General features: G+C 31.0%; 4 protein-coding genes and 3 pseudogenes across 6 annotated transcripts; 5 read left to right on the forward strand and 2 right to left on the reverse strand.

Annotated features, from left to right (window-relative positions):
• Positions 1 to 21,017: 21,017 nt before the first annotated feature.
• LOC110636488 (uncharacterized) lies at positions 21,018 to 23,581 on the forward strand. 3 transcript variants are annotated; one of them, XR_009149472.1, is made up of 2 exons: positions 21,018 to 21,216; positions 23,418 to 23,581. XR_009149472.1 is itself a non-coding variant. In XM_058148481.1 (2 exons), exons 1-2 carry the CDS (start codon positions 21,231 to 21,233, stop codon positions 23,486 to 23,488), a joined length of 1,236 nt encoding a protein of 411 aa, XP_058004464.1. In that variant the 5' UTR covers positions 21,037 to 21,230; the 3' UTR covers positions 23,489 to 23,558. The 3 variants fall into 3 exon arrangements, 2 of the variants coding, with proteins under 2 accessions (XP_058004464.1, XP_058004463.1); XM_058148481.1 differs by having other exon boundaries at positions 21,037 to 22,428; positions 23,451 to 23,558; XM_058148480.1 differs by having other exon boundaries at positions 21,037 to 22,428; positions 23,418 to 23,550.
• An 8,665-nt stretch (positions 23,582 to 32,246) lies between these two features.
• LOC110636486 (uncharacterized) lies at positions 32,247 to 33,764 on the forward strand. The gene has a single exon (XM_021786214.2). It carries the CDS (start codon positions 32,487 to 32,489, stop codon positions 33,696 to 33,698), a length of 1,212 nt encoding a protein of 403 aa, XP_021641906.2. The 5' UTR covers positions 32,247 to 32,486; the 3' UTR covers positions 33,699 to 33,764.
• Positions 33,765 to 38,212: 4,448 nt separating this feature from the next.
• LOC110636490 (short-chain dehydrogenase TIC 32, chloroplastic-like) lies at positions 38,213 to 39,532 on the reverse strand (annotated as a pseudogene).
• Positions 39,533 to 39,826: 294 nt separating this feature from the next.
• Positions 39,827 to 47,480, forward strand: LOC110636493 (uncharacterized). The gene is made up of 5 exons (XM_058147958.1): positions 39,827 to 41,109; positions 41,205 to 41,277; positions 41,544 to 41,666; positions 41,769 to 41,816; positions 46,392 to 47,480. Exons 1-5 carry the CDS (start codon positions 39,848 to 39,850, stop codon positions 46,941 to 46,943), a joined length of 2,058 nt encoding a protein of 685 aa, XP_058003941.1. The 5' UTR covers positions 39,827 to 39,847; the 3' UTR covers positions 46,944 to 47,480.
• A 1,667-nt stretch (positions 47,481 to 49,147) lies between these two features.
• On the forward strand, positions 49,148 to 50,529 carry LOC131180795 (uncharacterized). Its single transcript, XM_058148483.1, has one exon. It carries the CDS (start codon positions 49,169 to 49,171, stop codon positions 50,354 to 50,356), a length of 1,188 nt encoding a protein of 395 aa, XP_058004466.1. The 5' UTR covers positions 49,148 to 49,168; the 3' UTR covers positions 50,357 to 50,529.
• A 977-nt stretch (positions 50,530 to 51,506) lies between these two features.
• LOC131180796 (uncharacterized) lies at positions 51,507 to 54,116 on the forward strand (annotated as a pseudogene).
• A 3,326-nt stretch (positions 54,117 to 57,442) lies between these two features.
• LOC110668489 (uncharacterized) lies at positions 57,443 to 58,404 on the reverse strand (annotated as a pseudogene).
• Between the last annotated feature and the right edge of the window lie 13,685 nt (positions 58,405 to 72,089).

Consider the following 72,089-nt stretch of genomic DNA (forward strand, 5'->3'; position numbering starts at 1 on the left):
CAGACAACACTGGTCACCGGAACAGTAGAACGCACTACCGAATATAGGGGTATTACAGATAAGCTTTGGGTAAGATTATTTTCATTATTTCTCAGTCTATGGTGCTTAAATGCAGTGTTTCTTAAATAGAAAAAATTGGAGAAAAATTCTAAGAAAAATATATGATGAAAGTAAAATTATTTGGAGATATTCTATGGTGTTTGTTGAATTTTTAAGTGATTGTAGAATACTTTTGAAAAATATAGATAGATTTTAGTTAGATTTTTAGCATATGGACATATAAGATTATCTGAATTTAGGGTATTTAAATTTCATATAATTAGTTAAAACTTGAGAATAGAGAGTTAAATATGTGAATGTTGATTTAGGTTGAATTAGGAACATATTAGCTGTCGGAAACTTATGGAATTGAGTAATAGTCTTGAATAAAAATTCATAAAATATTTGGGGGTTATTAGAAAATTGAAATTCCTTTTGCAATAGCCTTGTAGTATTGCTAAGGACCGTTGGACAAAAATTTAGAATTTTTAGAGCTCATTTGGGTAATTTTCGCAAAAAGGGTTAGTTGTAGGGACTAAATAATAATTTTCTAAATTATGATTATTGACTGTTTGGATGAGCCCAAGAGGGGCCTTGCGATGTGATTGAGTTGTGGTTGGGAGACTTGTGAATATATAAGTGTTTTTTGAACCCTTTTGCAAGTTGCGTAGGTCTTAGATATAGGGGAGACTCTACTAAATTTTCGACATACATTAGGATGTGTTTGCCTCTTTAAATTTATTTTTATTTGAATTAGCACTAAAAAATTCATAATAAAATTATGTAGGTGATCATGGTCAACCATATTCCTTCACCAAACCTCTACAGTCGTCTCTGGTGTACTGTGAGTAAAATATTAATTTTAATTATAATTTCAATATTATTATATGTTCAGGCATGCCCATGCATCACTTATAAATATGTATCTATGTAATTAAACACTAAACACGTTTTATATTGCATTTTTAATTGATGAAGTGCCATGGATGTTGTTTATAGTAATTTGGAGCAGTGTGCGTGCATTGGCGTGCGTGTCGTGTGTGGTATTGGATATGGGTGGTATTCCATATGGATAGAACGGGTAGACGCGGCTTGAGAGACACTCGCTGGGACTCAGTCCTTTATGGATAAGTCGGGGTAGGCACGGCTCGAGATGATCTCGCTGGCACCGCATTTGGTTTATCAAGCGAAAGTCTGGCTTCAGAGATACTCGCTAGCAGAGGTTGGATTAAGAGAGCTGTATAGGGGATCAGCTCTCATATATGTACTGTTTGAACATTATTGGGTGTGTGAGTGCTCCAAATTGCCTTTTTGCTGTTATGATATGATTTGTATAAAAATTTTGATAGTGTTGCATTCCACTCTTTAGTATGTATTAGTTTTAGATAGTTATAGAAATTGTAGTTAAAATAGGTATTTTACTCTCTAAGTCGAACGCTCACTCCTGTTCACCTATTTTTTTAGACTACAGGAAGAGTTCTTTTACAGAGCAATTTGCTTTCTTCCTTGCAGGTTTAACGTCAGTTATTTAATTATTTTATTATTTTTTCTAAATTTGAAATCTAGAACTTCGCATGTGTTAGCAGTAGTATGGACCTTATTAGAAATCGTGTTAATTTAAATTCTTGAGATTAATAAATGAAGATTTGTATGATATTTAAACAATTTGTAAGTAATGGTATCAGGGTTGAGAAGGGCTCCCTGACTTCAGTTTTTTATGGTTATCGGATTGGGTTGACCCGAATAAGAATATTTTATTTTATTTTATTTTATTTACATGTTGAGCCTAAGTTTTTGGGCCTTGGTTATGGATTTGAGAACAGTAAGACTTACTACGGGCCTCGAGGGCTTTATGCCGGTCCAGATCCTAGTGCCGGTTTAGCCCATAAATTGGGTCGTGACACATGTGCTGTGGGATAAGGCCAATTTCCCTGCAAATGAAAATTTTAATAATATTAACGTTGTTGTTTTCTTCTTATTCTTAGCCATTATCTTAAGAATTCAATTGTTTATGAAAAAATATATTTTTTTTTCTTACTTTGCCTAGCTCGAAAATCTTTTAAAATTAAATTCATTTCGAAAAAAAAAAAAAGCTGCTAAGAAAATCCTATTTGAACTCAATTTTTTATTTTAAAAAACTATCCCTTTTAACATATTGTTAAATAAAAATAATTTAAATTTTTATGACAAAATAATAATAATAATAATAATAATAATAATAATAATAATAATAATAATAATTATTATTATTATTATTATTATTATTATTATTATTATTATTATTATTATTATGAAAAGGAGGGGAGATCATAATAGAATGAACGAAAAAGAATATAATTTTTTTATATTACAATAATGAATAATTAAATTTAATTGATTAATTAAATTTGAAATATTTTAAATAAAATAAAAATATCGTAAAATTAAAAAATAAAAAAAAAACTCTATCTAATATATATTAAATAATCATGTGTATAAGTAGTTTCACTAATTTATTTTAAATATTTACAAACTTATGATATACATACCCTAAGTGAAATATTTTTTTTTTTATTGAGATACATATTATAATATAATTGCTATAAAACTAAAAAAGTTTAATATTCATTTTATAAATAAAAAGCGGATGTCTTAATTCAAATTTTTACATCACATACTAAAATTGATGATATTTTTAGAGTTGATGAGATTTTAAAAAATAACAAAAAAAAATTATTTTATGCAAAGCATTCATTAAACAAAAAGTTATCCCAAGACTTTATTGTTAAGAAATTATCTTTAATCATAACCTTATATATATATATATATATATATATATATATATATTTAGGAGTGTGCAATTTTAATTTAGTTCTGGATCTATTTATGGACCAGAATCGAACCAAAAATTTTGATACGGTTTTGGTTTAATTCTTCACTATTTTGGTTCTGATTCGGTATAGTCCTCAATTCTTCAGTTCCTGTTAGATTGTTGATCTTTAAAATAATTTTATATAATTATTTTCTTGAAAGGTCATACTTAATTAATATTTAAGTTTTGAATTGACTTATTAATATATAATATATTTTTTTAATTATTTTTAAATTATATAATTTTTAACTATAAGGCCTATATATAATTTAGAATTAAATATATTATATAATATAATAGTATAAGTATATCATATAATATAATCAATTTATTATATTTATAATTTAAATTATTAAAAAAATATAAAGAAATAAAATATAATATTAGGTTGTATCTAGTTCATTATATATATATTGAAAGTATATAATACATCTAAAAATAAATAAAAAAACATATGTATAAATTTAATTTTCGATTTGGTTGCAGTCTAATATGATTTCAGTTCAATTCGATTTCAAGAATCGTGCACAACCCTAACATATATATATATATATGTTAGGGTTGTGCACGGTGTGTGTGTGTGTGGGGAAAGAATTAATGTAAAATTTTATGTGTTCAGAATTTTCATTTAAATTTATAAAAATATGTTAATATTTTTATAAGCCAGACAACAATTACTTTGAGAATGTAAAATTATTTGCAAGTTAATAAATTAAAGTTTTATTATAAACTTTTTACTTACTATTAAAATTGTAGGGGTTATTTAGCTTAAATAAAATTTTTTATAGTTTTTAGAGTTGATGAGATTTTAAAAAATAATAAAAAATTGTTATTATTTAAAAGTAATTTTTAATTGTATAATCTTTGTATATTACTCATGTTATATCAATTATCCTCTTAAATTTTTAATAATACATATAATTTATAATATTCTATAATATACATAAAATTAATAAAAATTATATATACAAAATGAAATGAGAGTTTGTAGAATGAGTATAAACAAATATTAAAATAAAATTTTAAAAGAAGATATACATTTTCCTTGCGTGTCACTATGTATTCTGTCGGGTAAATTACATAGACAATACTTCAATTTAGGGTAATGTAATAATAGCATCCATGAACTTCAATTTGTGATATAAAATCATTGATCTTTAATTTAACATGAAGCCCTAATCTCTAAGTTAAATAATATAAAAACTCACTTTGACCTTCAATAGTCTGTTTCTATATTATTTTTATTAATGTAACAATCTATATTATTTTATTAATGTAACAATTGTTAAATTAAAAAATTATATTTTTCTCTATTAATTTAATAATTATCTTTAAAAAAATTATTTTTTTTCTCTCTATTCAAAGTTTGATAATCTAAATTGTATAAATTAATACTTTAATAACATTTAATAATATAGAATCTGTTTACTCAAAGCTATAAGTCAATGAAGACTTGGACTGTCTAAAAAGTTTTCGAGAACTTACAAAATAAAAAGTTAAAAGAAGATATCCATTTGCCCTGTGCATGCATCACTGTGTATTCTATTGTATAAATTATATAGATAATATTTTAATTTAAGGGTGTATGATGGCAAGATTCGTAAATTTTAAGTTATAACATAAAATAACTTTAATTTAATTAATATGAAATTTTAATATTTAATTTAAGTAATATAAAAATTCACTTCGACTTTTAGTAGTCTGTTTTTTTATTTTTTTACTGACATGATAATTATTAAATTAAAAATTATATTTTTTTATTAATTTAACACTTATAAGAAAAATTTTAATTATTTCTCTATAAAAAAAATTTCAATTTTCATGATTCAAATTGTATATATGGAGATTTTAATAACCTAAATTCTTTATATATATATATATATATATATATATATATATATATATATATATATATAATTTAATAAATAATATATCAATATAAATAACCTTGAAATTCCTACACCTAAACGGTGCATGCAGAGTCTGGACATAGCACAGCAGCAGTGCAATTCAAAATGGAAGTTGAAGATTTATTTAGCTAGTTGCAAGCAAATGCATAACCCTTATCAATTGTAAGAGTTTTGTTATAACAAGCACGTAAATCTAAGACACACACATAAATTGTACAATCACACAGTATTAAAAATAGAAGAAGAATAACACAGGATTTAACGTGGTTCAACCGTAAGGTCTACGTCCACGAGCAAGACAAGAGAAAAAGTTTCACTATGATGAAAAGAGCAAGATACAATCAATCAGAACTCTTAAACCCTAACCCCAGTGTATTTCCCGAATATCTCACAACTCTACCACAAAGGGTAGAATATTACAATATTTATACTGGTCTATACCGCGGGAGCATTACCCTTGCACCCCCAAGGAGATCAGTGGTGGGCTTCGGCCCGTGCTGTCCGCTACCACCACAAATCTCACTTTTTATCCCAATCGGGTTGTAGCGTGAAAACTTTTAGATCGGGTCACAATTCGGGTCCATAAAAAAATATATCCAAAATTCAAGCCACAAAAATAACAATTCTTCCATTTGGTTTGAATTTCCTTTATCATCAACAAAATAACCACAAAATACTCTGTCTTGCCATATGTCCTCGCAAGGGCATTACTGAGCACTACAAACACCAACCAAGTCTAGGCAATACCTAAACTTGCTGACTGGGACTCCCTTAGTCATCATATCTGCTGGATTATCATGTGTAGAGACTTTCTGCACAACTACAGTCCCCTGAGATACAATGTTCCAAATGAAGTGATGTATGATATCAATGTGCTTAGTTCGCTCATAGTACATCTTATTATTTGTGAGATGTATTGCACTCTGGCTGTCACAAAACACTGTTGCCTTGTTTTGTATCAACCCAAGATCACTCACCAAACCTTGTAACCATAAAACTTCCTTTACTACCTCTGCTAAGGCTATACATTCAGCTTCTGTGGTAGACAAAGCAACTGTAGTTTGCAATGTTGCCTTCCAACTGATAGCACTTCCAGAAAGAGTAAACAAATAACTTGTCAAACATTTCCTCTTGTCTAAGTCCCCTGCAAAATCTGAATCCACATAGCCAACAACTGAATCACTCATCTTGGCCCTGTCAAATGTCAGACCAACATCAGTAGTACTCTTCAAATACCTCAAAATCCATTTCACTACTTGCCAATGCTCTTTCCCAGGACACGCCATGTATCTACTCATAACACTAACTGCATGTGAAATGTCAGGTCGGGTGCATACCATAGCATACATGATGCTACCAACAGCACTCGAATAGGGAACACTGGACATGTGCTCCATCTCCTCATATGTTTTGGGTGACATGTCTGCAGATAACTTGAAATGGGCTGCAAACGGAACAGTTACAGGCTTAGCATTATCCATGTTGAAACGCTTAAGAACTTTCTTAACATATGCCTGTTGAGACAAGAAAAGCTTCCCAACACTTTTATCCCTAGTAATTTCCATTCTCAATATCTTCTTTGCAGCACCCAAATTTTTCATTTCAAACTTATCACTCAACTGTTTTTTCAGAATGTAAATTTGTGACATGCTTTTAGCAGCAATAAGCATGTCATCCACATACACTAGCAAATAAACAAAGGAATTATCTGAAAGCTTCTTATGATACACACAACTGTCATATGAACTACGATTAAAGCCATTACGAACCATGAATGTATCAAATCTTTTGTACCACTGCCTAGGAGACTGTTTCAGACCATATAAAGATTTCTTAAGTAAGCAAACACGGTTTTCCATACCTGGAATGAGAAATCCCTCAGGTTGACTCATATAAATTTGCTCCTCCAACTCACCATGCAAAAATACTTTCTTCACATCTAGTTGCTCAAGCTCTAGATCATGAAGAGCAATCATAGCAAGTAAAACTCTGATAGAATTGTGCTTCATAACTGGAGAAAACACTTCATTAAAGTTAATCCCCTCCCTCTGAGTAAAGCCTTTTGCTACCAACCGTGCCTTATATCGAAGTGCTTCAACCCTTGGAGTGCCTTCCTTTTTCTTGAACACCCATTTGCAACCTACCACTTTTTGTCCCTTAGGCAATGTTACAAGCTCCCAAGTCTGATTCTTGTGAAGAGATTCAATTTCTTCACTCATAGCACCGACCCATTGATCTACATCTGAACAAAAAATAGCTTCTCTATAAATGTTGGGTTCATGCACATCAACTGTCTCAGCAACTGATAAGGCAAAGGCAACTAGATCTGCATATGCATATCTCTGCAGTGGTCTAATATGTCTTCTCTCTCTACCAGTTGCAATGCTATATGGTTCCTGTTGCTGTTTCTCAGGTGCATCCTCTTGTTGATTAGGATTTTGCACCTCATCCTCTAAATCACTGGACTAAACTGCTGAAGTATCAATATCAAGCTCTACCTGTTCTCTAACATCATGATCTGATTCTGCTATTGACTTCTCCCTCTGACTATCCAATGAAGCAGACTCATTAAATGTCACATCCCTGCTAATAATTAATCCTGGAGACTTTAGATCATTGCACCACAACCTGTAGCCTTTCACTTCAGATGCATACCCTAGAAATATGCATTTTCTTGCCCTCGACTCAAGCTTACCATCTCTCACATGAGCATAAGCAGGGCAACCAAATACTCTCAGCTGAAAGTAGTCAGCAGGTGAATCGGACCAGATCTCAAAAGGAGTTTTGCACTCAATAGCTGTAGATAGAGATCTATTAACTAAGAAATAGGCTGTATTAATTGCTTCAACCCAGAAATCTTTTCCCAATGCTGAATGTGAGAGCATGCTTCGTGCTTTGTCACAAAGCGTTCTGTTCATGAGTTCTGTAATACCATTCTATTGTGGTGTCCTTGTACAAGTGCGATGTCTCACTATACCTTCATTGCTGCAGAATGCATCGAACTCACGATTGCAAAATTCTAACCCGTTATCAGTTATAAGACGCTTGACCTTCTTTTCTATCTACTTTTAGATCATTGTCTTCCACTTTACAAAGATTGAAAATGCATTATCTTTTGTTTTCGGAAAATACACCCACACCATCCAAGAGTAATCATCAATCAAAGTCATGAAGTACCTGGCACCGCTCTTGGATGGAATTCTGTTAGGACCCCATAGATCTGAGTGGATATAATTCACCGTTCCTCTGGTCTTGTGCACTGCCTTTTTGTCGAACTTCACCCTGGTCTGTTTGCCAAACACACAGTGTTCATAAAAGTCCATAGATTCTGTTTTCTGCCCGTCTAATAAATCCCGCTTGCTTAACACAGATAATCATTTTTCACTCATATGACTAAGATGCATATGCTACAATTGAGTCTGATTCTGATTATTGCTTCCGGATGCTACTGCAGCTTCCCTTGAAACTGTACTGCCCTGAAGAAAATACAATTCTGAAATCAAACTACTCTTCATGAGTACAATAGAGCCCTTGCACACTTTGAGAACTCCATTCTCTGCATGGTATCTACATCCATGAGAGTCAAGTGTCCCAAGAGAAATCAGGTTCCTCTTTAGTCCTGGAACATGCCAACACTCTATAGTTCTGACAACGCCATCAAACATCTTCAATCTGATATTACCAATTCCTTCAAAAGATAATGCACGATAATTGCCCAGAAACACCTTGCCACTCATCTGTTTGTAAGTGACAAACCAGTTTCTGTGTGGACACATGTTATAAATAGCACCAATATCAAGAATCCAGGAATTTTGTCCATGATCTAAACTCACAGATAAAATTTCTCCAGCACTGTCATCACCATCAGAATCAATAAAACTATTAACCACATTCAAAGAACTTTCTTATTGTTTTCCCTTTTTATTTTTTAACTTGGGACAGTCTCTCCCGTAGTGACCTTGCTCTGAGCACTCAAAACAGTTGGCCTTTTTCATTCTTGACTTAGATATGGACTTAAATTTCTTCTTGCTGGAAGAACCCTCCCTTGAATGTGTTCTTCCCCTGCTCACCAAACCTTCCCTCTCAAACCTTTCTCTATTATCTATAAATTTCTTTTTCAACTCCTTCGATTTTAGAGAATTACTAACATCGTCTAGTGAAATACTATCTTTCCCATACAACAGAGTATCAACAAAAGTTTCATAGGAGGGTGGCAAAGAACATAATACAATAAGGGCCTGATCCTCACTATCAATCTCAATATCAATATTCTTCAGATCCATAATGATTGAATTGAATTCATCCAGATGTTCTTTAATGGGCGTACCTTCTTTCATTCTCATATTGTAAAGTCTTTTCTTCAGATACAGGCGGTTGGTCAATGATTTGGCAGAGTATAACTCCTCTAATTTCTTTCATACCGCAGATGCTGAGCTTTCACTAGCAATATCGCATAGGACATTATCAGTTATGCTCATGAAAATCACACTCAAGGCTCTCTCCTTTAGATCAGCCTTCTCCGCCTCTTTCATACCTTCTAAAAGTTATCATCGATTGCCTTCCATAGACCTTGTAGGATCAAGGAAGATTTAACTTTAATCTTCCACAGACTAAAACTCGATCAACCATCAAACTTCTCCATCTCATACTTCGTTGAATAAGTTGCCATCTGTAAACCCTAGGTTTTGCACAAAAAGCTCTGATACCAGTTTGTTATAACAAGCACGCAAATCTAAGACACACATATAAATCGCATAATCACGCAATATTAAAAGAGAAGAAGAATAACGCAGGATTTAACGTGGTTCAACCGTAAGGTCTACGTCTACGGGCAAGACAAGAGAAAAAGTTTCACTATGATGAAAAGAGCAAGATACAATCAATCAGAACTCTCAAACCCTAACCCCAGTGTGTTTCCCGAATATCTCACAACTCTATCACAAAGAGTAGAATATTACAATGTTTATACTGGTCCATACCGCGGGGGCGTTGCCCCTGTACGCCCAAGGAGATCAGTGGTGGGCTTCGGCCCATGCCCTCCACTACCACCACAAATCTCACTTTTTATCCCAATCGGATCGCAGTGCGAAAACTTTCGGATCGGGACATAATTCGGATCCATGAAAAAATATATCCAAAATTCAAGCCACAAAAATAAGAGTTTTGCTTTTAAAGGGTTTGATTAAAGCTGACATATGTTTATACTCAGTATTGATACATTCTGAAGAGCTCTTCTTGGAAAGGTTTGTGATCAATTATCAAGATCATGTGCCTCAATTGTTGGATATCTATCACAGGAAAATGGGTCTTGCAGAACTTGGGTTTGGCTTTGGCTTTGGCTTTGGCTTTGATAATAAATTTAAGACTTGAAGTGCTCATCTATTTTTTTCAAAAAAAAAAAAAAAACTTTCTTGCTAACTTGAGGTTAAGTAGTGCATTTGATTGCTTTTTTCTTGTAAACCATATGTTTTGTTTTAAGTGTTGAAATGCTTTATAAATGTGTAAAGAGGATTAATTAAGTGGCATAATATCTAAAAATGAAGAATTTCTTGGCTTTTACTGCTCTTATTTATCATAGTCAAGTAGGTGAATTAAATTGGCAACATGAGATAGCAGTTGCACTGCACTTTTGCTAGATACATATTTGTTCCTTGACAAAAGGAATCATACCCAAGTGCTCAGTCACTGGAATTCTTCCGTGAAAGGACTTAGAGTGTGGAAACTTCCTACTATGTTTTGTATTGTTAAGGTCAAAGGATATATTGGGTGCATTTGTAACTGGGTGTTGAAAACAGGATGCTCCACTAAAAAATCTTTAAGAAGGAGAATGATAATTCTAGATTCAGGACTTGGATTTAAGTAATAGAATAGTTCTCACAAGCTACAAATCCATTTTAGATCTTTATGTCCATTGAAATTCTTCTGAATTGGATGGGGCAAAATCGTTGATTTACCAGTGGTTAAGTCTAAATAAGCCGTTCAAGTTTTCCTCAAAGTCCAAATAAACCCAATTTCAACTTTTATCCCAATTTGTTAAGAAGAGAAGTTGCACTATAGAAAAACCCTACTCAAGGTCCATAGTTGGTGCTATTTTGGAAGTAATACTAAAGAGAGGAGCTGAGAAGCTTGAAGAATGTGACGCTGCAAGAGAGGCTACACTCCGTCAAATTAAGGGGAGGATTCAGAAAACGAAGGATGAAAAAAAGGCAAAGAAGGCTGAGATAATGGCAAGGACACAAAAGATTCAGAGCAAAGGTAGCTTGTTTTGTTCTCATGGTGTGTTGCAGAGACAATTTCATGTAGGTGGAGGTTAACAGGTAGCATCTCTATAATTGCTAAGAAAACTAGAGATATCATGTTAAATAGGTCGCCATTCTCAAGATGTTAGTATATCCTAGTTTTACAGTATTTGCTGATAGTCATCACCACCTCAAGTGCTCAACATTTAATGGTGACCACAAGGACCCTTTTGGTGCTGTGATGGAAGAGCAAAAAAGCTTATTTTGTCATAAATTAATGAGGAGCCGGTTGCACCATTGCCGCACTAAGGTCCAATTACAAGGTCCATGGCAAAGAAGCTTCAAGGTATAATGTCCAAACACATCAACAAGCTCAACATGATGGAAGAATTCAGTTCAGAAGAGGGAGCACTCAAGGACACCAATTTCATGGTGGTTGGTATGCTCGCCGAACCATTGGTGCACTATGAAGGAGAATCGGCTCAACCACTTGGGACCAAAATCTAGGCTGCCAATTCATAAACCATTTCACACTCCACATGCTCCAAATGTGCATTTTAATATGCCCCAAACCTATTCCATTGCTGGAGAAGAGTTTGTCCATCTACATGCCAAATAAGGGAAAAGCAATGCACCAGTAACCCAAACTTGATACCTATTTTATGCACTTTTCAAGGCTGAATTATGTCAATTAAGGCCTTTTCAATATGATTATATCTGATTGTACCCATACTATTTATGTTTGAACTTATTTTCCATTTTTGCTTAAGAATAATGTAATATCCAATTATGGGAAAGCACATTGGTCATTACCACACTTGTTGGACTACCTATTTAAAAGGAGATTTCTCCTTCATTTTGAGCAGATTTTGGAAGATCAGAATACAATTTTCTTTCATTAGAGAGCTTTTCAAATATTCTTGCAATCTTAGTTCCTTTTAAAACTTAATCTAACTCTTAGCAAATTCAGCCTGGTTTGTTAAGTTTTATTGCATATTCAAGATTATTATTCCATCTTGAAATTTCGATTTTGCTCTTAGTTGTTCCCATTGCTTGCTTTTGGTTCTTGGCCTCCATTGAAGTGTTGAAGCTGCTTGGGTTTGGTTTCTTATTTTGGAGACGGTTGGAGCAAACCTCCTCTTGTTATGCCTTGGTTTATCCTAGAGGAATCACAACATAAACACAGGCTAACAATATATTTGGTTAAATTTACAACCGGTGGTTTAGTAGCTCAAAACCCAAGTTTTGATAAAAGCAACAAGAATCATGCTTTTTAAGAAACAGTGTTATGACACCCCTTACCCGTATACAGTGTAGCTGAGCAAAATATGCCACACAGTGTGCCGGAATACCATAGTTTATCTCATTTATATATTTCTCATTTCTTAATTTATTTATTTAGGATCACTATGTAAAATTTATGAAATTGATAGCATTTATATCATTTATTAAAATTTTAAATTTATTGGAGGTTCCGAAAATTTTACAGAAAATACTGCAGAGTGCCAGCTAAAAATGGATAAAACTGTTCTTCGGAACCTATAGAAAACACTCCCAATAATTTTCTCAACCCACAACTCCAAATAATCATCATTTCTCAATAAATTTCTCATCAAATTCTCAATAATTCCTCAATTTGTCATTCATTCATTTCATATCAAAATCATACTAAGATTATGAATAAATACTCAAATTTTATCTATAAACACAAATTTACAGATAATCACATTAATACAAAATTACATTACAGAAGTTTTTAAATATATATAATAAAATAAAAGTTTAATTATAAAGTTTACAAAAATTACAAAATACAAAATGGGACATAGTGTCCTACCAATGTACTGTAGCCTGAGAGGTGACTCTAACTCTATGCAGATCTGTGGCCTCACCCAGTCTGTGGTCTGCTGGGCTCTCTATCAGTCTCTCCAGAACCTACGCATGGCAAAAGCAACGCGCTAAGCAATACTGCTTAGTGGTGCCAATAATAAAATGAAAAGAACTAAAATAAAATAAGCATGCAAAGTGTATGCAGGTTTTTCATACGGACAATTTCTAGTACTTAATTGTAGTATTATTAATTTGTTACTGTTTATATCAATTATTTAACTAAATTTATCAACTTCTATTTTTGGTTGCCCAAGTAACCTATACTGGATGACTGGACTGGATAAACGGGTAAACTGTCATTGGGTACCAAGTACCTCGGGCCGTCACACCATTGGTCACAAGGTGTCTCCCCATGTGCAACAGAACAACTAATGAGCTGTAATAAATATTAGGCACAAGGCCAAGTATCACAATAATATCAGAATAGCTAAAAGCCATAAAATCACCGAATGGCCACTCAAGCCATAAGTCACAGAATGGGGTGATGCCATATGCAGTACTACTATCCGAACCCAATTGACATACCAACCTATCCAACCCAATCTTACTAGGTCTACTAGGGCATATTACAAAATTCTTGATTAAATTTTTGCGTTTAACATGTAAGATTACTATTCATTTTACCATTTAAGTCAAAATATTGACTTTCACATACATAATAGTTATATGAGTTCTAATCACATAAAATTACCACATTTTGGTTCCCAAAAGTGTTGGCATTAGTTGTCAATCAATACTTCAAACCAATAGGAAATAAATAAAAAATTTCAGTTTTGGGTGCTAGAGTTCACTATTCCATTAGGCCATTCTACAGTGAGAATTTGACCAAATGTTCTTAACCAAAGTTGTTCTTTATTGTGTATTCTTTAATTCTATTTTTGAATCACTCCATTTTGAGTATTCTAGCTCAAGTTATGGTCATTTTACCATAACTGGTCAGATGGACTTTTACCCAGAATTTCTGGGCAATTCTGGTTCTGCCAGATTTGGCAGCTCAATTTTGGTTAGCAATTTCATTTGGTTAAGTTTAGAATTGGAGTTTGTGTTCTACATTAAAGTTGTTCTAAATTGTCTAAACTTTTCATTGATATAAATTTCAGGTCAATTGGACCTTTCTACACTGAGTTATGACCAAATGAATGAACACTGTTTATTTGGTCATTTTGCCCAGGCAGAATGTGTATTACCCGAATTTGGTAAATTTTAAGGTCAGTCTATTGTGATTTTCTAGGCAGGGTTCCTCCATCAAAGTTGTGCCATTATGTATCTAATTTCATGTCCAATTGGCCTTGCACCAATTGAACCCACACAACTCAAGTTATAGCTGGCCAAACCTGCTGAACTCACATCTAGCCCTACAGGTCACCCAAGGCAGCACACCCAATCTCAAATTCAAAGCCCCAATTCACTTTAATTCCTCATCAAACACAGCTAAATGGTCAATAATTGACCATTAGGATTTCCATTCATCAATACATGAACAAAACCCTAGGTTTTCCCCAAACCCTAACTCCACAATTTCAATTTACTCAAACAACATATAATCAAGTGTTCTAATCATCAAATTCATGTTCAATGGCATCAATTCACAACTATAAGTCACTTGAATCATTGAAACCCTATGGTATCTTAAGGCTGCCGAAATTTGAAAGATTTCAAACATGCACAATTTGTTTAATTCCTCTCAAATTCACACTCAATTTACACTCCTAATGATGTATACACAAAATTTTAAAAGTTTAATTGACACTAACCTTGTTGTGTGCCAACCCAAGCTTGACAAACTCCTTTATTTTTACTTCTTTTTGCTATCCAAATATTGCTCTAATGGTGATGACCAATTTTTGTGAAGGGAATATAGGGTTTTATGGTGGAATGAAGGGAGAAATCAAGCTTACAAGGAAGCTTTCATGGAGGTTGAGAGAGGTGAGGGAGATGGCTACCGAAACTTGGAGAAGAAGAATAGAAAGTTTGTTAAATTTTTAACTCATTTTTTTCCTTTTTAATTGGTTTAAGAGTGCTTGTTAAAATGTGATTGGTGAAGGCCTTTTTGATGACATCATTATGATATCATAATTCAAGTTTTCATTCAATTTCTTTTCTTTTCTTTCCTACCCATTTTCAATTCAATTTTTAGCAATATTTATTCATATTTTATGTCATATAAATTATTTATTTAACTGGACAAATTGGCTAAAAATCATCTCTGAAGACAAAATGACCAAAATGCCCTCTGTTTGACTGATTGAGCCAAAATCATCTGAACCGATCTAAAAATTTTTCTAAGCATTTTCTTGGCATTCTAATGCCATCGAAACCTCAATAACTCTTCTTTGGAGTCCCAAAAATTATTTCATGAATTTTCTCCCCGATTTAGGGCTTCTAGCTATAAAGACAGTAAGTTCCCGTTGGGTTACCCATCGCTAAGGCACCGGCTCATTTAACTTGATTGTATTTTACTTATAAAATTTTTCCTTAATTTTTATTACTATTATTTGAGTTATTTATGACTCTTCACTCTAGTTTAGATATAGTTACAAATATTTTGACTGTCCAGACAGACATCTGTCACCGAAACAGTAGAATGTATGGAATGACTACAGTGAGAGTATTACAAGTGTTTTCAAGGATGATTGGGCAGCAGAAACTTAATTTTGTGTATAAAAATATCCTTCATAATTTTTCATAATTCTATTTAAATTAGCATATAGATTTTTTTTTATTAATAAATTTAAATAAAAAAATCTCAATTTATCACTAAATATTAGATGCAGTAATAAGATCTAACACCCTTTCAAGGGCAGAATCCACATTCGATATTTGAAGAAATTATTATTGAGAGAAGTAGTCATATAACTAAAAAAATTAATTTATTTGGACCATAAAACAAATACGAAAGATTCCTAAAAATCTCAATTTTCACTAAAACTAGGAATTGGACCATTTGCCGACTCGGGTGGTTTGTTTTTCTTTTTTTTTTTAAATTTCTTTTTATTATATAAATTAAAAATGTTATAAAAATTTCTAATTAAATTATATAAAATAACTATATTAATATTTTCCTATTTATTATGCAGAAAATCCAAGTTTTAGATATTCAATAATTATCTTTCACTTGATTTATTTTAACCGGTTGATTTAATGATAAAAAATCAATATAATAAATATTTTTATAAAAATAAAAATTTTTAAAACTAATTATATTTTTACATAAATTAAATATAATTATAAAAAATTAATAAAAATAAAGTAAATAGTTAATTATTGATAAAAATAAAATAATATATTTATAGTTATTGCACTTTTGGTTATTTTGCTTCTACAACATTTTAAATAATAATTTTAACCAAATACATAACAAACAGTTTTTTCTAATAATAATAATTTTCTATTTAATTACCAAATAGGTAAATTATTTTTCAAAACAATAATTTTGTGATCAACATTTTTATAACTGGAATGATAGGATATAACAATAATGTCAAATAGGCTCTAAGTTTATTACCATTCAATTACCATCCTTTACACTTTTCCTTAAAATTTCTCTTTCTTGCTCTTTCTAACTTTGATTTTATGATGATTAATTTCTCAATTAATTATATTTATGTGTAATTTTTACTATTCTTTTAGGTTATTATTGAATAAAGAGTTATAAGTTTTACGGTCATGAGCTTTATTTAAAAAAAATAAAAATATATATAATATATAATGTTTTTAATAATTTTAATAAATCACTTTCATTAAAATTAATAAAAATATATAAATTGGGTCAATTTTATATTTTAAATTAATATATAAAAAGTTATAATTTAGATATTTTGTGCCAATATATTTTATCAAAATTTCATTTTTAATCTCTTAAATGATATATAAAAATTTGAAATATAAAAAAAAAATTATATCTAAATTCTATTAGTTAACATAAATAAAGAGAGAACTACTCTTAATATGTAATCGTCATTTAAATATTTTAATGAACTAAAATAATTATAAAATATCTTGATTATTAAAATTTTTTAATTGATATTAATTTTTTATTTATAACTAATTAATTTATTTTAAATTTTAATTGTGATTAAAAATTTAGTATACTATGATGTGTATTATTTTACATAAATTTATTATTATTGTTATATTTTTTTTGACCGGTTTCATAGATATAATGTGAGGCGAATTGTAAGATTGAGCAATAATTTATTATTATTTAAAATAATGTTTTTATTTCAAAGATAATTGTAATTTTAAAATCATTTGTTATTTTATAAGATTATTTTCCTTTTTTACTCTATTATTATTACATATTTGCATGCATTATATTCTTTTTATTAAATATATAATTTATTATACATAATATTTTTTAAAAAATAAATAATAATTTTCTATTAAATTAAGTAAAATAATTTTTTTTTACCAATAATTCAATTCTCTGGCTCTGCCTTATTTAAAGTGGATTAGATTATGACTAATGTCAAGGAAAAAAAAAATCTAAAAGTGATGATCGATGTCGAATTCTTCAACATTGGGTTGTGTAACGAGTACATTCTCTATCGGAGCATAACTAAAGGGCACAAAAACGGAGCGTTTGTTTAGACACAGCACAGCAGCAATGCAATTCAAAATGGAAATTGAAGATTTGTTTAGCCCAGAACAGAGACGGTGGCGAGTAAATGCAAAACCCTCATAAATTCTTTCTTCTTCGCAGTTCTGCAGAGCAAATGTCAGCCTGCTTGACTCGCTTGATGCTTTACTGTTCATTGCTCAAAGCTTAAAGCTTAGCTGATTCACTTCGAAAATTTCGGTGAGTATCCTTCAATGTTTGGTTTTCTCGGTTCAAGATTAGCTTTGAATAAGAGTGTTTCTCTGTTTGTCTCAAATGCCCAACTGGGTATTCTTCCTTTTCACTCATTATTCCTAATCCCATCTTTTTCGTCTTCCACACCTTCTAATTTGAATGAGCACTCATTTATAGTCTCATATCTTGTAAATTCATGTGGATTAACCCTAAAATCTGCTCTATCTATCTCTAAGACTAAGAGGATATGTTTTCAAACCCCTGAAAAACCAGATTCTGTACTTCGGCTTCTCAAGGAACATGGATTCACCAATTCCTAAATCTTCAAAATTGTTAAGGGTCCGCCACAGGTGCTTTTAGCCCAACCAGAAAAGACACTCTTGGCCAAATTTGAGTTTCTGCATCCCATAGGGGTTTCAAGATCAGTACTTTCTATAATTGCTAATAGGAATCCAGTTTTGTTGAGTTGAAGTATATAGCGATATCTGATTCCACTTTATGAGATCCTTAAAAGTGTACTTATATCTGATGGGAAAGTTGTTATTGTTAAAAATATAAATTAAATCATTATAGATTACATTATTAAAAAGTATGTATACCTGAAAATACGCTCGTACCTATAATTTTCTATGAATAATCAAGGACAAAAATAAAAGAAAATGGTAGGTTTACAACTTTTAATATTCACGGCATTCAAATTCTATATGAATTATATTTAATATTAAATGGAGTTTTCAGAATATATATATGACTGAGAGTTAGGGCCTCTTTTTTAGTGAGCTTATGGACAGTCTGATCCATTACAGGCTTACCCAATCATATGATTTAATCCATATATATATATATATATATATATATATATGTGACTGAGAGTTGGGGCCTCTTTCTTAGTAAGCTCATGGACAGTCTGACCCATTACAGGCTTATCCATTCATATAGATATTGTCAGTTACTAAACTTATTATTTGATATCATTATTTAATCTGTCAATGAGCCTAACAATTGATTAATGCTAATTCACATCCAAATACAAATAAATAATCCAATAATCTCCCACTTGAATAGTTGCAATCAATTTATTAAATTAAAAGAATAGATTAATAAAATACTAAACAATATCTAATAACAAGTAAACAATTTAATATAAAAAATCCAGTTAATGAAATAGCAAACAAAATAACATTGAATCCAGCAGGGAAAATAATATTATATATATGTGCCAACAAAATATCAAAAAACAAAAACTATATTTAAATGGAATATGTGACAAGATATGTCTAAAAATAATGGTTTAAGTATTCCATACAAATATTAACCCAAATGTAACATAAAACAGACTCCCACTAAACCAAAACATCATCAAAAATTTTCACTACACCCATATGCGCAACATGCTTCTGAAAAACACTAATAGGCAAAGCTTTGGTTAACAGATCCTCAATCATTCAATCCGTAGTAGTATGTTCAATCCGAGTCTGTGATTTACGAATCTTCTCTCGAACAAACAGAAATTTGACATCAAAATTATTTGTTCAACTAGAATTCTTGTGATTTTGAGAGAAATAAACAGCATGAGCATTGTTACAATAAATGGTCAAGGGCCTTGAGATGCTCTCAACAACAAGCATACTAGAAATCAATTTATTTAACCAAATAACTTGACAAGTGGCCTCATAACAAGCAACATACTCTGCTTCCATAGTGGATGTAGCGGTAAGTGTCTGTTTGGCACTTTTCCAAGAAACAGCTCCTCTAGACATCATGAAAATGTAACCAGAAGTAGATTTTTTTATCATCTACATAGCCTGCAAAGTTAGAATTAGAGTACCCAATGACTTTCAGATTGCCAGATCTTTTGTAAGTCAACATATAATTCTTAGTACCTTGTAAATATCTCATAACTTTCTTTACAGCTTTTCAGTGACTTCGTTCAGGATTACTCAAGTATCTACCAAGGAAACTAATAGGAAATGCTATATCAGGACGAGTGCATACTTAAGCATACATCAAGCTCCCAAGTGTAGAACTATATAGAATCTTTTCCATTCTTTTCCTTGTCATCCTGAGGACACTGAGCTTTAGAGATTTTCTCACTTGAAAGAACAAGTGTAATAAAAGATGAACAAGTGTGCATATTAAATCTCTTAAGAACTCGATCAATATAAGTTCCTTGAGACAAACCCAATATGGCTCGAGACCTGTCATGATGAATCTGAATACCCATAACATATGTGGCCTCGCCAAGATCTTTCATATCAAAGTTTGTATGATTTTGCAGAGGAAATTGAGTTTAGGTTATTTGATTTTGAAGCTTGTAGAATTTATGTTGTGCTTTGACTATTGGATTAGTGTTGTAGAATATAGATTTGTATTGTGAAATTTGTGTTACCGTTCTTCATTTTTTAAAATTTTATTGTAATTAAATTTATAAATAATTTTTTGTTTAAAACTACGAAAATCAATAATTTATTATTAAAAAATGACAAAATAAAATTCTATTTTTAAAAAATTGAACATATTTAAATATAAATTAAAAAATTATCGATTAATTTAGATAAAAAAATTTAAAATCAACTTGTTTCAAGATAATTTTTATAATCTATTCATGAATTTTATTTTATGTTTTATTTTTATCCTTTAACTTTAATCAAAATTAAATAAGGCAATTTTGAGCATTTAGTTTAAATTAGTCCTTTAATAAAATATACACATATATTTTTTTTTTCATAATTTAAAGTATTTCTTATTAAGCTCCCAAACTTGCTATTATTGATGCTAACAGCCGGATAAGAGAAGGCATCATTGGTGGCTTTGCTAGTAGAGGATGTGATTGGAGTTCCACATGAAGGTATCCGATGGATGTGAAGTCAGCATTGAAAGGGGATTTCATGGGCAGAACCCAATCTAAGTTTGTATTGTTAATATATTTATGTTGGGTTTGTATGATTTTGCAGAGGAAATTGAGTTTATATTATTTCATTTTGAAGCTTCTAGAATTTATGTTGTGCTTTGACCATCGGCTTAGTGTTGTAGGATATAGATTTGTATTGTGGAATTTGTGTTATTGTTCATTTTTAAAATTTTTATTTTAATTAAATTAATAAATAATTTTTATTAAAAATACAAAAATTAATATTTTAATATTAAAAAAAAAGAAAACAAAATTTTATTAACATATTTAATCATAAAATAAAACAAATTACCGATTAATTTAGGTAAAAAGTTTAAAAAGTTTTTCTTTAAAATTTACCACATATTTTATTTTTATTTCTTAATTTTAATTTATGTTAAAAAAATCTCTAAATATTAATTTTTTTCATAAAAAAATTTCTTTATCCTTCAATAGCATATTTTCATATTATAAAATCTCTGTAAACTGTTGTGTGACGTCTGTAAAAATAGCTTCAGTACTGCTTAATTCTCATGAAGAAGAATGTCTCATCTCTTTCATAATTCGTTGAACCTGGATAAACCCTAGTGCGCAGCCGTTTCATGGTAAGTAGCCTGCAATGTTTGGTTTTTCCAGTTCAAGATTAGCTTTGAATAAGAGCGTTTCTCTTTTGGTCTCAAATGTCCAACTAGGTATTCTTCCTTTTCACTCATTATTCGCAATCAGATCCTTCTCGTCTACCATATCTTCTAATTTGAATGAGCACTCATTTATAGTCTCATACCTCATAAATTCATGTGGATTAACCCTAAAATCTGCTCAATCTATCTCTAAGAGGGTATGGTTTGAAACCCCTGAAAGACCCGACTCAGTATTAAGGTTTTTCAGGGAACATGGATTCACCGATTCCCAGATCTCCAAAATTGTTAAGCATCGGCCCTGTTTGCTTTTAGCGAAACCAGAAAAGACATTCTTGCCCAAGCTTGAGTTTCTGCGTTCTATAGGGGTTTCAAGATCCGGCCTTCCTATATTTGTTTCTAGGAATCCAGATTTGTTGGTTCGAAGTTTAGAGCGGTGTCTGATCCCAATTTATGAAATCCTTAAAAGTGTTCTTATTTCTGATGAGAAAGTAGTTAAGACCCTGAATCGCATGGAAAACAGATCTTTGTACTTTTTTCAGAAAACATTTTCTAACAATTTATCAATCTTAAGAGGGCTTGGAATCTCTCAATCTTCCATCTCTTACTTGGTCACCCAAAGTCCCTCAGCCATGTGCCAAAAAGTAGGCAAGTTTGCTGAAGTGGTCAAGAAGGTTATGAATCTAGGATTTGACCCGTCAAAAGTTATATTTGTTATTGCTGTCCATGTTTTTCATTCGATGTCGCACAAAACATGGGAACACAAAATGGAGGTTTATGGGAGGGTGGGTTTGTCTGAAGATGAGATTTGGTCGATGTTCAGAAAACATCCCAAATGTATGTCTTTGTCTGAGAAGAAGGTCACTGGCATGATGAATTTTCTTGTGTGCAAGATGGGTTGGCAGGCTGCTGCTGTTGCTAGAGTTCCAAACATTCTTTTTTATAGTTTGGAGAGAAGGATTATGCCTAGATGTTCAGTTGTAAGAGTTTTGCTTTTAAAGGGTTTGATTAAGGCTGACATCCATTTATCTGCGGTGTTGATACCTTCTGAAAAGAACTTCTTGGAAAGTTTTGTGATCAAGCATCAAGAACAGTTGCCTCAATTGTTAGACCTCTATCAGGGAAAAATGAATGTTACAGAACTTTGCTTTGGTTTTGATGATAAATCTAGGATTTCTGGTAAACCTTGAAAGAGTAACTTTGATAGCTAACTTTTACTTCTCATTAGACTACTTCTTCTTCTTCTTCTATTGGTTAAGCAAATGATGGTGGCTTCCATTTTCTGTCTTGCAATAACTTGAAGTCTTCCATTTGATTGTTTCCTGTATACCAAAATGATCTATTTTGTTGAAGTGCTGAAATGCTTTATAAATGTATAAAGAGGGTTAATGAACTGGGATAATCTGTAAAAATGAAGAATTTCTTGTCAGTTTTATTATATTTTTTTTCACAGAGAACACACAGAGGACAGAGACAATATAGAACTCTTATTTATTATAGTAAGATGCGTGAGTTAAGGTGGCAAGAAGAGATAGCAATTGCCCTGCACTTTTGCTAGATACACAATCATTCCTTAACAAGGGAATCATCCCTAGGTGCTCGCTCAGCCACTGGAATTCTTCTTTGAAAGGCCTTTAATTAGTGTGGGAAACTTCCTGTTATAGTTTTGATTATTAAGGTCAAAGGATTCCTTCAAAAAACAAAATATATAGGTCAAAGGATCTACTGGGTTCATTTGTAACTGGGTGTCGGAAACAGGATACTAGATTGATAAATATTTACAAGGAAGAATGATAATTGTAGAATGAGGATTTGGATTTGAGCAATAGAACAGTCTTCACAGGCAACAGATCCATTTAAATCTTTATTTCCACTGAAATTCTTCTGCAATGGATGAGGCAAGATCATTGATTTAATATTGGTTCTGCTGATGAGAATTTCTATTGATTTGTTTTATCGTTTGATGCATTGCTGTTCATCTTAAATACCTTTAGCTAATGGTAATATGTGTGGTGATACAAATTATGTATTAAGAAAACAATCTTTGCTGAAGCTTCATGCTTTGGTTTCGTTTTCTGTCCAAGCTTGGGGTAACTAATTTCTATCATAATTTTTCTTCCCTTCATGTGATCGCCATTCGTTAGACCTTAGCATATTCCAATTTACAGAAGTGTTGATGGTGTTTTACATAACACTGCCAGACTTCGTCATCATGAGAGTATCTTCAGAAAGATGGTGAAACCTAATGTTCAAGAAGGGGCAAAAGGAAGCAACCGAAAGGCAAACAAGACAGATTTGAGGCCCCCGGAATGTGATATTGATCATGCCCACTTAAGCAGCACTGAAAAGCCAGACTCAGGGCCTGTTTGGTTTAACTGTTGAATACAACTCCAAATTTGTCAAAGCTATTACATGTGCTTGAGCATTTTGAGCATTTGATAAATCGAATCGATAAACTATTTATGTTAAGTGTTTGGTAAAATTATATTTAGCTGTTGCTGTTGATATGTGAAATGACTAATAAGGGTATATATCATATAATTTATTTTATTATTTAAATAAATATAAAATTATAAATTTATTATATTATATTATTTATTTTATTATTAAATTAAATATATAATTATTAAATTAATGTATTATATTATTTAAATAAATATATAATTATTAATTTTTTTATATTATATCATTTATTTTATTATTAAAAAAAGAAAATAATTATTTTTTAAGATAATTAAATAATTTTAAAAATATAGATAAAATAATAAAATAATTATTATTGTTAATAGAAAAATTTACAATTAATTTTAAGTTTTTAGATATAAATAAATATTTTATATTTTATGTTATTAATAAAAAATATTTTAACAAAGTTAAAATACGTTAATTAAAATATTAAAATTATAAATAAAAAATAAAAACATTAATAATATTAATTTTCAAATTAAATAAAAAGGATAATATGGTCAAAATAAAAAATAAAACCAAATCAGCTATCAGCTGATGAGAAACAGCTCTAAAAATAAAGCTGATACAACAGCTGATGGGTATCATATCAGTTACCCATCAGCTATCAGCTATATTTTTTTAAGTTTGCCAAACACTATAATTTACCTGTTTGGGTGTCCATCAGCTATCAGCTGCACTCAACAGGTAAATCAAACACCCCCTTAGTACATAGGCTTCTCAGGGAACGTGGATTGGTAAATTCCCGCATCTCCAAATTTGTTAAAGCTACGGCTACATGTACAGGTTGAGCATTTAGTTCAAATCGAATCAAATCGAATCAAATTATAAAAATCGAATTAATCGAATTATCATATTTTAGAAATCGAACTGAATTGAAATATATGAAAAATTGAATCAAATTGAACCGCTCTAATTTAATTCGATTCGGTTGAAATTAATTGGTTTTTGGGCTTTGATTAATTTTTTATTTAGATTTAATTTTTAAGTAATTTAGTATAATTTTGATTTTAATATGAACTTATTAATCATTAATTAATGAAATTAAATAATTTATATATATATAAAAATATATATAATACATAAATTCTCTATAAAAATAAAAATAAAGTAATTTAAAAATTAATAAAGTAATTTGATTTAATTTGATTCAATTGATTTTTTTCTCTTCAAAATCTAATCGAATTGAAATAATTAAAATTTTTAAAATTTGAAATTGAATTGTATCCAATAACTTTAAAAATTAAATTAAATTATCAAATTAAAGTGATTTAATTTGGTTTACTCGATTCAAACTGCCCATCTTGAAAGGACACTTTGCCCTATTTTGTGTTTCTACTATTTGTAGGAGATTAGACTTGTAAAGCCTTGCCAAAAGGAATCCTAACTAGAATTCCACCGTTGAAGGGCCTGATCAAGAAGGAAATTCCTGTTATTATCTTTAACCGTGTGGTCCTAAATTGCATACTAAATGACTATTTTAATTTGAATATCCTAAAAAAATAAACTATATATATTGATTTAAACATACATATTAAATTGATAAAAGATTTGAAAATTTGGGCTATCTAAAAAGTTTCCAAATAATAATAATAATAATAATATATTATGAAGAAGGGAGACATTAGATTTTTTTTTTTTTAATTGAGAATAAGAGAAGTTGAAGATGAGTTGCTAAAATGTAAGGGTTTTAGGTTTGAAATAAATAATATAAAGATTGTCTATATTGAAATTAAAAATTTGACAGGGAATCCACAAACCTTTTTATTCTTAATCCTTTAATTAATCTATACTTAAGCTAAATAGTCCCATTCTTATAAGTAGTCTCATTAATTTATTTTAAATATTTATAAACTTATATATATATATTACGTGCGATAATTAATATTCATTTTATAAATAAAAGTCTTAATTCAAAATTTCACATCAAATACTAAAATTGATAAAATTTTTAGAGTGGATGAGATTTTAAAAAATAACAAAAAAAAAATATTATTATTATATTCAAAACATTCATTAAACAAAAAGTTATCCCAAGATTTTACTATTAGGAAATTATCTTTAATCATAATTTTTTTTTTATTTTCTTATATATGGAAAGAACTAATGTAAAATTTTATTGTGTTTAAAATCTTCATTTAAATTCACAAAAACATGTTAATATTTTTATAAACCAGACCACAATTACTTTGAGAAGGTAAAATTCAAGTTAATAAACTTAAGTTTTAGACATTTTATTTATCTTAAATAAAAATTAAAAGAGTTGATGAGATTTTAAAAAATAACCAAAAAATATTATCATTATTAAAAAAATAGTTTTCAATTGTATAATTGTATTGTTACTATGTTATATCACTTATCTTCTTAAATTTTTAATAAAACATATAGTTTGTAATATTATATAATATATATATATAATTAATAAAAAATTATATATACAAAATGAAATGACAAGTTTGTAGAACGAGTATAAAAAAATAAAACAAGTAAAATAAAAATTTAAAAGAAGATATACATTTTCCTTGTGTGTCACTCTGCATTCTATCAAGTAAATTACATAGATAATTAGGGGTGAGCATTCGGTTCGAACCGAACCGAACCGAATTAAATTATAAAAATTAAACAGTAAATTTTAGAAATCAAACCGAACAGAAATGGTGAAAAATCGAATTGAACCGAACCGCTCTATTTCGGTTCGGTTTGGTTTAAACCGATCGGTTTGATTTTTGATTATTTTTTAATTTAGACTTGATTTTCAAGTTATTTGGTCTGATTTTAACTTTGGTTTGAACCTAATAACCATTAATCAATGAAATTAAACAATTAATATATATATATATAATTAAATATAATTCATAAATTTTTTATAAAAATAAATTAATTCAAAAATCGATTCGGTTCGATTTAGTTCGATTTGACTATATAAATTATTATTCAGTTCTGTTCGGTTTAACCGATTTTTTTCTCTTCAAAACCGAACCGAATCGAAATAAGTGAAATTTTTATAATGTAAAACCGAACCGAACTGATTGAATTTTAAAACCAAACCGATTGAACCGAATTGACTCTATTCGATTCGATTTTTCAGTTTGAATCGAATTCTACTCAGCCTTATAGACAATATCTCAATTTAAAAGCATATAACAATAAGATACATGAACTTTAATTTATAACATAAAATCGTTAATCTTTAATTTAATATAAAACCTTAATTTTTAAGTTAAATAATATAAAAACTCACTTTGACCTACCATAATTTTTTCTATGTTTTTTTTTTTATTAAAGTGATACTTATTAAATTAAAATATTATTTTTTCCTCTGTTAATTTGATACTTATTGTAAAAAAAAAATTAATAAAAAAATTTAATTTTTCTTTTTCTATTCACAATTTTAATGACTTAAATTATATAATTCGATACTTCCATAACTTAAAATCTGTTTACTCAAAGCTATAAGTTCATGAAAATTTGGGCCATCTAAAAAGTTATAAAGAACTTATAAAATAAAAAGTTAAAAAAAGATATCCATTTCCCCAGTGCATAACTGTGTCTTCTATTAGACAAATTATATAGGCAATATTTCAATTTAGTTGTAATGATGAGATTTATACATTTCAAATATAACATAAAATAATTTCAATTTGATTAATATAAAATTTTAATATTTAATTTAAGTAATATAAAAATTTATTTTAATATTTTATAATCTGTTTTTATATATTTTTACTGACATGATAGTTATTAAATTAAAAATTATATTTTTTTTATTAATTTAACACTCATCAAAATAATTTTATTATTTCTTTATCCACAATTTTCAATTTTTACTATTCAAATGTTATATATGGAGATTTTAATAACCTAAATCCTTTATATATATATATATATATAATGTAATTAATAATATATCGATATAAATAACCCAGAAATCCCTCCGTCAAAATGGAGCATTTAGAATTTAGGGACAGCACAGAAGCAGTGCAATTCAAAATGGAAATTGAAGATTTATTTAGCCAGCTGCAAGTGAATGCATAACCCTCATCAATTCTTTGTTCTTCCCAGTTTTCCAGGGAAATAGAACGAGAGCATGTCAGCCTGCTCGACTCGCTTGATGTTTTACTGTTCATTCCTCAAAGCCCAAAGCTTAGCTAATTCACTACGAAAATTTGGGTGAGTATCCTTCAATATTTGGTTTTTCCAGTTCAAGATTAGCTTTGATAAGAGTGTTTCTCTGTTTGTCTCAAATGCCCAACTAGGTATTCTTCCTTTACACTCATTATTCGTTATCAGATCCTTTTCATCTTCCATATCTTCTAATTTGAATGAGCACTCATTTATAGTCTCATATCTCATAGACTCATGTGGGTTAACCCTAAAATCTGCTCAATCTGTCTCTAAGAATAAGAGGATTCTGTCTCCCCAAAATATCTAACCATCCAAGGTAAGGAGGTGATTAAGGGGAGATTCTAGCCGTCCAAATGAGGCCAATTCTCCACCACAAGCTGGCGGCAACTTCTCCACCACATCCTTAAGGCGGCAAGAAACCTATAAATAGGGACTTCATGCTTCATTTGTACACACATTGAATACACTTAATAGCGTTTCCCTAGCAAAGCTATTCTCTTGTAACCTTAAATTCGTACAGCCGATTTTATCGAGGTATAAAGTTACTTTCCCTTTGCCTAACTCTTCTAATTACTTATACTTGTTTCCTTATGTACTTTCTCATTTTGCTTATCTTTTGTCACTCTTATTAGTCTATTTTATAGGCTAACTAAGTTGAGAGGCTGACTTAGGGTCTGTTTGGTATTGTTGTTAAAATTGCTACTGAGAAAATTACTTTTTTAAATATATTAGTTAGAGAGTGTTAAAAAATAATTAAAAATTAAATTTGATTAGTTTTAGTCATAAGAACATTAAAATGATAAAACAGTTTTTTTCAAACTGCTTTTCTCAACAGCATCTAAATGATATTTTTATTCAGAAAAATAATTTCAAACTTTGAAACTCAATGTCAAACAGGACTTTAGTATTGACTAAATATTGCACCGTTGCAAGTTGGTTTGACGTTAATAAACCTCTACTTCGTGACATCATTCACTGGAATTCTTTCATGAAAGGACTTGAGTGTGGGAAACTTCTTATTGTATTTTTTGTTGTTAAGGTCAAAGGATCTATTGGGTGCATTTATAACTGAGTGTTGAAAACAGGATGCTCTACTGAAAATCTTTAAAAAGGAGAATGATAATCTAGATTCAGGACTTGGATTTGAGCAATAGAACAGTTGTCACAAGCCACATCCATTTTAGATCTTTATTTTCACTGAAATTCTTCTGAATTGGATGGGGCAACATCATTGATTTAACAGTGGTTAAGTCTAAATAAGCCCTTTAAGTTTTCCTCAAAGTTCAAATAAACTCAATTTCGCTTTTTATCCCAATTTGTTAAGACGAGAAGTTGCACTACAAAAAAACCTTACTCAAGGTCCATAGTTGGTTCTACTTTGGAAGTTAAACAGAAGAGAGGAGCTGAGAAGCCTGAACAATGTGATGCTGCAAGAGAGGCTGCACTCCATCAAATTAAGGAGAGGATTCAGAAAACGAAGGATAAAAAGAAGGCAAAGGAGGCTGAGATAATGGCAAGGACACAAAAGACTCAGAGCAAGGGTAGTTTGTTCTGTTCTCATGGTAAGTTGCAGAGACAATTTCATGTAGCTGGAGGTTAACAGGTAGCTTCTCTATAATCACTAAGAAAACTACAGATATCATGGTAAATAGGTCGCCATCCGCAAGATGTTAGAATTTCCTGGTTTTGTAGTATTGTTGACGATGTTAAATGAATTAGAATCTAAGCTTCAAGTGGTTCTTTAAGATGTTTTACAGTATTTGCTGATTGTCATCACCACCTCTCAAGTGCTCAACATTTGATGGTGACCACAAGGACCCGTTTTAATGTTGCGATGGAAGAGCAAAAAATTTAGTTTTGTCATAAACTTAGGCTGACAATATGTTTGGTTAAATCTACATCTGGTGGTTTAGGAGCTCAAAACCCAAGTTTTGATAAAGCAGCAAGAATCATGCTTGTCAAGAAACGGTGTTCTCAAGCATTACCGGGCAGCAGAAACTTAATTTTGTGTATAAAAATACCCTTCATAATTTTTCATAATTCTATTTAAACTCGTGTGTAGACTTTTTTTTATTAATAAATTTAAGTAAAAAAAAAACTCAATTTATCACCAAATATTAGATGTAGTGGTGAGACCTAATACCCTTTTAAGGGGAGAATTCATATTCATTCTTTGAAAAAATCATTATTGAGAAGGGCAATTATATAACAAAAATTAATTTATGTGGACAGTAAAACAAATACGAAAGATTCCTAAAAATCTCAATTTTCACTAAAACTAGGAATTGGACCATTAGCCGACTCATGTGGTTTGTTTTTTTTTTTTTAATTTCTTTTTATTATATAAATTAAAAATATTATAAAAATTTCTAATTAAATTATATAAAATAACTATATTAATATTTTCCTATTTATTATGCATAAAATCCAAGTTTTAGATATTCAATGAGTATCTTTCACTTGATTTATTTTAATCGGTTGATTTAATGATAAAAATTTAATATAATAAATATTTTTTTTATAAAAATAACATTTTTTAAAATTAATTATATTTTTATATAAATTAATTATAATTATACAAAATTAATAAAAATAAAGTAAACAGTTAATTGTTGATAAAAATAAAATAATATATTTATAGTTATTGCACTTTTTGGTCATTTTGCTTCTACAACATTTTAAATAATAATTTTAACCAAACACAAAATAAATAGTTTTTTAATAATAATATTTTTTTTATTTTATTACCAAATAGGTAAATTATTTTTCAAAACAATAATTTTATAATAATAGTTTTAAAACAGAAACAGTAAAATATAATAATAATATCAAACAGGCTCTAAATTTATTACCATTCAATTACTACACTTTACAGTTTTCCTTAAAGTTTTTCTTTCTCACTCTCTCTAAATTTTATGATTATTAATTTCTCAATTAATTATGTTTATGTGAAATTTTTACTACTTTTTTAGGTTATCATTGAATAAAGAGTTATAAATTTTAAAGTCACGAGCTTTATTAAAAAAAAAACATATATATAATATATAATGTTTTTAATAATTTTAATAAATCACTTTCATTAAAATTAATAAAAATTATAAATTGGGTGAATTTTATATTTTAAATTAATATATAAAAAAGTTATAATTTAGATATTTTGTGTCAATATAATTTATTTATCAAAAATCCATTTTTAATCTTTTAAATGATATATAAAAATTTGAAATATAAAAAAAAATTATATCTAAATTCTATTAGTTAACATAAATAAAGAGAGAACTACTCATAATATGTAATCATCATTTAAATATTTTAATATACTAAAATAATTATAAAATATCTTAATTATTAAAATTTATTTATTGATATTAATTTTTTATTTATAACTAATTAATTTATTTTAAAATTTAATTGTGATTAAAAATTATTATACTATAATATGTATTATTTTACATAAATTTATTATTATTATTGTTATTTTTCTTCTTCTAATTATATTTTTTTAACCGGTTTCATAGTTGTAATGCTACATATTTAAATATCGAGAAAAAAAAATTATTATTCATCTTTTTAATATAAGCTGAAATTATTTATAATAATGTTAGTATGTGATGATGACGCTAACAATCATATCGATTATATGTGTTGTTTTATGAGGTGAATTGTAAGATTGAATAATAATTAATTATTTTTTAAAATTATTTATAATAATATTTTTATATTAAAGATAATTTTAAAGTGATTAGATTATGACTAATGTCAAGGAAAGAAAAATATCAAAGTGATGATCATGTGGATTAGGGGAGAGCAGTTTTCGATTTAAATTAAAAAATCGAATCGAATCGATTTAATTGGTTTGATTTTAAAATGTAATCGGTTGGTTTGGTTTATAATTTTAATAATTTCGGTTAATTGGTTCGGTTATTTTCATAAAAAATAAAAAAAATCGAACCGAACCGAAATTATTAATATATATAGGAAATAAAAAAATCAAATCGAATCGAATCGAATCGAACCAAACCAAAATCAAAGAAAATCGAACCGAACCTTAAGATTTTTTAGTTTTGATTTCTAATTTTTTTGGTTTTTATGTTTTATTATTTATATTTAATGTTAAAAATATGAAATTTTATAAATTTTGGTTTGATCGGTGTAAAACCGAACCGAACCGATATTTTTCGATTCGATTCGATTGAATTTTCTCTTATTAATCAGTTTGATTCGATTTTTAAAATTTTTTATTTTTAATTTTTGATTTTATCGGTTCGATTCGGTTCGAAACCGAACCGACCGTTTGCACACCCGTAATTATTGTCGATGGTTTAAAATGTAATCGGCTAAGAATTCAACATTGGGTTGTCTAATGAGTGCATTCTCTATCAGAGCAGAACTTAAAGGCACAAAAACGGAGCGTTTAGACTTTAGACGCGGCCACCGCAGCAATGCAATTCAAAATATAGAAATTGAAGATTTATTTGGCCCAGAACAGAGACTGTGGCGAGTAAATGCAAAACCCTCATAAATTCTTTCTTCTTCGCAGTTCTGCAGAGCAAATGTCCGCCTCCTAGACTCGCTTGATGCTTTACTGTTCATTGCTCAAAGCCTAAAGCTGATTCACTTCGTAAAATTTCGGTGAGTATCCTTCAATGTTTGGTTTTCTCGGTTCAAGATTAGCTTTGAATAATTGTGTTTCTCTGTTTGTCTCAAATGCCCAACTGGGTATGCTTCCTTTTCACTCATTATTCATAACCCGATCTTTTTCGTCTTCCACACCTTCTTATTTGAATGAGCACTCATTTATAGTCTCATATCTCGTAAATTCATGTGGATTAACCCTAAAATCTGCTCTATCTATCTCTAAGACTAAGGGGATATGTTTTCAAACCCCTGAAAGACCAGATTCTGTACTTAGGCTTTTCAAGGAACATGGATTCACCAATTCCCAAATCTCCAAAATTGTCAAGGGTCGGCCACAGTTGCTTTTAGCCCAACCAGAAAAGACACTCTTGCCCAAATTTGAGTTTCTGCGTTCTATAGGGGTTTCAAGATCAGGACTTTCTATAATTGCTAATAGGAATCCAGTTTTGTTGAGTCGAAGTATAGAGCGATATCTGATTCCACTTTATGAGATCCTTAAAAGTGTACTTATATCTGATGAGAAAGTAGTTGTGGCACTGAAACGCATGGGACGAAATTTTTGTCTGTACAGCTTTCCGAAAAATTTATCACTCTTAAGAGGGCTTGGAGTCTCTCAATCTTCCATCTCTTACTTGGTGAGCCAATGTCCGTCACTAATGTGCCAAGAGGTGGGCAAGTTTGCTGAAGGGGTTAAAAAGGTTGTGAATCTAGGATTTGACCCTTCAAAAATTAAATTTGCTGAGGCAGTCCTTGTTTTTTATACAATGACGCACAAAACATGGGAACACAAAATGGAGGTTTACAGGAGGTTGGGTTTGTCTGAAGATGAGATTTGTTTGATTTTCAGAAAGCATCCCAGATGCATGGCTCTGTCTGAGAAGAAAGTCATGGGTACAATGGATTTTCTTGTGTGCAAGATGGGTTGGCAGCCTGCTGCTGTCACCAGAGTTCCTAACATTCTTGGTCTTAGTTTGGAGAAGAGGATTATGCCTAGATGTTCAGTTGTAAGAGTTTTGCTTTTGAAGGGTTTGATCAAAGGAGACGTCTATTTATCCTCAGTGTTGCTACCTTCTGAAAAGCTCTTCTTGGAAAGGTTTGTGATCAATTATCAAGAAGATGTGCCTCAATTGTTGGATATCTATCAAAGAAAAATGAGTCTTATAGAACTTGGGTGTGGCTTTGATGATAAATTGAAGATTTCTGGGTTAAAAATGGTCTAGCCTGCAGCATGTCAATCTTAAAACCATTAATTCCAATTTGATGTTGCTTTCTAGTGATTCCCTTAATTTCTTTGGTGCATCGGTAAATCTTTAATGAGTCACTTTGATAACTAACTTTTACTTCTCATTAGACTATTGTTTTTTTCCAGCTTCAAGCTGGTCAAGATTTAATCGTGCATATCATTAAAAAAAAAAAAATCTATCTTGCAATAACTTGAGGTAAAGTGTGCATTTGATTGCTTGTATCTTGTAAACCAAAATGTTTATATTTTTTTGAGTGTTGAATGCTTTATAAATGTGTAAAGAGGATTAATGAAGTGGTATAATCTCTAAAAATGAAGAATTTCTTGGCTTTTAGTACTCTTATTTATCGTAGTCAAGTACGTGAATTAAATTGGCAACTTGAGATAGCAGTTGCACTGCACCTTTGCTAGATACATATTCGTTTCTTTACAAAGGGAGTCATCCTCGGGTGCACAGTCACTGGAATTCTTCCATTTAAGGACTTGAGTGTGGGAAACTTGCTGTTGTATTTTGTAAAGGTCAAAGGATCTACAGGTGCATTTGTAACTGGGTGGTGAAAACAGGATGCTCGGGAGAATGATAATTCTTCCACGTTGGATGAGGCAACATCATCGATTTAACAGTGGTTCTGCAGACGATAATTTTTCATTTGATTTTTTGATTCAAGCTAAATTCTTGATTTGAATAAAAAATTAAGAAGTTTAATTTCTAAATTTTGAAATTAAATTTCTTGATTTCTTGATTTAAGTCTAAAAATTAAAAAGTTCAATTTTTTTATTTTCTTGATTTTTGAGCAAAATTGAATTTAAATTAAAACTTTTGGGCTAAATTAGACAAACAGTTGAAAATAAATTAAATTGAACTTCCTTAATAAATACAAAGGTGTAATATGATTTTATATATAGTTTACTATAATTAATGTGTGTATTTTATTTAATAAATACTATAATTCATGACAAAATGTGTTTAAAGATAAATTCTTTCTCTGACTTTTTACTATAAATTTTTGAAAAACTCTTTAATGAGCTCAAATTTTAATTGAAGAGTGCAATAATATGCACGGTTACACAGTTCTATTATTTTTTTTACAAAGAAAAGGAAACAAAAAAAATTTATGACAATTTGTGAAAAAATGTTTATTTTAGTTTTTCATTTTCGCTGAAGAAATGAAATTTACTTGTTTTAATGTTATATCTCATATATTTTGATTCACATGATAAATCAGGTTTACATATAAATTTATTATGTGAGATGTATTCTTTTCAATTATATATTCTTTCAAAATTGCTTCCTAAAAAAGCATAAATTTATTTTTACTTTTTATATTTAAATACATAAATTTATTTGACCTGATTCGAAAGATAACTATATTAATTTTGAATTAATAAAAATATTTTTAAAGTATAAAATTTCATTTAAAATAATTATAAAATATATTTTTAAGTTTAATCAATCGACTAAAAATGTCAAATGTTTATATTAAATCATAATTATATCCAAAATTTTTATGTATTAATTAAATAAAACTTCTTGTATTATATTATAATTTATCTTTAATTTTTCAAATTTAATTTTATCCCTTAAATATAATTGTGACAAATTTTAAAGGTTTAGATATTTCACATAAAATTAAAAATTTTAGATATAATCATAATTTAACCTAAACATTTAATATTTTTTAGTTAAACAAAAAAAAAATAAAATTCACAATAATTATAATATTAATAAAATAATAATTTAATTGAAATATTTTATTTAAAGAAATTTGGTGGTACAACTTCAATATTGGGTTGTCTAATGAATCCATTCTCTTGTTTTATGAGGCTTTAAATTAGACTTTCTAAGGGAAATATTATTAGATTTTTGAATTATTAACTTTTTTTAAGAAGAGTTTTGAATTATTAACTTAATGAAAGTGACAATTATTTTTAATTAAAATGGTAAAGTTATGAGTGTATATTGAATTTATATAATTTTCTAAGAAAAAACTTGAATTAAAAAAGGAAAAAGCATAAATCAGAGCTATTAAATATTTCGATAATTAAACATTTTATTTAATAATAAATTCAACATATAATTTTTATAAAAGAAATATAAATATGTAAATTAAACTATTTTAATTTGAATATCCTAGAAAATTAAACTATATTGATTAAAACGTGTATGCAGATTATATTGATAAAAGATTTGAAAATTTGGGAAAGCGAAAAATGCACCTGTGTGCATTTTTTATCATCTCTCTTGCTAAAATCCTCTAGAAAAATCTATACCTTCTTCATCCTTTGATTCGATTTGTTGTGTAGCAATACACTGTTAGTGTATGTGTACTATAGTCAATGTGTTAGTAACAAGTGTGATCATTTAATTACATGTATATATATTTTGTTAATAATAAAGGCTGCTTTATCTTTAATGTTTATGTTAATTTTAATGAATATTAACTAATAAAGATAAAGTATATGGAATTTATATGCATAATAGTGAAAATTATAATGTGATTATAATTATGAGATTTCAACTGCATTATAATATTATTTAAAATATGTTCCTGATCAATGTTACATCTAGACTAGACATTGATATAACTGTTGAGACCAGTACACGTTGCATTATCTTTAATATTCATGTTAATTTTAATGAATATTAACTAATAAAGATAAAGTACATAGAACTTATATGCATAATAGTAAAAATTATAATGCGATTATAATTATGGGATTTCAACTGCATTATAACATTATTCAAAAAATGTTCCTGATTAATATTATATCGAGACTAGACATTGATATAACTGTTGATAGCAGTACACGTTGCATTTTTTGCTTTATGAAAGAAAGTATCAATTCTCATTAAGCTGAGGTATATGCGATACTTAGAATCAACATGTTGGTGCTTGTGGTGATAAGTTCACTTAATTGACTTGCACGAAGATTCCATATGAAAGTTTACCTATATTTATAGAAAGACTCAAGTGACAATCGTGTAAGTGATCATTAGACTTGATACTAAGTTATCTCATATAAGAATTATTGTATTTTGATGCTGCTTATATATTATTCTATATAAGGATAACAAATGTGACAGTCGTTAGATATAGTATGAACTATATGGAGATATTTAATTATCGAGATAGAATTCATCATCCTAGGTAATTAGAGAAAATATTTCAATTGTTATTGGTTAGTGTGGATTGTTAAACCCTTATGCAAGGTAAAATAAAATTGAGATCTTATTTAATTAATTATCACATTAGAAGAACAGAAATAATTTATACATAGCAAGCACATTCCATGCATCAATGTATAAATTAGAATATTATGATGAAGGAATATTAATTACACTGACAGACTGATTATAGAAAGGTTGGTAAAACCACTTTGACAAGTTCTAATATTTGGATGGTCATTACATATTAGTAGATGTCAATAATGATCTACAAATATAATTAATTAATTATGAATTGATGATAAATTAAAGTATTAATTTTATTTAATTATATTTATTACCAATATATCAGGAACTTAATGGGTCATGCACATAATATTGTAAGTGATGAATTAAATTGGATTATCAAGTTGGACTTGATTAAAATAAAATAAAATAATTTTAAAGGCTTATAGACTAAAGTATAAATTTTATTTAGACTATTTAATATTCTAATAATCAAATGTAAACTTAATTTAAAATTTCAAGAATTATAAGAATTATTATATTATTTTTAATTCTTATAGAGCTCAATTTATATTTAATAAATTTAAATAATTAAATTTTTAATTATTAAAAATTACCTCTGTAAAAGGGAGCTCGTCTTCCAATCTCATAAGTGAGCTTCATTTGCTATTTTGAGCTAGCACTCATAATTTTTTCTTTTCTCTAAGAGAGTCTTAAAGAATTTCCTCACAGTTAGTTTATATGAATATCATCACAAGCCGGACATTTGAATGGCTAGTGATTTACTACAAATTGGTATGATAATTAGCAAGTTCTCAAAGTAAATTTGAGTTAATTTGCTAGAAAATAAAATTTTAAATATCACCGTTTCATATGTAATTAAAGTTGATTTTCGGAAATAATTTTCTGCTCAAATTTATTGTGCAATTTAATACTTCCAAGCAGACACTTCTCCATGTAGCTGAAGCTGTCGAAAAGCAAGGGCATCAACGGCGTTCAACTTGTGGGAGTGAAACAGTGATCTCTTCAACTCTTTCAATCGTCAACTCTTGAGTCTTCACAGCAGAAAGTTTCCCTAGCCATTTGTCAAGGTTATGACAGTTCCTTTAAGTGCAGCAGGATTTTTAGAGGCGAAACCAAGTTTTGCCTCTAATTTTTTTTATTTTTTATTTTATATACTTCAATATTCAATTCACACTTGTGCAAAAAGGAAGAAAAGGGGAATTACGGAGATACGACTTCCGATCTCTTAAGTAAACATGCATACATTATAAGGATGATACTTTGGGGCAATGGGCTGCATATTATGGAAGCATCATTCAGTTAACCAATTTCATGCTGAAGTCCCACAGTTCCTTCGCCAATACAACATTCCTACCCAAATCAATTGCTTTGGCTAGGTGCCATCTGAAAAATATTCACCACTTATCCCCTTTACTTGCGGATGCAATGCCACATAGCACATAGTTGCAGCACCCTGCTAAGCGTTTTTAAGTACTAGTCTACCAAGTACGTCAACCACGCCATTGACAATGCTCATGTGACGGAAAAGATTGGCTAAAATTGTTCCTAAATGAAGTGAATTAGCAGTTATATTGTTCCTTTAAATGCCTAGCCGCCTCATTAGCAAGCTTAGATTGACCATAGGCACGGAAACTGCTGTACCCTTCGCTTCATGATAAGAGAAACGATGAGCTTCTGACGAGACATTTACAATTCTTCCTTCTCTCATACTTTCACATGTTGTTTTCTTCGTATTGTCCAACAACAGATTTGTCAAAAGAAAATGACCTAAGCGATTCGTTGCAAACTGTAGTTCTATGTTGTCTTTGGAAAGCATGAATGGTGTTGCCATAACTCCGGCGTTGTTAATTAGGATGTTCAATGGAAGACACAAAGAATTAAATCTGCTGCAAACTTCCTCACAGACGTCATTGAACCAATGTCCAATTCCATGGTATCGACTTTGGCAGATGGGATTTCTTTTACCATATATGCCCATGTCTCCATTTTCGTGCTACATAGTGAGTAACTTCCTCAGCTTTGCAAGATGATGAGAATCCAGATGGTCCTTTCCTGCTAAACGGCCACATTCTGTCTCTGGCTCTCATAGTAATAAACCACTTCAATAGGAAAATGAGTGATGGTTTATCCTTCGCATTGACCGTTGCTTGATTTAGGTGTTTTGCCTCGTATTGTTTCAAACGATTCTAGAGAGCAACTTTCTCTTCTTTGGATAACTTTTATCGACTACTGACGCTTCAAGGGGACTCTTACTTCCAGGAGGAAGAAAGTCTCCAAGAACAAAAACCAGAACGAAGACGAGAAAAACTACTCCTACTCCAATCCTAGGGCCAAGTGTACGCATAGTGTATTTATATATGCATGAAAACTACAGGCATTAAGGAGGGTTTAATCCACATTGAGCAAAGAAACCTGCATAAATGGTGACTTGGATTAATGGGGTTTCTTTTTTTTATGTTTCCTTTCTGCAGATCTATTAAGAGAGAGAAATGTATTAAAGGTGAAAGCAAGAGCATCAATGTCAAATTCTTGTATGGACTCACCATGATGTAATATTTCGTTTGTTCTTTTATTTTTTTTAATTTTTTCATGCGTGCTCGTCACAAATGCTTAATGGTGGATTAATTAGGCCTTCAATGAAAAGTTCAGGGATTATTTTGACAAAAAGATGATTTGGGCTTATTTGACCTTTGCTGTAAAGTTCAGGGGTTATTTGAACATTTCTCCAAATAGAAATTGAACATTTATTTGGCCCGGACACCCGCGAGCAAATGCAAGCCCTAATAAAGTCTTTCTTCTTCGCATTTTTCCAGGGCAATAGAACGAGAGAGCATGTCAGCCTCCTCGACTCATTTGATGCTCTACTGTTTATTCCTCAAAGCCTAAAAGCATAGCTGATTCACTTCGAGAATTTCGGTGAGTATCCTTCAATGTTTGGTTTTCTCAATTCAAGATTAGCTTTGAATAAGAGTGTTTCTCTGCTTGTCTCAAATGCCCAACTAGGTATTCTTCCTTTTCACTCATTATTCCTAATCCGATCTTTTTCGTCTTCCCCTCCTTCTAATTTGAATGAGCACTCATTTATAGTCTCATATCTCATAAATTCATGGGGATTAACCCGAAAATCTGCTCAATCTATCTCTAAGAGGATGTGTTTTGAAACCACTGAAAGACCAGACTCTGTACTTAGGCTTCTCAGGGAACATGGATTCACCAATTCCCAAATCTCCAAAATTGTTGAGGGTCGGCCACAGGTGCTTTTAGCCCAACCAGAAAAGACACTCTTGCCCAAATTTGAGTTTCTGCGTTCTATAGGGGTTTCAAGATCAGGACTTTCTATAATATTTAATAGGAATCCAGTTTTGTTGAGTCGAAGTATAGAACGATATCTGATTCCACTTCATGAGATCCTTAAAAGCGTACTTGTTTCTGATGAGAAAGTAGTTAAGGCCCTGAAACGCATGGGACGAATTCTTTGTCTGTACTGCTTTCCAAAAAATTTATCACTCTTAAGAGGGCTTGGAGTCTCTCAATCTTCCATCTCTTACTTGGTCGCCCAATCTCCGTCACTAATGTTCCAAAAAGTGGGCAAGTTTGCTGAAAGGGTTAATAAGGTTATGAAACTAGGATTTGACCCTTCAAAAATTATGTTTGTTCAGGCAGTCCTTGTTTTTTATATGATGACGCACAAGACATGGGAACAGAAAATGGAGTTTTATAGGAGGTTGGGTTTGTCTGAAGATGAGATTCGGTCGATTTTCAGAAAGCATCCCAACTGCATGTGTTTGTCTGAGAAGAAGGTCATGGCTACAATGGATTTTCTTGTGTGCAAGATGGGTTGGCAGCCTGCTGCTGTTGTTAGAATTCCAAATGTGCTTTGTTATAGTTTGGAGAGGAGGATTAAGCCAAGATGTTCAGTTGTAAGAGTTTTGCTTTTAAAGGGTTTGATTAAGGCTGACGTATATTTATCCTCAGTGTTGAGACCTTCTGAAAAGCTCTTCTTGGAAAGGTTTGTGATCAAGTATCAAGAACATGTTCCTGACTTGTTGGATATCTATCAAAGAAAAATGGGTCTTGCAGAACTTGGCTTTGAATTTGATGATAAATTGAAGATTTCTGGGTTAAAAATGTATAGGCTGCAGCATGTCAATCTTAAACCCTTTAATTCCAATTTGATGTTGCTTTCAAATTGATTCACTTAGTTTCTTTGGTGCTTTGGTAAATTGGCAACTTGAGATAGCAGTTGCACTGCATTTTTGCTGAATACGCAATTGTTCCTTGACTAAGGGAATCATCCCCAGGTGCTTCCATGAAAGAACTTGACTGTGGGGAACTTATTGTTGTGTTTTGTACCGTTAAGGTCAAAGGATATTTATTTGCAACAAATCCATGAGTAGAACAGACGTCACAAGCAACAAATGCATTTTAGATCTTTATTTGCACTGAAATTCTTCTGAATTGGATGAGGCGACATCATTGATTTAACAGTGGTTCTGTAAACGATCATTTTTCTTTAAAAATAAGTCTTATTAGCTTATCATTGAAGTCCAAATAAGTCCAATTTGAGCTTTTTATTCCAATAACTTCAAAACTTTCCATTTGAGCTCATTTAAGTACATCTGATAGAAAAAAGCAGTTGGCTTGCTTGTAAGGATGTTAGGTTACTTCCACAACCGAATGAAGTCCTCAAATCTAACTTGGACAGCAATGTACAGGATGCAGCAGAAGAAGGATGTTGCTGCTGAAAGTGTACAGGATTTTGAAGGACTGCCTGACCTTCGAATTTGCTAGCACACGAGGCTGCATTTGCATTGGGTCAAATGCAAGATTTTGAAGCTGTCGTTGCTTTAGCAGCAAGTTCTGAATGATCTTTCTTTGCATCTTGCTCTTCGTCAAGAGGTTAGCTTTTAGATTCACTTTTAGTCTCTTTTTCCTTTTTAGTTGGATATCATCAATTTTTTTGAAAATATAAAAATTAAAAAAGGAAGTAATTTTTTTTTTTTGTTTATAAAATCAATTCCTTTAACTATCATATGAAATGAATGGGTATACAAAACCCAAAAGAAAAAATAATAGATTTAAATTTATTCCTTCAGAGATCTTTCACTAGAATCAAGAAGATGGCCGAGTTTTAAATTAAGTTTTATAGTCGGTTTTCATGTTAAAAAATAATAAAATAATTTTTATACTTCCTTTTTTCTTATGCTCAACACACATTAAACGTTTCAATATGTACCTATCATAAAAATGATAATAGTATTATAACAATAATTTATTTTCTGAAAGAAAGAAGAATTTACCTTTTAAGAAAAAGTGTCAAAATTATATTTGTAAATGTCATTCTATAATTTAAAGAAATTTTTAACCTAGAAATATATTATTGAAGGTTGGAGTAATTTTTTTATGAAAAAAAATTAAAGGTTGTGAATTTTTTAAGTAATAAATTAAAGTTAAAAAATATAAGTGAAATATAAGTTAAATTCTATGTGTGTGTAATGATTAATTTTTTACACAACTTAGGTTGAACATTATTATACTCATTATAAAAATTTGTAATTTAATTTTTTTTATATAATTTTTTATTAATTTTTTATATATTATATAATATTATCACTGCATGAAAAATATTATATTTAATTATTTAAACTATGATATTAATTTCAATGTCGTTTTAATTAATTATATAAGTAAAAATATTTATCAATTTAAAAATTATTATTTTTTATTCATCATATTTTAATGAAAGTTGTGCTTACTTTTTTTAGTTTGATTTGCATATATTTTATTTTAATTTTTTATAATTTAAAATAATATTAACTTACATAATAAAATTATATATTTAGATTAATGTAAAAAAAATTATTTTAAAATTAGAAAAAATAATAATTTTAAAATGAAATTTTATTAGTTTAATATATTATCATTATAAAATTTTTATTTTTATTATATCGATATTTTAAAATTTTATATTATTATATTATTTAATATAAATAATTTTAAAATCTATTTAATATATTAATTATTTAATATATTGGATAAGTATTTTTATTTTTTTAAATTATAGATTATATTATATAATATATGTTATAAGTACATTTTTAATTAAAATATAAATATAAATTTAATCATATATGTTCTAATTAAATACATTATATACACATGTATATTTCGTTGTTGCATTATAAATCAACGGATGTTTAGGTTTCTAATTTGAAATTAAAAATTATAACAGAATTTTTGAAAAATAATTTTTAAAAAATAAAATTTATAGAAGAAAAAATAAATTTATATTATTATTATTTATGAGAATTTTTTTATTAGTTTAAAAAATTAGTCTCTCATTCGTACTGTATATATATTGCAGTGCATATAGTTTAATATTATAAATGTACCGTATGTATTACGTGTTTAAATTTTAATTATATTAAGATTATTTTATGTTTCTAAAAATATCATAAAAAAATATTTTTATAAAATTAATTTCAACTCTAATTATTTCTTTATTTGGTACCTGGTATAATTGGGTACAATATAATTTTTAATTTAGTTATTAATAAAAAATTAGAACTATATCAACACAATAAAATAAATTTAATCTAACACGGTTTAGTTTTTACAATATCTTTTTTTATTTCAATTAACATTATTTTTTTTTATTCAAAGGAATAAGAACCATAAATACTACTATTTTTAATACTAAAAAAAATAAAAATAAAAAATATTAATAATATAATAATATAAATATAAATCTAATTAATTAATATATTATTAATATTATTCCTTCATTTATTACTAATGCAAGAAATAACATTTTATAAGTGATATAATGCTAGCTCTATAATAATAATTTTTAAGAAATCATAATGTAATAATATAGATATACATAGAAATAAATTAATTAGATTTAAATTTAATTGTTTTTAATGATTTTTTTGTTACTATTGATCTTTAATTAAAATTAAATAAAATTATTTTAAGTTGTTCATTTAATAAATTTTAAAATTAATAATAATCTTTGAATGATTTATATTATTTTTATTTTCCTTTTTATAAATTTTAGTCATTAAAATATTTAATTTTAATTAAAATTTATATTTTTATAAATATAATATATTGTTTCATTGCAATAGAAAAAATTTGGATAGAAATAAACTAATAAAATATTTTTAAATATATATAACAAATAATTAATTATAAATATAAATTTTAAAAATTAGATATTAATAAAGTACTTTACTTAATATTGTATACTATCAATTTATATTTATATTTTTTATTTATTAATTTTTTATTCTAGTTGATTATTTCTCGTAAAATTTTATATTTAATGTTAAATATAAACAAAACTAAAAATTTTAAATTTATAATCCTTAAAATTAATTTAAATAATAAAAATAATTATAATTAATTTAAAAAATAAATAGTAATTTAGGCAAAGTCAACGCTACTTCATATATTTATATATAATATAGATTTAATATATGTGTGTTGATTTAATATTTATATATCTGTGTGTGTGAGACAGGAATGATTTTAAATCAATTCCCATCAATTGAACCACAAAAAGAACTTGTTTCCAATTTCAATAGGTAGCATATTTGTATTGAATGTACCTTGTAGCTACTCCCCAATTGAATTAAAAAATAAGTAATAGGATGTACTTGAAGCTGGAAATATGGCATCGATTTGTGTGTCTCGGAATTAAGACTCGCCTTGATAACTGGTTTCACCATAAAAGGAGTGACTGTATCCATTACCCACAAATTTAATCATACCATCATTTGAGCTAAATTAATTCAGAAATGGGGTTGCCAGACTTCCATCAACTTGCTGGGATGTGTGGTTGCCCGTTGACTGAACAAAGATTTTAGATATGTGGTAGACAACAAAGCTTGAACAAGTGATGTATTGAATTTTTTTGGGTCCTTATTTGGAGGCTTGGGAAGTGGGCCTTCAAAATGATGTGGAATGAAATATCTCCCAAGATAATTAAGCATATGTGGACTTATTAAGCCTTGCCCATGTCTTGGGCCTGTAAATGGAGATGGGTCTGCTTTATCTTGCCTATAACCCCATGTCATCTTCTTTCTTAGGATGCTGATAGAGTGAGAGTACTGCGTATATGGCTTCAATGTGAAAGCTTCACCCCTTTCTTTACCCGCATTTATTCTCGGAAGCCATTGAAATAGTATCCATGATAGCGAAAATTCAAAATCTCTATCATCGATGCTACCCACGACACCTTGTTACTGCATGCTTGAAATCAAAACTCGCAATCCATTTGTATTACTATGGATACGAAATCGCTGCCATACTCGGTCACCAATCCTATATGATGAATGTCGCCCAAATGTGCAGAAGCAGTTTCAACCAGTTTTCGGCCGTAAGTCTGCAATAACTCAAACGTGAACTAGTCCCAAGTAAGAAGAGGTTATCATCGACAAAGCTCGCGAAACCAATCAAGGAAAGGTCCTACTTATAAAATTCTCTGAATACCCTATTAGAAATGGTATACCTACTTATGTAGCATTAGCACTACCATTATTCCCATGTGAGTCAGCACCTGAGAATATCTCCAACAAACTGATGTGCTCTCCGATGTTGTCTTTATTTAAAAAAAAAATTATATAAATAAAAAGTTAAAAGAAGATACCCTTCCCCTTGTGCGCAGCTTAAAAAAAAAAAATTAAAAGCATAAAAACGGAGCGTTTAGAGTTTAGAAATAGCACAGCAGCATTGCAATTCAAAATTGAAATTGAAGATTTATTCAGCCCAGAGACTGACAGTGGCGAGCAAATGCAAAGCCCTAATAAAATCTTTCTTCGCAGTTTTTCAGGGGAATGGAGCGAAAGCATGCCAGCCAGGAGACTCGCCTGATACTTTACTGTCCATTCCTCAAAGCCTAAAGCTTAGCTGATTCACTTCGAAAATTTCGGTGAGTATCCTCCAATGTTAGGTTTTTCCGGTTCAAGATTAGCTTTGAATAAGAGTGTTTCTCTGTTTGTCTCAAATGTCCAACTGGTTATTCTTTCTTTTCGCTCATTATTCGTAATCAGATCCTTTTTGTATTCTAATTTGAACGAGCATTCATTTGTAGTCTCGTATCTCATAAATTCATGTGGATTAACCTTAAAATCTGCTCAATCCATCTCTAAAAGGATACGTTTTGAAACTCCTGAAAGAGCAGACTCTGTACTTAGACTTCTCAGGGAACATGGATTCACCAGTTCCCACATCTCTAAAATTGTTAAGTGTCGGCCCCAGGTGCTGTCAGCGCATCCGGAAAAGTCACTCTTGCCCAAGTTTGAGTTTCTGCGTTAAGTATACTTGTTTCTGATGAGAAAGTAGCTACGGCCCTGAAACGCATGAGACGAATTTTTGGGCTGTGCAGCCTTCCGAAAAATTTATGACTCTTAACAGGGCTTGGAGTCTCTCAATCTTCCATCTCTTACTTGGTTACCGATAGTCCCTTAAGTCGTGTACATAGAAGAGGGCAAGTTTTCTGAAGGGGTTAAGAAGATCATGAAACTAGGGTTTGACCCTTCAAAATTTATATTTGTTGAGGCACTCCTTGTTTATCATAGGATGACGCAGAAAACATGGGAACACAAAATGGAGTTTTACAGGAGATGGGGTTTGTCTGAAGACGAGATTTGTTTGATTTTCAGAAAGCATCCCAAATGTATGACGCTATCTGAGAAGAAGGTCATGGGTACAATGGATGTTCTTGTGTGCAAGATGGGTTGGCAGCCTGCTGCTGTTGCTAGAGTTCCAGTTGTGCTTTCTTATAGTTTGGAGAGGAGGATTGTGCCAAGATGTTCAGTCGTAAAAGTTTTGCTTTTAAATGGTTTGATTAAGGAAGACTTCCATTTATCTTCAGTGTTGATACCCTCTGAAAAGCTCTTCTTGGAAAGGTTTGTGATCAAGTATCAAGAAAATGTGCCTCAATTGTTGGATGTCTTCCAGAGAAAAATGGGTCTTAAAGAAGCTTTGGCTTTGATGATAAATTTAAGATATCTGGGTTAGAAAATGTCTAGCCTGCAGCATGTGAATCTTAAACCCATTAATTCCGATATGATGTTGCTTTCAAATTGATTCCCTTAATTTCTTTGGTGCATTGGTAAAGCTTTGATGAGTAACCTTGATAAACTAACTTTTACTTCTCAATATACTTTTCTTTTGTTCAAGTTCAAACTGGTCAAGATTTGAATTGCTCTTTTTTTTTTTTAATCTCTATCGTGCAATAACTTGAGGTAATGTAGAACATTTGATTGCTTGTTTCTTTAAACGAAAATGTGTATATTTTTGTCAAGTGTTGAAATTCTCTGTTGACAGTTAGTAGTCTTATTATAGTCAAGTACTTGAATTAAATTGGCAAGTTGAGATAGCAGTTGCACTGCACTGTAATTCTTCCATGCAAGGACTTGAGTGTGAGAAGCTTCCTGTTATATTTTTGTATTGTGATGTTCAAAGATCAACTGGGTACATCTGTAAATGGGTATTCAAAACAGGATGCTCAATCGTATAATGATAATTCTACAATCAAGACTTGGATTTGGGAAATAGAGCAGCAAATCCATTTTAGATCTTTATCTCCACTGAAACTCTTCTGCATGGGATGAGGTAAAATCTTTGATTTAGTAGTTCTATATAAGGGTGAGAAAATTGAACTAAACTGTTAAAATCGAATTAACTAAATTTTCTAAAATTATAGACATAGTTAAACTGAACTTCTAAGGAAATCAAACTGTTCGAATTAATTTTTTATATATCATATAATATTATCATAATATATTAATTTTTAATAACTAATTAAATTTAGCTTTCCATTATAATAATATCAAATTTCATATTTTATTCTAATTGAAGTTTGAGTTGTATTTTTTCAATTTTAGAATATTTTTATTTTACTTAAAATATTTTATATTTTAAAATATGCATCAGGCAAAAATTTATTTAATAATCTTATATTATTATTTTATAATAGTTATATCCTATGAAAAAGAATAACTGATCAACCTCTAATTTTTTTTTAATTTAATTGCTCAAAGACAATAATGTAAAATAATAGTGAAAATTTTATTAAAAAACTATTTTATAAGGTATTATTCACTCCAATTTTATTTTTATTTTTATTTTTAGTAATATAATTTTAAAATTTAAATCATAAAATATTATGGAGAGTTAAGAATATTATATATTATTATTAATGGAATTACTTATAAGTGAGAATATGTATAAGTTTCCTCTTATTCACATTTTTATGTATACACTAATTATAGATAGTTATATATAAATTATAATATCATGTTATAAATTAATAAAATAAATAATTTATTAATGGAAACAAAATTAAATTATAAATTTTGTGATTAATTTATTAATTTTATGCTTAATATTTATTTTATTTATTAATATATACTCATATTATTTATATTTTTTTTATAGATTATAATAAAGTAATAAATTTAAAACTTTAATAAATATGGAAAAATAATTTTTTTAATATTAAGACTATTTATTTTACGAAAAATATTTTTTTTTATAAAATATTTTGTACTTTTTAGTATTATGAATACTTTAAAAAATGGGTCAATAAAAAATATTTTTATTAAGTTATTTTTAAAAAAAATAACTTCCTAAAGGAAAGTCGTTTTCTATTTTATACATTTTAATAATCGTAAATATGAAAATATTTATATATATATAATATAAATATATATTATTAATTTAATATTATAATTAAATAAAGAAAAATATTTTTTTAAAAACCCTAAAACTCAAATTTAATATATGTCATATGGGTGAAGTGCCTTTTAACTATTGAATCAACACAAGTTAGGCATTGAGAAGGAAAATATATTATATCAATAACTTGTCTACTTATTGCCTACGAATTTTATTTGAGATAAATAATGTTTGTGTTTAGTTCCAAAAAAATTATACATAAAAAAAAAGGGTTAAAAGAAAGATATCTATTTCCCTTGTGTGCTGCTATGAAAAAGGCAGAACTTAAAAGCATTAAAAACGGAGCGTTTAGACATTAGAAGCAGCACAGCAGCATTGCAATTCAAAATAGCCCAGTGGCGAAGCAAATGCAAAGCCCTCATAAATTCTTTCTTCTTCGCAGTTTTCCAGGGAAATGGAACGAGAGCATGTCAGCCAAGGGACTCGCTTGATGCTTTCCTGTTCATTGCTCAAAGCTTAAAGCTTAGCTGATTCACTTCGAGAATTTCGGTGAGTATCCTCCAATGTTTGGTATTTTCTGTTCAAGATTTGCTTTGAATAAGCGTCTTTCCCTGTTGCTCTCAAATGCCCAACTGGGTGTTCTTTCTTTTTACTCATCATTCGTAATCAGATCCTTTTCGTCTTCCACATCTTCTAATTTGAATGAGCATTCATTTGTAGTCTCATATCTCATAAATTCATGTGGATTAACCCTAAAATCTGCTCAATCTATCTCTAAGAGGATATGGTTTGAAACCACTGAAAAACCAGACTCTGTGCTTAGGCTTCTCAGCGAACATGGATTCACCAATTACCAAATCCGCAAAATTGTTGAGTGTCGCCCACGGGTGCTGTTATCTCAACCAGAAAAGACGCTCTTGCCCAAATTTGAGTTTCTGCGATCTATAGGGGTTTCAAGATTGGGAATTTCTATAATTGCTTCTAGGAATCCAAATTTATTGACTCGAAGTATAAAGCAACATATGATCCCACTTTATGAGATCCTTAAAAGTGTACTTGTTTCTGATAAGAAAGTAGTTACGGCCCTGAAACGCATGAGACGAAATTTTTGGCTGTACAGCCTTTCGAAAAATTTATCACTCTTGAGAGGGCTTGGAGTCTCTCAGTCTTCCATCTCTTACTTGCTCATCCAAAGTCCCTCACTAATGTGCCAAGAAGTGGGCAAGTTTGCTGAAGGGGTTAAAAAGGTTATGAAACTAGGATTTGACCCTTCAAAATTTATATTTGTTGAGGCAGTTCTTGTCTTTCATACGATGACGAAGAAAACATGGGAACGCAAAATAGAGGTCTATAGGAGGTTGGGTTGGTCTGAAGATGAGATTTGGTTGATTTTCAGAAAGCGTCCCAAATGCATGAGCTTGTCTGAGAAGAATGTGATGGGTACAATGGATTTTCTTGTGGGGAAGATGGGTTGGCAGCCTGCCGCTGTTGCTAGACTTCCAATTGTGCTTTGTTATAGTCTGGAGAGGAGGATTATGCCAAGATGTTCAGTTATAAGAGTTTTGCTTTTAAAGGGTTTGATTAAGGCTGATGTGTGTTTACACTCAGTGTTGAAACTTTCTGAAGAGCTCTTCTTGGAAAGGTTTGTGATCAAGTATCAAGTTCATGTGCCTCAATTGTTGGATATCTATCAACGGAAAATGGGTCTTGCAGAACTTGGGTTTGGCTTTGATGATAAATTTAAGATTTGAAGTGCTCATCATTTTCCCCCTTTTTTTTTTTTTTTTTTAATTCTGTCTTGCTAACTTGAGGTAAAGTAGTGCATTTGATTACTTGTTTCTTGTAAACCAAATATTTTGTTTAAGTGTTGAATGCTTTATAAATGTGTAAAGAGGATTAATGAAGTGGCATAATCTTCTTGACAGTTAGTTATTTATTATAATCAGGTACGTGAATTAAATTGACAACTCGTGATAGCAGTTGCACTGCACTTTTACTAGATACGCAATTGTTCCTTAACAAGGGAATCATCCCCAGGTGCTCAGCCACTGGAATTCTTCCATGAAAGGACTTGAGTATGGGAAACTTCCTGTTGTATTGTTAAGGTCAAAGGATCTACCGGATGCATTTGTAACTGGGTGTTGAAAACAGGATGCTCCACCGATAAATATTTAAAGAGGAGGATGATATTTCTAGATTCAAGACTTGGATTTGAGCGATAGAACAGTTGTCACAAGCAACAGATCCATTGGCTAAGTTATTTTGTGCTTTTTAGTGTTATAGATACTTAAAAAAAAAGTCAACAAAAAATATTTTCTTTAACAAAATATTTTTATTAAATTATTTTTAAGAAAAATATTTTTTTAAAAGAAAATTATTTTTCATTTTATATATTTTAATAATAGTATATATGAAAAAATATATATAAATATATATTATTAAATTAATATTTTAATTAAATCTAAGACTCAAACTTAATGCATATTATATGAGTGATTTGCCTCTAACTATTGAATTAGGTCAAGTTCATTGAGAAGAAAAATATATTATATCAATAACATGTCTACTTATTGGCTAAGAATTTTATTTGAGATAAATAATATTTGTCTTTATTTCTAAAAAAAATTAAAGAAAAAAAAAAAGTTAGAAGAAGATATCTATTTCCCTTGTGTGCTGCTACGGAAAAGGCAGAACTTTAAAAGCATAAAAACGGAGCTTGTAGACATTAGAAACAGCACAACCGGATTGCCATTCAAAATAGCCCGGAGACACCTCATAAATTCTTTGTTCTTCGCTGTTTTCCAGGGAAATGAAACGAGAGCATGTCAGCCAAGGGACTCGCTTGATGCTTTACTGTTCATTGCTCAAAGCGTAAAGCTTAGTTGATTCACTTCGAAAATTTTGGTGAGTATCCTCCAATGTTTGGTGTTATCTCTTCAAGATTTGCTTTGAATAAGCGTCTTTCCCTGTTGCTCTCAAATGCCCAACTGGGTGTTCTTCTTTTTCACTCATCATTCGTAATCAGATCCTTTCCGTCTTCCACATCTTCTAATTTGAATGAGCATTCATTTGCAGTCTCATATCTCATAAATTCATGTGGATTAACCCTAAAATCTGCTCAATCTATCTCTAAGAGGATATGTTTTGAAACCACTGAAAGACCAGACTCTGTACTTAGGTTTCTCAGGGAACATGGATTCACCAATTCCCAAATCCCCAAAATTGTTGAGGGTCGGCCACAGGTGCTTTTAGCCCAACCAGAAAAGACACTCTTGCCCAAATTTGAGTTTCTGCGTTCTATAGGGGTTTCAAGATTAGGAATTTCTATAATTGTTTCTCGGAATCCAGATTTATTGACTCGAAGTATACAGCGACATATGATCCCACTTTATGAGGTCCTTAAAAGTGTACTTGTTTCTGATAAGAAAGTAGTTACGGCCCTGAAACGCATGAGACGAAGTTTTAGGTTGTACAGCCTTTCGAATAATTTATCACTCTTAAGAGGGCTTGGAGTCTCTCAATCTTCCATCTCTTGCTCACCCAATGTTCGTCACTAATGTGCCAAGAAGTGGGCAAGTTTGCTGAAGGGGTTAAAAAGGTTACGAAACTAGGATTTGATCCTTCAAAAATTATATTTGTTGATGCAGTCCTTGTTTTTTATACGATGACGAGCAAAACATGGGAACACAAAATGGAGGTTTATAGGACGTTGGGTTGGTCTGAAGATGAGATTTGGTCAATTTTCAGAAAGCGTCCCAAATGCATGAGTTTGTCTGAGAAGAATGTCATGGGCACAATGGATTTTCTTGTGAGCAAGATGGGTTAGCAGCCTGCTGCTGTTGCTAGAGTTCCAATTGTGCTTTGTTTTAGTCTGGAGAGGAGGATTATGCCAAGATGTTCAGTTGTAAGAGTTTTGCTTTTAAATGGTTTGATTAAGGCTGACGTATGTTTATACACAGTGTTGAAACATTCTGAAGAGCTCTTCTTGGAAAGGTTTGTGATCCAGTATCAAGATCATGTGCCTCAATTGTTGGATATCTATCAAGGGAAAATGGGTCTTGCAGAACTTGGGTTTGGCTTTGGCTTTGATGATAAATTTAAGATTTGAAGTGGTCACCTTTTTTTTTTTTTTTTAAAAAAAAAATTCTGTCTTGCTAACTTGAGGTAAAGTAGTGCATTTGATTGCTTGTTTCTTGTAAACCAAATATTTTGCTGTAAGTGTTGAAATGCTTTATAAATGTGTAAAGAGGATTAATGAAGTGGCATAATCTCTAAAAATGAAGAATTTCTTGGCAGTTATTTATTTATTATATTCAAGTACGTGAATTAAATTGGCAACTTGAGATAGCAGTTGCCCTGCACTTTTACTAGATATACAATTGTTCCTTAACAAAGGGAATCATCCCCAGATGCTCAGTCACTGGAATTCTTCCATGAAAGGACTTGAGTGTGGGAAACTTCCTGTTGTATTTTGTATTGTTAAGGTCAAAGTATCTACTGGGTGCATTTGTAACTGGGTGTTGAAAACAGAATGCTCCACTGATAAATATTTAAAAAGGAGGATGATATTTCTAGATTCAAGACTTGGATTTGAGCAATAGAACAGTTGTCACAAGCAACAGATCCATTTTAGATTTGTTCACTTAGATTCCCAGGCCTTCCTTTTTGCCAATTCAAAAGGCAAGGGGTACTTGCGCAACCGACTGAAGCCCTGAAGGCTATCTTGGATAGCCATGTACCCGGAGGATGTTACTGCTGAAACTGTTAAGAAGAGACGTTGCAGTTGCACTACAAAAAAAGCCTTACTCAAGGTCCATAGTTGGTGTTACTTTGAAGTTATATAGAAGAGATGAGCTGAGAAGCCTGAAGTATGTGATGCTGCAAGAGAGGCTGCACTCTGCTAAATTAAGAAAAGAATTAAGAGAACGAAGAATGAAAAGAAGCCTAAGAAGGCTGAGATAATGGCAAAGACCAAAAAGACTCAGAGCAAGGTACGTTGCTTGGTTGCAAGGTACGTTGCTTGCACGGAGGGGCTCCATGCTTGGAGGTGGATGGAAGCGCTGAAATGCTTATTTCCTCAGAATGTTGGGTACGGCTGTGCATGGTTTCAAGATCCCAAACTGAGCTAAAGAACCGTTTCAAATCGTATCGGATCCGAACACTTCTAATATTAGGTACTAAAAAAGTTTTGCGTTAAGAGATGTTACTTGGATCATTCAGTTGTAAGAGTTTTGCTTTTAAAGGGTTTGATTAAGGCAGACATCCGTTTGTCCTCAGTGTTGATACCTTATAAAAAGCTCTTCTTGGAAAGGTTTGTGATCAAGTATCAAGAACATGTGCCTCAATTGTTGGGTATCTTTCAGAAAAAAATGGGTCTTACAGAACTTGGCTTTGGCTTTGATGATAAATCTAGGATTTCTGGGTTAAAAGTGTCTAGCCTACAGCATGTCAATCTCAAACTCATTATTTCCAATTTGATTTCGCTTTCTAAATGAAGTGCTCATCTTTTTTTATTTTTTATATATCTATTTTGCAATAACTTGAGGTAAAGTGTGCATTGGATTGCTTGTTTCTTGTAAACCAATTTATTTAATTGTTGAAATGCTTTATAAATGTCTAAAGAGGATTAATGAAGAATTTCTTGGCAGTTTGTACTGTTATTTGTTATAGTCAAGCACTTGAATAAATTGGCAACTTACACAATCCTTCCTTGACAAAGGGAATCATCCCCAGGTGCTCAGTGACTGGAATTCTTCCACGAAAGGACCTGAGTGTAGTAAACTTCCTGTTATATTTTTTTATTGTTAAGATCAAAGGATCAACTGAATTCATTTGTAAATGTGTGTTGGAAACAGGATGCTCCACTGGAGAATGATGATTTAGAGTCAGGACTTGGATTTGAGCAATAGAACAGTTGTCACAGGCAGCAAATCCATTTTACATCTTTATTTCCATTGAAATTCTTCTGCAGATGATAATTTTTCTATTGATCTGTTTTATTTTTTGATGCATTGTTGTTCATCTTAAATAGCTTCAGCTGATGATACAAATTAATCTATTAATAAAAGAAGCTTTGCCGAAGCTTCATGATTTGTTCTCATTTTCTGTTTCTTCCCTCCATGTGAGGTGCAGTGACAATTTCACGATGGTGGAGGTTAACAGGCAGAATCTCTATAATTGCTAAAAAAAATTAGAGATACCATGGTAAATAGGTCGCCTTTCACTAGACTTTAGCATATCCTAGTTCTACATTATTGTTGACGATGTTTTACTTTACATAACTTTGGCAGACTTCATCATCGTGACAATGCCTTAGAAAGATGATGAAACTCAATGATCAGGGAAGCAAAAGGAAGCAAAAGAGGCAAGCAAGACAAATCCCAAGTCCCCCCAGTATGACAGTGATCATGCCTACATAAGCAGCACATCAAGTGGTTCAGCGTATAGAATTTAAGCTTCAAGTGGTTCTTTAAAATGTTTTGAGGATCTGGACAAATTCTGAGCGCAAATTCATAAAATATACAAATGCAAGGTCTCTCTCTCTCTCTCTCTCTCCAACTTTGATTTATCTCTGAATTTAATTGAGTTTATATGTAATTTTTACTAGTTTTTGTGATTATTATTGAATAGAGAGAGTTATAACTTTTTAAGTGGTCTCTATTTCTATTACAAGTAATACATTCTTGAAATTTGTATATTTATAATATCAATATTAAAAAAAAGAAAAAATGGATTTTTTTTTTAATATTAAGCAGGAAAATGTATTATAACAATAGCATGTCTATTTATTGGTTAAGAATTTTATTTGAGATAAATAATAATTGTCTTTATTTGCGCAAAAAGATATAAAAACAAAAAGTTAAAATTTATTATGTATAATAAATACAAAATATATTAACTATTTAAATCTATATTTTACACTAATGAAGTATTTTATTAATAAAATAAAACTTCAAAACAAAATTATTTCAAATTGAAAATAGAGTTAAAATGTTTTTTTTAATTATAATTAATAGAAAATTAAATGAAAGGACCAATCTATATATATACATAGTGGGCAATTTTTCTTTGTGTATTATCATGTGACAATTTTTCATTTATGTTGTCACCTGTCACTTATCATATAGAGATTGTCATGCTTTATAATTATAATTATAATAGTTATTATTTTTGTATACTAAGTAATTAATATTCTCTTTTTATTGTTCTTTTAAGTATTTTTATTATTATTACTGTTACCTCAATTTTCATTATCAAGTGATTATTTTCTCTAAGAATTGATTGAAAAATCGCAAAAACCTCCATAATCAAATTTGTTATTTTAAAATTTATTATATTATTTGTCAGTTTATAAAAAATAACAACAATATTGTTTTTTTTTTTAATACTCATACATCTCGTAATATGCATAAATTTTTATCATAGATATTTTCTTATCATATTTTATTGAACTAATTTTAGAGGATTAATAATTTAATTTAAAATAAGATAATTAAATACAATTGAAATTAAAATTTTAGGTTTTATTAATTATTATAATTGTTAAAAATATTTCACTTAAAATTATTAATAAATTAATTTAAAATTATATTTGCAAAAGTAAAATCTGTGTGTATCCATAGTTATTAAAGGTTCAAGGCGCCAAGGGTCCTGGAGCCTAGACACAAGGCGCAAGGCGCACACCCGAGCAAAGAGAGGCACAAAAATAAAAAAAAAAATTTTAAAAAATATAAATATTCCATTAAATTTCAACTAGCACGAAACTAAACATAATAATAAGTAATAAACATAAGGTAATAATAATTCTGCAATCCAAATAGAATAAAAATGAACTATTTTATTTTAAGAAACTAATATAAAGTGTCAAAATCTTAACATATTAACATGATAGACACTAGTCATACTAGTAATCAAAATCCAAGAAAGAAAGTAGTTAACTAGTTACAAAATAACTAGTTAACTACTCTTCAATCTATATGAAGAGTAGCATTAGTAATCAAAACTAAAGTCAAGTACCAATTTCTAAATACAAAATAACTAGTTAACTACTTACTTCTTAATCTATTTCAAGTGTAGCATTAGTAACCAAAACTAAAGTAAAGGAGTATATCTTCATATTCTTCAGAAGATGTCTCTTCTCTAAGTAAAGGAGTATCAGCTCTAGATGGTGGCTTTCCTTTATACTTTGACATAGATCTTGAAGCAACTGCAGATGCTATATTTTTTTCTTTCCCAGATCTAGTATTGTAGGCATCCTCTTCAACTCCAATAGCTTCAGCAACCGCATTCCAAGTCAAATTGTCATCCTCAAACACAAGTTCATCATTTTCTAACTCTTCTTCCATTTGACCCATCAACCATTCATTACTATCATCTATGTCTTTCAATGAAATGGGGTCAATGCGGTGACGTGCATCATATCGGCGCCTTAATGCCCGATTATACTTCACAAACACCAAATCATTCAATCTTTGCTGAGCTAGCCTATTTCTTTTTTTACTATGAATCTGTAAAATGTAACAATTATAATAAGTACTTTTTAAGAAAGAATAAATTAAAAGTAAGCAACTGCAGATGCTATATTTTTTTCTTTCCCAGATCTAGTATTGTAGGCATCCTCTTCAACTCCAATAGCTTCAGCAACCGCATTCCAAGTCAAATTGTCATCCTCAAACACAAGTTCATCATTTTCTAACTCTTCTTCCATTTGACCCATCAACCATTCATTACTATCATCTATGTCTTTCAATGAAATAGGGTCAATGCGGTGACGTGCATCATATCGGTGCCTTAATGCCCGATTATACTTCACAAACACCAAATCATTCAATCTTTGCTGAGCTAGCCTATTTCTTTTTTTATTATGAATATGTAAAATATAACAATTTTAATAAGTAATTTTTAAGAAAGAATAAATTAAAAGTATAATTGTAAAGAGACATGTTTTGTTACTTACATGCTCAAAGATACTCAAATTACGCTCACAACTAGATGCACTACAAGTGAGGCTAAGCACTTTTATTGCAAAATTTCTCAAATCTGGAGTTGAAGCTTTGTAAGCATTCCACCATTCAGCTATTAATAAAATAACGCATATTAATCATGATTAAAAAAAATGCAAGACAAGATTAAATGCTTATGATTAAAATTATGTTACCTGGAGATATTGCTGTTCGATTCCTAATTGTCACAGGCATCCCAAATATGCCAGCACTATTTTGATACAAAAGTAGTTGTTTCATGATTTTGTCTTGTTCTTGTTGGGTTGGAATCAACCTTGTAGAACTGTGTATAAACCAGTCATAACTTCTTCATCTGCAGCAATCTGAGTATTTGAATAAAAAAATTCAGGATTCAAATAATGTCCAGCTGCATGCAAAGGTTGGTGGAGTTGGCTTTCCCATCGTTTATCAATGATCTCAAACACCGCCTTGTATTTTTCTTCCTTTTCACCAAATGACTTTGCAATTGCTTCTTTAGCCCTATCCATAGCCTCATAAATATATCCCATTGCAGGCCTTTTCTCACCATCAACTAATCGAAGCACACGGACTAATAGACCAAATATCTTTAAGATGTACACCATAGTACTCCAAAAACTAGGCATCATCATAATACTAGTCACTTTCTTACCAGCTTGCTCTTTTGCCCACTTACTTGTGGTCCATTCCTCTGAAGTAAACATTTTTCTCAAATTGGTCTTGTGCTTATATATGCATTGAAGGGTGAGAAAAGTAGTTGCAAATCTTGTGACAGCAGGCCTAATTAGTTCTCTTTCACCGGTGAAGTGCCGTAACATGTTCACCACACCTGGATGAACATAAATGTAGCCATTCATTGTCATTGCCCTTTTAATTGTGTTATGAAATTTTGGCATTTTCCCAATGTCTTCTAAAATCAAATCTAAGCAATGGGCAGCATAAGGAGTCCAGTACAAGTGTGGATGCTTGACTTGTAACAACTTTCCTAAAAACAAAACGAATATGAGAAGTTTTTATTTACTACAATTGTTAATTAAAATGAAATTTAAATAATTTAATAAAAATTAAAACTTAAAACTCCTGCAAGCACACAGTTGCTAGCATTATCTGTCACTACTTGAACCACATTAGCCTCCCCAACACGCTCCACAATTCTATCAAGCAGCTTAAACATTTTTTCACCAATCTTTGAATACTCTGAAGCATCCACAGATTCAAGGAAAACCGTTCCCTTTGGAGAATTCACTAAGAAATTAATTAAAATCCTTTGCTTTTTATCTGTCCAACCATCTGCCATTATAGAACAACCATACTTTGCCCATTCTTCTTCATAGGACTTCAATTCATTCTTCACATTAGTAACTTCTTTATTCAATAAGGGAACCCGCAATTCCTGGTAACTTGGTGCCTTCAAACCAATACCAATTTGTCCAACAGACTCTAACATCACTTGAAAACTTGGATAATTGGTAGCATTGAAAGGAATTGCCGCATCATACATCCATCGAGCTATATCCCTACATGCCTTTTCTCGCAATTCCTTTTTGCATGCCTCATTTACGGTGGTTTGCTTCAACTTTGCATTCTTCCTATCTTTCACTGCCCTTTCTGCATTTTGAGCAAAAAATACATCAATAGGACCCTTTGTCCTCGGCTTCTTTCTCATATTTGCAACTTTATTACTTTTTTGCTGTGGGACTTCTATGTTTGCACCAATTTCATCTTCGTCTTCATCATCACCCATCCTCTCAACGTCTTCATAATCAGGAAAAGAAGTTTAATCAAAGTCCTTTGCTGCAACCTTTTTTAACATATAGTCTTGTATTTCTTCACGTACATGTGCTGGACAGCTTTTACACATGGTGACATTGCGATGTCCCCCAGCCAAGTGTTGCTTAGCTCGGTAAATCCCTCCCTTTGTAACTTTATTACAAAAGTTACAAACAAGATCATTGGTATTTGGTGGCTTTAATAAATGCACATACTTCCAAGCCGGATCTTTTCTATTATTGCCACTTTTATCTTCAATGGCAGTAGAAGATGTTCCAATGTCCATCTTTTATAACCGAACAAGAAATATCAACTCCCTATATCAATAGCATAGCAAGTTTAGCAAAGCAATTTATCACTCACATACAAGTCACAAACACCCACTCAATTGTCATTTCAAATAATATTTGTATTCAAGAAGTAAAAATTATAGTAAATAATTTTTGAAATATTCAATAAAGAACATTCAACAAACACCCATTAAACTATTTTATTTATTTATGTTATTACAGCAAAAAGCATGTTAATTATCAATATGTTAATAACTTAATTATCAATATATTACTCATGTTGCAACTTGTAACAAACACCCATTCACTGCGGCTGTGCTGTATTTTATAGTAAATTATTTATTTATTGTCATTTTATATATTTATGTTAATTTTCACTTGTCTTTTTGCTCTTTATTATAATTTAAGATATAAGAAATTAAGGGATAGTGGGTTGCATGTGAGAGGCAATCAACAAATAGCCAAATGTTGAACAGAGAATTGAAAAATAACTGCAAAAAAGCGGACAAGCAATCATTGTCATCAACTAGCAACTTGTGTCATCAAAAGCACAAAGCAATGGTGTCATCAAATAAAAAAATCAGCTCAAAAAAAAAACAGATGCAAACATGAGTGAAATCTAAATCACCAAAAATTTTTAGCATAACAGAGGAAAATTGAAAAGAAAAGAGCATGCTAGCGTAGCTATGGCTTGAAAACCAGCAAAAATGAAGAAAAGAAGAGCAAAGAAAAAGCGTGAGCAGATCTGACATAGGTGAAACCTAGATCACTTGAAAATTTCAGACATAACGGAGAAAAATTGAAAAGAAAAAGCATGCTAGCAGCAGCCATGGCTTGAAAACCAGCAAAAATGAAGAATAAAGAAAGCAGTAGCCATGGCTTGAGAACCACCAAGAAGGAAGAAAAGAAGATGGAGAAGAAGCCGATGATGAGAAAGAAAGAAAGAAAGGAAGAAAGGAACAAGAAATGGAAGAGGAAGTCTAGAATAACAAACGTGAATGCAGAGATCAGCTAAGTTTCTAGAATCTTCTTCTTCTTCTTATCTTCTTCTTCTTGTCTTCTTCTTCTTAACTTCTTTTCACCTTTTTCTTTTTACTTTTGCTGTCGGGATGGAGTGGGGCTGTTATAAACGTCCCCTTCATTAAATAGGGCGCCTAGGACTGCTGAGGCGTGCCTGGAATGCGCCTTGAGCCTGGGTGCGCCTTGAGCCTAGGCAACACCTTCTCAGTGTCACCCGCCTGGATAGTTTTAAGGCGCAGGCAGCTGAGCCTCCATTGCCTGACGCCTGGGGCGTGCCTTTAACAACTATGTGTGTATCTAGTTTTTATATATAAATCAAGCCAAAATTTTATTAGAGGCTGTCACATGATATTTCTTAAGAAGAGTTTGACATGATAATTATGAATTTTGCTTTTTTTTTCCCTTAAATATTATTATATTAATATTTTAACTTCTTTAATCAATTATATTATATTTATAATTAAAAAATAAAATAATAAATCATTGATTTGTAACTTATGGCCATTCCATGCCAAAGTTAGTGGTGTAATGTTTTTTAATTAAAATTATTTAATGATTGAATTAAATTTATTTTAAACCGTTGTTTATCATTTGTTTTTAGTATTTTTCATTTGTTTATTTTTATGATGATAATATATTTTAATTATATATATTTATTAATTTATTTTTTAAATAAATTATAAAAGTGATATAAAATATAATTTTATTAAAAAATTTAAATTAAATATTTAAAAATTAAAAATAAAGTATTTAAGTGAGAGAATTATTTATATTATAAATTTTAATAATTAAATTATTTAAAAAAATATTAGAAACAACTTTAATAAATAAAATGAAATATTCAAATTGAAAATAAATATTAAAAATGAATTTTTAATTATATATATATAATACTTAGTACGAAATATATATATAATACTTAGTACAAAATTCAAACTTGAAACACTTATATATTAAAAGTCAATCTCATTTCATTGTTCATGTGAATAATTTTTTTATTTTTTTTAATTTCTAAATTGTTTTTAAAATTATTTATTATTTTTATTCGGTATATTAAAACGATCTTTTTTTGCTAATTTTTAAAATTATAATTTGAATTTTTTTTATTTTTATGCACTCAAGCATTCTTTACCTTTAAATATATGTATTTTTAATTTATTTTAATTCTTTAACCATTAAATATGACTTATACAGTTTTTTTTATTTAATTTTTATTTTATATTTCATTTGTTTCAGTGAGTAACTCCGCCTAAGTAGTTTGCACTTAGCCAGTCTCAAGCCCGGATAAATGAGGAGGATTGTGGTAGGTGATAACCAGCGTAAAAATTTCGTCGCACCTTATGATATGGATTCAAATGAAATAAACGTTGGGGCGTCCTCTACTTACGACGCGCTACATCGGAGCCCAGGTGTTATGAGAAATATGCAAGCGTGTAGGGTGTTCACCGAAAGCGACGCGCCATGTTGGCACCCGTATAACACCTCTATATGCATAGCCTGGTATATTTTACTGTTCCGGTGATCAGTGTCGGTCCGGACAATTAAAGGGATTAGAACCACATCTAAGACACTTAGATAAGCCCTGAATGCAAATAATTAGTGATTGCCAGATAGTTAAGTATAAATAAAAAAAAGAACATAAAAGATTAAATGAGCTAGGAGTCATAGTGATGGGTGATCTTCCCTGGAAATGACTGCGAGGTCAGTCCTAACCCTACTTTTGAACTGGAAAATGTGACGCCGCGGTCCTAAGGACTATTGCGAACCTAGTGAAAAATAGAAACTCACAGAAAAGAGCTGATAAGTAGGTCAAATAATTAGGTCAGGGATTCGAAAGAAATATCGAATTATTTACAAACCGGATCAAACCGACGAGGAGCAAATTGTTCGATTCACCCCTAGAGGTGACTCCTGACCTAACTATCCAATAAAATCGGAGAAACGAAAATTTCGGAATCGAGAATTAAATTAAAGAAACAAGGAAAAATTACGAAAAAAGAAAAAGAATGAAAATTTGATTTATTACCTCACTTGAATGACATCATATATGATGTCAAAATGTAATTATAATTTCCCCAATAATTGACCAAGTCAAAATTAACTTTAATAACACATAAAAACATAAAAAAAATGAAAAGAAATTTCATTTCTTCTTCTTCTTCACTTTTGGCCGAGACCCATACTCCTCCTCCACCTCCATTTACAACCTCCATGAAAGCTTGGTCTCAAGCTTTTAATTCCACGAGTCAACCCTAAATTTCCCAAAAATCCCCCATAAACCTTGCTATTTCTACTTGTAAAGAAGATTGATAAAGAAAATTTGAAAGAAAGTGGAGAGAATTGGAAGATTGAAATTCAAAGTCAAGGTTAGTGTTCTAACTTTTCAATTCCTGTTTAACTTTATGTTTATGTATGTGAAATAAACTTAGAATTGATGAAAGAAATGAAACAAGTCAAGTGTGTGGTTTACATGTGGAATTCAACCAGTTTATAGGGGGACTGAAATTGTTTGAGTTTGATGAAGTTTAAGTAATGTAGAAGTGTAATTAAGTATATAGATTAAGGATATACACTTTGATTTCATTAAGTGAATGAAATTAATAAATTAGGGTTCTTAAACTTTGAAGTTTGAGGGAAAAATTAGAGGAAATGGTCAATTAATGCAAATGACCTTAATTGAGGTTAGCAATGGTCAATTGGGACCATTTGTGATGTGTTGGAATTGGTAGAATTGAAAAGCAATTCTGATTGCTTAGGGGTCCCAATATGGCAGTTTGACCTCAAAGGGACCAAAACTAAAATTTTACCAATCCAATTGGTATGAGGCCAATCGGGAATGAAAGTAGACACATAATGACACAATTTTTATTAGGAAGCCATGCCCAGAAAATGACATTAACATAGTGAACAATTAAGTCAAATCCGGGTGTTGTGCACTGCCACTGTACCAAAATGATCAAATGAGCAGTGTTTGTTCATTTTGCCATAACTTGGGCTAGACAGGTCCAAATGACCTGATTTTTATGGCATTGGAAAGGCATGACATAGCACTACAACTTTTATGAAGAACACCAATCCAAATTCTGACCATAACCAAGTTAAATTGTCACCCAAAATTAGTGGTCTACCAGAACTAATTAGGTGCCCAGAAATTCTGGGTGACACCAATCCGGCCAGCCTTATTCAAATGGCCATATCTTGGCCTACAAAACTCCAAATGGAGTGATTCAAAAAGGGAATTAAAGATAAGAGAATAAGGAACAACTTTGATGAAGGACACTTAGCCAATTCTCACCGTAACCAGGCCAATGGAACAGTGCAAAACAGGGCATAAAAACTGAAAACTTGAAATTGTCAGTAGGAGACCTAAAAATTGAAGGGGCAACCAAAACCAACAAATTAGGCACCCAAAATGTGGTATGTGGGTGTAATTGGAATTCACATACCTATTAAGCATGAGAAAGTCAACATTTTGACTTGAATAGTGCCATAAATAGTAACCCCAAAATACAAATTTTTAAGAACATAATTTTAAGCATATTAATATTAGAATTACGTAGACATGAATTTATTTATTGGATTTATTATAAGTTATGATACTGAAATACTGTAAATTATGTGTTTCAATTGAGAAGAATACGGATAAAGGAAAGGAAACATCGAATCAAGGCCTAGAGGCGACTCGCACGAGGTTTATGCATAACATAGAAATTTCTATAAATTTTCTTTTGCAAATTGTTTTGAATGAATTGTGATATTGAATTGTGACTTATTTGTATTGAAATTATTATTGAAAGGAACAATATGCTTTTGATCTAAACTGTTGAAAAAATAAATTGTGTTTGTTTGAATTGCAAAGTAATGTTTAGAAAACTGTTAAGATAGTTTTGAAACCACAGTGTCATGACCACATATCTGAATACCTCACTAGCTTGACTAGTGGGAGAAATTAGTTTTGTATTTCCTCTCTGGCTGAAGTATTGAGGTATGTGCCAATAGAGGAATAAATTTGAATGGGTACCTATAGATTTGAGCTAGCTAGCCTTGGTATTCCTCATAAGCTTTTGGCTATTGAGATGAAATATATATATATATATATATATATATATATATATATTGATGGCATGATATGACTGTATGAATTTATAAAAATTGTTTTGTGACTTCAGAAGTGAAAAATTTCTTTGACTAAAATTGTAAATTATGTTTTGTATCTGTTTAATGATTTTAGTATGGTATTTAGAATAATTGTGATTTAATATTTGAATAAATTAGTATTTTTGTTATGTTGTTCACCACTGAGTAATTGTACTCAACGATAGCTTTTTATTGTTGTCGCAGGTAGAGAGACTAGTAAAACAGCCGAGTGAGCTGCTAAGGACTACTGTGCTACACTTGAGGTTCTGCCGGGTATTAAATTATACCCTTTGTACATATTTATTTTGATGTATATGACTGTATGTACATGTTGTAAATTGGTCTTGAGCAGTTGTACAGAACTTGTATTAATATTATTTTGGATTTCCTGATGTAAATTTAGACCGATGAATGTAAATCAATCTTTCTTTAATGGAATGTGAATGAAATTCTTTAGTATTAGTTTTGAACATAATTGAGTTGAGAATTGACTTGAAATGTGGAGTTTGAGAAAAATTGTGTTGATTTGAGTTGTGATGGTGGTTGATTTTAATGAAGTGAATTATAGGAAGTGCTTTTCTAGAGGTCAAAAATTTTGGTTTTTTTCAATTATAGACGGTACTTTACCGAAATTTTTACAAAATTTGCACAAAAATAAAAATGGTAAAAAATTTTACCTAACTCTTAAACTTCAATTAAAAGTTTTTAATACCTGCTAGGAATGCTCACCACCTTCAAAAAGTAAGAAAATTATTTTAAAATTTCTTGTAGTGTATTTAATGGATTATCGGTAGGTGAAGTTCGGTAATTCATTAGGTATACTACGAGATCATGTTATGCCTTACAGAGGGGTAAGGTGTGACATATTTTAGTGGTATCAGAGTAAATTTTTAAAAATATATTTTAACTTGTGAATTTATATATTTTATTTGATAAGTACAACTGCTCAATGTCCTTATTTGATATATACAGTGTATTACATTATAAATATGAACTAACGGAGGAAAATCTCCTTGTGTTATTTGTTCAGGAGATATCCTACCCCAAATTGTAATGGAAGAAGGGGACCGCTCAGTTGAGTAATCGGTAGAGGTTGAGGCACAAGGGGAAGCCCCAGCCTTTCAAAATGTAAGCGGATCAGTGGCACCAGCCCCACCAATGCCGCAGTTTTCTGCACAATTTGCCCAGCAGATGGCTGCGATATTCCAACAAATGGCTGAAAGCATGCCTACTCAAGCTCCACTTCAGACACCTGTGGTGCAACCACAGCCTCCAGCCAGGCAGTATGACAAGCTACTTAAGTATGGGGCTACAGAGTTTAAGGGTACAGTGGACCCTTTAGAGGCAGAGCAGTGGTTAGAGAGAATGGACAGAGTGTTCAAGAAACTGCACTACATGGATGAATTGAAATTCGAGTATTCAGTGTCACTGCTGTAGGGGGATGCGCATGATTGGTGGAAAACCATCCCCCATAGCTTGTTGGAACCTCCAGTGTTGACATGGGACGACTTCATCAGAGAGTTCAGACAAAAGTATGTCCCCGATGCCTATGTGGACCAGAAGCTGTAAGAGTTCTTAAGTCTGAAGCAAGGAAATAGAATAGTGGCAGAATATGAAAGGGAGTTCTCCCGCTTGAGCCACTATGCAGGGAGCCTCCTTTCTACCAGTAGAGAAAGATGTAAGAGGTTTGAGACTGGTTTGAAGCCCAGTCTGAGGATGCAAGTGGTTGGATTCAGACATAATAACTTCTCTGAACTTATTTCTCAAGCACTTGAGTTAGAAAGAATTGAGTCAGAAGGGGCACCAAGTGAAAGAGAAAATAGAGAAGACAAAGAAATCAAAAAAAGAGAAAAGTGGAAAGTCAGTGGATCAAAGTTTCAGTGGCAATACTGGAAAAAGAAAGAAATTTGGGGGATCAAGCAGAGGTGGAAGGTCTGGTAGGAGTAGATTTTCCGGGCAGAGACCCCCTTGGTCTGATCAGCAGACGACTAGGAGTTCTCACCCTCTCCGCTCTTGTGAGACATGTGGTAAGACCCATGGTGGGATATGTGACACCCCTTACCCGTCTACAGTGTAGCCGAGCAAGATATGTCACACAGTGTACCGGAACACTATATTTTATTTCAATTATTTTTATCCTCCCTTTTTTATTTTTTCATAGTTATGAAGTACAATTAGTGAAGTATAATTTATTTAAGTCATTTATGGAAAATATTAATTTATTTGAGGTTCCGCAAATTTTATAGAAAATTCGGCAGAGTATCGGCTAAAAATGGAGAAAACAGTTCTTCGGAACCTATGAAAAATACTTCCAAATTTTTCAATCAATCCCAAACTCCATTTTCATCAACAAAATCTCAATATTTTTCAACAACATTTTTATTTCTCAATCATTCATCTCATATGATATTCATGTAAAAGTCATAAATAAATATTCACTTTTTTATTCATAAACACAATTTTCACTATTTACATTAATACCAAAATACATTACGTAAATCTTAATTACACATGAGAAAATAAAAGTTAATTACAAAATACTAAAATAAAACCTAGTGTCCTACCAATGCACTGATGACGGTGAGGTGACACGGACACTATGCAGAGCTGCAGAAGATCTCACCCAGTCTGTGGTCTACTGGGCACTCAGTCTGTCTCTCCAGAACCTACGCGTAGCAAAAAGCAATGCCCTAAGCAATAATGCTTAGTGGTGCCAATAATAAAATAAAAAGAAATAACATAAAATAAATATGCAGTGCATGTCCTAATGTCTTATGCAGACAATTTTTTTTTTATCATTATTAGTAATCTTATTTATTTTGTACTTGTTATATTCATAATTTCATTAAATTTATCCACTTCCATTTTTTTGGTTGCCTAAGTAACCTATACTGGATGACTGGACTGGATAAATGAGTAAACTGGCACTGGGTATCTAGTACCTCGAGCCGTCACATCATCGGTCACATATGCATCTCCCGGTGTGCAACAGAATAGCTAATAAGCTGTAATAACATTAGGCACAAGGCCAAGTATCAACACAATGTCAGAATGGCTAAAAGCCATAAAATCACAGAATGGCATAATGCCATGTGCAGCACTGCTAGCTGAACTCTATTGGCATGACAACCTATCCAAACCAATCTTGCTAGATGTACTAGGGCATGTTACACTTTTAAACTTTATAATTCTTGAAATTTAAGTTTAGATGTTACTATTTATTTCATTAGTCAACTAAAATGTTGACTTTTGCATAGACAATAGGTACATTGACTCTAATACTCCCAACATACCACATTTTGCATTCTAAAGTTGTTGGTATTGGTTGTCAAAACCATTTCTAAGCTTAGTGTTAGTTATTCCAAATTTTCAGATTTCAAGCCTCATATTTACTATTCCATTAGTCATTCGTAAATTAGAAATTTCGTAAAATTGTCTTCATGAAAGTTGTTCCTTATTTTGTCTAGTTACATTTTCTTTTTTAATCACTCCATTTGGAGTTTTGTACCTCAAGTTATGGCCTAAACACTATAACTGGCCGGATTGGACAGAATCCAAAATTCTGGGCAAAACTGGTTCTGCTAGATTTGGTAACCTAAGTTTAGATGGCAATTTGACTAGGTTATGGTCAGAATTTAGATTTGTGTTCTGCATAAAAGTTGTAGGTCTATGTCTCAGCTTTCTGCTGGTAAAATTTCAGGTCAATTGGACCTTTCTACACTGAGTTATGACCAAATGAATAAATACTATTCATTTCGTCATTTTGCCCAAGCAGAATGCAAGTCACCCGGATCAGGGCAATTTTTAAGCCAACTTGGTTTACTTTTCTGGGTAGGGTTTCTTCACTAAAGTAGTGCCATTATGTGTCTAGTTTCATGTCCTATTGGCCTTGTACCAATTGAACCTCTACAACTCCATTTATAGCTGCCCAAACCTGCTGGACTCATACTCAGTCCTGCAGGTCAGCCAAGGCAGCTCACCCAAACTCAAATGCCAAGCCACAACTCACTTCATTTCCTCCTCACACACATTCAAATGGTCACTAATTGACTATTACAAAGTTAATAAACTATCACATGAGCAAACCCTAGAATTGTTCAAGTGTCCAATTTTTTTCATTTCTCACATGCACAATTCTTGCATTTCATTTACTCAATTATGTTCAATCCCTCATCCACTACCAAAGGCTGCTCATAACCATTTTTCTACCAAGCAAAATCATCAAACCCTAGCTAACCCTAGCTGCCAAAATTGTAGGGTGCACACACACACTTGTTTATTTTATTTTCTTACATTTCTTACACAATTCATGCCCTTAAACATGAATTAAAGCAAAAGGAACTAAGATTGGACACTAACCTTGAATGAAGCAGAATTTCAAGCTACCCAAACTTCTTTTTTTCTTCCTCTTTTGGCTGCCTAGAGGATGTTCAAGTTGCTAGGTTAATTTTTTGTGAAGCTAGGCAAGGAATTCAAGTGAAATTGGGTGAGCTAATGAAGTTTTGGGGTGTTTTAATGGAGGTTTGGATGGGAGGAGAGGGAAACGGCTGATTTGTTGAAGGTGATAGCTGCTGTTTTCTTTTTTGATTTTTGCTGTATCCTTATCCCTTTTTATTAGTTTATTTAAGCATTAGTTAAATGTGATTGGTGGGATTTGCTTAATGACATCATAATGACGTCATAAATGAACCTTTTATCTCATTTTCTATTTTTTTCTTCTCTACTCATTTTTAATTTAATTTTTAGCAATATTTATTCACATTTTATGTCATAATAATTATTTACTTAACTAGAGAAGTCGGCCAAAAATCACCTCTGAAGGCGAAATGACCAAAATGCCCTCCATTTGGCTTAACAGACTAAAATTGTCTGTACCGATTGAAAAATTTTTCTAAGCATTTTCTTGGCATTCTAATGCCATAGAAACCTCAATGACCCTTCTCTGGAGTCCCAAAAATTATTTTATGAATTTTTTCCTGGGTCTAGGGCTCCTAGTTGCGAGAACAGCAACTTCCCACTGGGTTGCCCATTGCTAGGGCACCGACTCGTTTAACTTGGTTTGTATTTTATTTCTAAAATTTTTTTCTAAATTTTTCTTATTAATATTTGAGTTAATTATGATTCCTCATTTTAGTTTAAATATTTTTCTGGATGTTCTAACTGTCCGGACCGACACTGGTCACCGAAACAGTAGAATGTACGGAGTTGCTACAAGGAGGGTGTTACAGGATATGTTACTGGGCTACAGGAGCCTGTTTTAACTGTTGGGGTACTGGGCATCTAGCTAACGATTGTACCAGTGCCCGTAGATTTGGGCCACCTCCTATTACTACAGAAGGGTCTATTTAGAGTTCTGCTACCAGAGGTTCAAAACTAGTTAGCAGAGGTCGGGGCAGCACTTCAGGCAGTCAGGGTACAGTAAACCAGTCAGAACAAGGTAGTGCTCCAGCCAGAGTCTGCATGATGAGACAGAGGGAAGAAGCTGAAACTTCTGACATTGTGGTCGGTACCTTCTCTATCTCTGATCAAGATGTATTTGTACTATTTGATCCGGGCTCTACTCATTCGTATGTCAGTACTAGCATCGTTAGCTCCCTTGCTGTTCCGTGTGTCAAAATGGATTTTGAGGTGCTAGTAACTAGTCCATTAGGGCAAGAGGTCAGGGTTAATAGAATGTATAGAGATTGTCCTTTGGTGATCCAATGACATGTTTTTTCTGTCAGATCTGATTGAAATGCCCTTCAGAGATTATGATATCATCTTAGGCATGGATTGGTTAGCCAGGCATCATGTCATGATTGACTGTAGACTGAAGACAGTCACTTTTGGTCTCCCTCAGTACGGTGATGTGGTAATACACAGGGAGAGGCAGTTATTGCCATCAAACATCATTTTGGCTGCACTAGCCTGGAAGATGATCAGAAAGGGGTGTGAAGCATACTTGGCACATGTGATAGACACCCAAGTGGGAAGTCCAGTATTGAGGGATATCCCTACAGTATGTGACTTTCCGGATGTGTTCCCTAATGAGTTGCTAGGATTACCTCCGAAAAGAGAGATACAGTTTGAGATTGATGTTATGTCTGGTATGGACCCAATCTCCATAACACATTATAGAATGGCACCAGCAGAATTTAAAGAGTTGAAGGTGCAGTTACAAGAGTTGCTTAACAAGGGCTTTATCCGCCCTAGTGTGTCACCTTGGGGAACGCCAGTATTGTTTGTTAAGAAGAAAGATGGCACTCTCTGCTTATGTATTGATTACCGACAGTTGAATAAGGTGACAATAAAGAATAGATATCCATTGCCCTGCATTGATGACTTGTTTGATCAGTTAAAGGGTACAGCTGAGTTCTCCAAAATTAACCTGAGATCGGAATATTATTAGCTGAAGGTGCAAGAGCAGTGTATCCCTAAAATAGCTTTTAGAACTCGATATGGCCATTATGAGTTCTTGGTCATGCCATTCGGGTTAACTAATGCTCCGGCTGCTTTTATGGATCTGATGAACACTATCTTCAGACTATACCACGATCAGTTTGTGGTGGTATTTATTGACGATATATTGGTTTATTCGAGGAGTACAGAAGAGCATGATAGACATTTGCGAATTGTACTACACACTGTGAGGGAGAAACAGCTATATGCAAAATTGTCAAAGTATGAGTTTTGGCTAAAGGAAATATCCTTCTTGGAAAACATAGTATCGGCAGAAGGCATTAAGGTAGATCCCAACAAGATTGAAGCTATCCTTAATTGGAAGCCACCCAGGAATGTTGCAGAAATTCATAGTTTTCTGGGTTTAGCTGGATACTACCTCCAATTTGTGAAGGGATTCTCTATGTTGGCTTCTCCATTGACCAAACTACTTCATAAAGATGTAAAATTTTAGTGGACGGATAAATGCCAGCAGAGTTTTGATGAGTTGAAGAGATGTTTGACAGAAGTTCCAGTCCTGACTTTACCTACCCCGGGTAAAGAATACACAGTTTATAGTGATGCTTCTCATAATAGGTTAGGCTGTCTACTGATGCAAGACCAAAATGTTATTGCATATGCATCACGCCAGCTGAAACCACATGAGAGGAATTATCCGACACATGACTTGGAGCTTGCGGCTATTGTATTTGCTCTAAAGATTTGGAGACACTATTTGTATGGGGAGAAGTGTTACATTTACACAAATCATAAGAGTTTGAAGTATCTGGGCACTCAGCAAGAGTTGAATTTGAGACAGAGGAGATGGTTAGAACTGATTAAAGACTATGATTGTCTGATAGACTATC

This window comes from Hevea brasiliensis, chromosome 6 (genome assembly GCF_030052815.1).
Source record: "Hevea brasiliensis isolate MT/VB/25A 57/8 chromosome 6, ASM3005281v1, whole genome shotgun sequence".
NCBI classification, from domain to species: domain Eukaryota; kingdom Viridiplantae; phylum Streptophyta; class Magnoliopsida; order Malpighiales; family Euphorbiaceae; genus Hevea; species Hevea brasiliensis.

What these genes read in the sequence shown, in the direction of transcription:
- LOC110636488 (XM_058148480.1), top strand. Translation starts at nt 21,231, where the DNA reads ATGTTTGGTTTTTCCAGTTCAAGATTAGCTTTGAATAAGAGCGTTTCT. An exon ending in TGATAAATCTAGGATTTCTG is followed by an intron (nt 22,429 to 23,417) that starts GTAAACCTTGAA and finishes TCCAATTTACAG; the next exon opens with AAGTGTTGATGGTGTTTTAC.
- LOC110636486 (XM_021786214.2), top strand. Translation starts at nt 32,487, where the DNA reads ATGTTTGGTTTTCTCGGTTCAAGATTAGCTTTGAATAATTGTGTTTCT.
- LOC110636493 (XM_058147958.1), top strand. Translation starts at nt 39,848, where the DNA reads ATGTTTGGTTTTCTCAATTCAAGATTAGCTTTGAATAAGAGTGTTTCT. An exon ending in TTGTGTTTTGTACCGTTAAG is followed by an intron (nt 41,278 to 41,543) that starts GTCAAAGGATAT and finishes TACATCTGATAG; the next exon opens with AAAAAAGCAGTTGGCTTGCT. An exon ending in AGGATGTTGCTGCTGAAAGT is followed by an intron (nt 41,667 to 41,768) that starts GTACAGGATTTT and finishes TCGTTGCTTTAG; the next exon opens with CAGCAAGTTCTGAATGATCT.
- LOC131180795 (XM_058148483.1), top strand. Translation starts at nt 49,169, where the DNA reads ATGTTTGGTATTTTCTGTTCAAGATTTGCTTTGAATAAGCGTCTTTCC.